The sequence below is a fragment of the Monodelphis domestica genome, chromosome 6 (assembly GCF_027887165.1).
Source record: "Monodelphis domestica isolate mMonDom1 chromosome 6, mMonDom1.pri, whole genome shotgun sequence".
Lineage (NCBI taxonomy): Eukaryota > Metazoa > Chordata > Mammalia > Didelphimorphia > Didelphidae > Monodelphis > Monodelphis domestica.
In genome coordinates this window covers 1210750-1271697 of record NC_077232.1, presented here as the reverse complement: position 1 = coordinate 1271697, position 60948 = coordinate 1210750, and the positions used below count along the sequence as shown (strand labels likewise).

General features: G+C 53.2%; 3 protein-coding genes and 2 non-coding genes across 10 annotated transcripts in view; 3 read left to right on the top strand and 2 right to left on the bottom strand.

Moving 5' to 3' along the window:
• Positions 1 to 2286: 2286 nt before the first annotated feature.
• On the top strand, positions 2287 to 30035 carry NAP1L4 (nucleosome assembly protein 1 like 4). Of its 6 annotated transcripts, XR_001623191.2 has the most exons (17): positions 2291 to 2434; positions 10481 to 10513; positions 11681 to 11733; positions 12766 to 12865; positions 13244 to 13385; positions 13526 to 13612; positions 14994 to 15122; positions 17395 to 17466; positions 19004 to 19143; positions 20087 to 20232; positions 21226 to 21248; positions 21701 to 21820; positions 23850 to 23879; positions 24194 to 24250; positions 25860 to 25894; positions 28722 to 28772; positions 29149 to 29219. XR_001623191.2 is itself a non-coding variant. In XM_016423609.2 (16 exons), the coding sequence occupies exons 2-15, from the start codon at positions 10500 to 10502 to the stop codon at positions 28737 to 28739; spliced, it is 1131 nt and encodes a 376-aa protein (XP_016279095.1). In that variant the 5' UTR covers positions 2291 to 2434; positions 10481 to 10499; the 3' UTR covers positions 28740 to 28772; positions 29149 to 30035. The 6 variants fall into 6 exon arrangements, 5 of the variants coding, with proteins under 5 accessions (XP_056657102.1, XP_016279095.1, XP_007497824.1 ...); XM_016423609.2 differs by lacking the exon at positions 25860 to 25894 and having other exon boundaries at positions 29149 to 30035; XM_007497762.3 differs by lacking the exon at positions 28722 to 28772 and having other exon boundaries at positions 29149 to 30035.
• On the top strand, positions 13951 to 14076 carry LOC130455285 (small nucleolar RNA SNORA54). Its single transcript, XR_008913204.1, has one exon. It is a non-coding gene; the product is annotated as a small nucleolar RNA SNORA54 (small nucleolar RNA).
• Positions 30036 to 42316: 12281 nt separating the features above from the next.
• LOC130455262 (5S ribosomal RNA) lies at positions 42317 to 42435 on the bottom strand. The gene has a single exon (XR_008913181.1). It is a non-coding gene; the product is annotated as a 5S ribosomal RNA (ribosomal RNA).
• Positions 42436 to 48369: 5934 nt separating this feature from the next.
• On the top strand, positions 48370 to 49735 carry PHLDA2 (pleckstrin homology like domain family A member 2). Its single transcript, XM_056801122.1, has 2 exons — positions 48370 to 49090; positions 49380 to 49735. Exon 1 carries the CDS (start codon positions 48628 to 48630, stop codon positions 49051 to 49053), a length of 426 nt encoding a protein of 141 aa, XP_056657100.1. The 5' UTR covers positions 48370 to 48627; the 3' UTR covers positions 49054 to 49090; positions 49380 to 49735.
• A 5129-nt stretch (positions 49736 to 54864) lies between these two features.
• Positions 54865 to 60948, bottom strand: part of SLC22A18 (solute carrier family 22 member 18) — a 59637-nt gene continuing 53553 nt past the window's right edge. Inside the window, 1 exon segment of the mRNA XM_056801121.1 lies at positions 54865 to 55127. Within this exon segment, the coding sequence (XP_056657099.1) occupies positions 54952 to 55127 (176 nt within the window). The 3' untranslated portion in view covers positions 54865 to 54951.

Genomic DNA, 60948 nt, shown 5'->3' with positions numbered 1-60948 from the left:
CCACTCTGTACATACTAACTGTTTCCCTTGCCCATAGCTAGGGGTGGACTGCTACATCTGATGATGGGGCAACCTCCCAAGCCTGGCCACCCCACGCTGGGAATCTGCCATCAAAGTTGCTCTTTGTAACTCCCCACCTACCTCCCACCCTCACAACCCCCAGGTCTGTCTTTGGGGCCAAGCAGAAGGCGGCTGCTCTCCTCCACAGGCAGGAGAAGGCAACTCCCAGTATCCCTGCGCCCTCTTCTCCAGCTTCTTCCCCAGAACGCCCCAGAACAGTGCCCAGGTCCCTTTGCCCCTGGGTCCCCCCTCCAGGTAGCCGGGGTCTTTTAGCCATCTGGGGCCTTCCTGTGTGTGGGAGGGTCTGCTTCAGTAACAGGTGCCCATGCCAATGGGCAAAGGCTTCAGCTTGTGCTTCACATTGCTACTGATCCTCAGGAAGCCCCGTTCCTGGGCCCTATTTTCCATTCTGACCCAGCGCTCTGAAGGGAGTGCTGCCAACCAGATGAGAACCGACGCCTCTCATCACAAAGGATGCTCCTTCCTTCCTACCTTGTGCCCTGCCACTCGGGCTGTCTCAAGCTCCAACAGGGTGGGATGCCTGTTCTCCAGCCTCAGGGCAGCAGCCACCCCTTTCCCAGGATTGACAACAGCCTTAGACACCCCAGGGCATCACCTATCTCTTCCCCGGCTGAGAAGAGGTGAAATTTCCAAGGTGATGGGTTGATTCTGGGCCAGACCCAAGCTGGTGTTCAATGGTCGGGTCACAGTCGGCCCTGTGGGACTCCTGGCCTTGACTTCCCATTGTGTGAAGGCCCTCTTGCAGGTCTTGGTTTTGTTTTCCATTCTGTGGGAATAGGGTTTTTGAGAACTTCCCGCCTGGCCCGGCTCCGGTATTCACCTGTCCAGCAGAGGCTGCCTCCTGGCGTCTGCTGGGTTGCTCATGCCTCAGAACCCTCCAGGGTGCTTTGTGGACTATCCATCAGGAAGTGTGGTTGGGAGAACATCTGGGTGGGGAAGAGAAGACTGCCACAACCTTCCCACTGGCGTCTCTAGGCCATTGTCCAGAGCGCAGCCAAACTGATTTACCTGCAACACATCTGACCCTGTCACTCCCCATATTCCTTTATTCCTTTGCACTAGAAGCTGCAATGGCTCCCTATCACTTCTCAGAAGAAACACAATCTCTTCTGTCTCCATGTGGAGCCCCTTCCTAGCATGGCTCCTCTTTCTCCTCAGTAGGAACACTTGTCCCTCCCCCAGCACACTCTCAGTTATAATCAAATCGCTCATTGGCTGTTCCTGGTATGTGGCATTCCATCTCCCTCTCCCATGCATGTGCCTGCCATGGGATGCTCTGGCCTCCCCTCTGTCTTTTTGAACCCCTGACGTCTTTCAGGGAGCAGCCCAGGAGCCACCTCCACCAGGAAGGCTTCTCCCTCCTCCCTCTGAGATGATCTCTTATTTCCTGTTTCTTTTGTGCATTCACTTCACTCCTCTCTGCCCCCCCCCCCCCTCCAGGCACAGCTTCATTTTCTTCATTGTGTCTCCAGCACTGGAGTGGGTTCCCTGGATGGATGGCCAATAAGTGCAGCTGATTGAACTGGGCTGAAGGAGCTGAGGCTGCCCCTGTCTGGCCTCCTGGGCCCAGAAATTGCTCACTTCTATGTCCATAGGTGCCCCGCTAGAATCTGGGTCTCCAAGTCAGCAGGGACTGCTTCTGCCTCGCTGGGTATCCACCCAGGTGGGGAGGAGCCCCTCTGTGTCAGCCCTGGGAGTCTCGGCGGGGTGGGGGGTAGTTAGGAGTGGAGGTGAGTGTTGGGGGCAAAAAAGTGAGGTCGGGTCATAGGCTGAGGCTGAGTGGACGACAGGAGAGCTGGGTAGTGAAGCATGCCGGGGCACTGGGCGGGGCCTGAGGCTGGAGCGCGCTGGAGCCTGATCTTCCGACGTCCCGGCCCGCGAACCCTGGGGAATCCCCATTCCGTGCTCGAACGAAGACTGCCCCTCTCGCCCTGCCTTCCACGTGCTCCCGGGAGCCCGCTTCGATCCCTTTAAAGAGGAGGAAGGAATGCGCAGATGCGCAGGCCCGAGATGGCCCTTTCGTTTGCATAAGCTTGGTACGCCGAGCAGGCGCAGCACGGCCCAAGCGCGTGGGGCCACGGCGGAGGGCGCGGGGGCGGGGGGGAGGAGCTCTGTCTTTGCCTCTTCATCCATAGCCGGGTCCGGATTGGTCGCCGCCCTCCCACGGCTCCGCCCTTACGTTCGGCGTCCAATTGCAGCGCTCCTTGCTGGCGGAAAGCGAGCGCAGAGCGCGTGCGGGGCGCTGGCCAATGGGAGGTGGTGTTGCTGGAGGCCGCGGCGGCGCAGCAGTCTGAGAGAAGGAGCATTAAGCTGGGGAGAGCCGAGGCCGCCGGAGCCGCAGCCGGAGCCTGAGGTGGGTGGGGGCCACAGCAGGGGGGCAAGAGGAGGAGAGGCGAGGCCGGAAGGACAGGCGGGAGTGGCCGGTCCAGACCCTGGCCGCGACCTCGGGCCTATCTCCGTAGGCCCGCAGTGGCTAGTCAGCCTGCCTTCACCGCGCGGGGCCCAGGCCGTGGCCTGGACGGGCGAGGGGCGCTGGGGGCAGCCCCGGGGGCGTTCAAGGGGCCGGACCGCTCCTTGTCCAGCCAGGGGCGCTCGGGGCCCTCCCGCGGCTTTCCCTCACCCCGCAGTGTTTCCTTTTTTTTCCGTGGGGGATTGGGAGTGGAGGGGGGTGACCGCAAGGGGGAGGAGGGCGCCTGGCGGATCCCTGTTGGAGCCGGAGGCCCCGAGAGTCGGGGCGGGCAGTACCCGGAGCGGCGGCGTCCTCCACCTGAGACCGTCTCCTCGCGGGAGCTGCTCCCCGGGCCGGACCCCGCGCTATCCGAGGCTTTGTCCGGAGCTAGTCCCCAGCCGGCCCTATGCTCGGGAGCATCTCGGCACGTCTCGTGCTCTGAGCTCCAGCTGTTTCGGCACCGCAGCGGGGCTTTGGAGTTTGGACGAGGGTCTCCTCTGTCGGTCTGGGTCAGGAGGCGACGCCGAGACTCCAGCCAGCTCGCAGCCCGCGCGAGCGCTCCGTGCTGCGACCTCTGTCTCGTCCTCCTCCGTCTTGACCCAGGAGGTTTCCATGTTCCTAGGGAGTTTTTTTTCCATTGCTTTTCGGGGGTCCCAGGGTCGGAGCCGGGTGCGGGGGAAGAGCCGCAGATCCCGCCTCTCGGCTAAGGGACTCGCCCAAGGTCATTCGGCCACACGTGCCTCCGTGCGGGCCTCTCCGAGACCCCGGAGTCCCTCTCTCCGTTCCCGGCCTGACCCCCCGCCTTTTCTGAGCTCGCGGGGGTAACGGATCCGACGAAGCCCTGTCTACTGTCAGGCAGCAGATATGGGTCAGGGGCTGCGCCAAGGGCTGCTCTCGGGGAGTGGCTACTCTAAGGGGGGTGACATCTCTTCATCCCGAGCGTTGTGGAGAGTAAGGTTGATGGAGCAAATACTTGGGAACACAAACAGCCCCAGGATGTGGCATCCAGATGGCCTCCATTTTAGAGCTGAGGAAACTGAGGTAGACTGGGAGAAAGGGATTGACCTCACTTACTGTTTCTTGTGACACTTCGGAAACCTCTAACGGAATGGACTTCTCCCTTCAAAAACTCCGGGAGAGCTGGGATGCTTCATTTTTGTTTTGGTAGCCCCAGTGCTTGGCTTGATTAGTTACTGGTTGGCACAGAGTTAAAATCTGTGTCATCTCAGTCTTAATTAACCAGCTTTGAAAGAAGTGCCAGGAGGCAGCGGTTAGAGGGAAGCCCAGGCCCCGAGAGAGGTAGGTGGGTCTGCAGCCCACCGAGGAGAGCCAGAGTCCCTCCAAAAGCATAGAAGGGAAAGATTGGAAAGCACCTGGGGCAGGTTTGTAACGAGCAGCTTCTCCTGGATCTCAATTGACAGTAAGTCAAAGCAGCTTGAAGATCCCTTGAAACAGCTGTGCTTGGGATAGAAAAGAGGAGGCTGTTGGGAAGGGCTCTCAGAAATACCATTCTGTGCTTTCCTTCAGAGAATCTGGGCTGGGTTCCTGGGAGTTGGGAGCAGGAATTAGAAGGGAAGACTGAAAGGATAGGGATGTAAGAGAAATATCTTGGGGGAGTAATAGAAATAACACCAGATTACTAGGTGGTGATTCAAGGAAAGAGGAGAGGAAAAGGATATGTTGTCTTTGAAGTTTAGTTGCCCAAGACTAATTTGACTTGGGGAGGTAACTAGAAAGAAAGTTGATTTTTGGTTTCCTTGGCTTCTGCTTGCTTCTGTTACACTAGAAACTTCTCAAAGTTCTTTTGAGGGGGCAACTGGGTGTCTCAGTGGATTAAGAGCCAGACCTAGAGATGGGAGGTCCAAGGTTCAAATCTGTCCTCAGACACTTCCTTGCTGTATGACCCTGGGCAAGTCACTTAACCCCCATTGCCTAGCCTCTTCTGCTTTGGAACCTTTACACAGTATTGATTCTAAAACAGAAGGTAAGGGTTTTAAATAATTTTTTTAAGTTCTTTTGAATCAAGATAGCATTGCCTCAGTTGACTTAATTTCAGAAGATTTCAGAGGAATTAGTTGACACTGAACATGCCAAATTTATTATGTTATACTAGAATTTGATAACATTAAATCTTTTTTAAAATAAAAACCCTTACCTTCTGTCTTGGAATCAATACTGTGTATTGGTTCCAAGGCAGAAGAGGGGTCAGGGCTAGGCAATGGGGGTGAAGTTATTTGCCCAGGGTCACACAGCTGGGAAGTGTCTGAGGCCAGATTTGAACCTTGGATCTCCCGTCTTTAGGCCTGGCTCTCAATCCACTGAGCCACCCAGCTGCCCCTGATGATATTAAATCTTGCTTGTGATCAGCTGAGTTTGGAAAATCTTTTTGTGATGATTGGATTTGACTTGGAATTAATTATTGAGAATCGGTGAGCCTGCCCTTTAAGGATAGACCCAAACTTTATAATATTCTCTAAAAAATTTTAGGTGGCAGCTAGGTAGTACAGGGTCTGGAGTCAGGAAAATCCAAGTTCAAATCCAGCCTCAGATGCCTACCAGCTGGGTGGCCACCACTTAACTCAACTTTGCTCTGACCATTGTACATCACTCCCCTACCATACCAAATAAATAGTCACTTTTTGAGGGAGTTTGAAAAGGCTTCGTATTGGGTGGAGATCTGAAGGAAGGAGGCCACAGATGGACAGTGGAACTTGGCATGAGGAACATGAAGACCAGTTGGACTGGATCAAAAGGGAGTAATAGATAAAGGTCTTTGAATACAATCAGGACTTTGTATTTGATCTTGGGAGTAGTAGGGAGCCCAGAAGCAGTATAGTCTAGATGAGAGGTAAAGAGGACCTGAACTAGTAGCCTGTGAACTGAGGGAAGAAAAGGGGGAGGGAGTCATGCAGGAGAGATGCATCTAGGTGGAATTGATGAGAAATTTGGCGCCTCACAGTGAATGGAAGTTGAAGAAGAGTGAGAGCAGGAGGATGGATGCCTCTGAGGTAGCAAACCTGGATATCTTGAAGTGATGCCCTCAACAGAATAGGGAAGCATAAGGCCTACTAAACACATTTCTCATACTAATTCAATTTTGAGAGAAAGGACTAAGTAGGGGAAGTCCAGGCAGGGGCAGTTATTGTATGAAGAACAATTGTGCCTTGAATAACAGGGAAAAGAAGAAACATTTGACTTTGTTTCTGTAGAATACAACTGGTTTCCAGCAAGTTTTTGGAGAAGTCTACCTCTTATTGCCTAATGGCAATTGTCGGGTCTTGTAAATTCATGTTAGAAGTACAATTTCTACACTAGGAATCTGGCAACTTGTTGCATTGGAGGGGCACTCTTCTTTTAGATGAGATACCCACTGGTGGGTTGCCCTGACTGTTTAGGTTTAGTCCCATTGGTGCCCAATAATTGGGTTCAGGCTTGGTGAATGGCAGAACGAGATCACATACATTCCTACCCTCAAAGGGGGGGAGGTGCACAGTAGTTACTTTTGTTCTGGTTGGATTTTCTTCTAGCATTTGAGGAGGGGGATGAGGGTGGTAAAGGGCTGAAGCAATAAAGCTGAGATGAGATTTCTTGAGAATGCTTCCCTGAATTGACCCAAGGTAAAAGATGACTAGTTAGAATTATTTCCAAAATCTTAAGGCATATTTTCTATAATGGTTACACACCCACGATATGCCAGGCACTGTGCTAAGTGCCAGGGATACAAGGAAAGAAAGGAGCCCCTGCTACAGTCTGATGGGAGTAGATGACACACAGGCAGCTGTGGACCGACAGGCTATAAATCAGAGTTGATTTCTGAGGGAAAAGCCTTAGGATTAAGGGTGACTGAAAAGACTTGTGGAGGGTGTGATCAGGCTAAGGAAACCACAGAGATGAGCAGGCAGAGGATTCTGGGCCCAGGAGAAAATGATTGAAGATTTCCAGAGCTATGGGATGGAATGCCTCATGGGAGGCCAGTGTTAGCAGATTGGAGACTTCTTGTGGGAATGAGAGGAGTGTAAGAGGACTGGAAAGGTTGGGAGGGCTTTGAATGCCAAACAAGATTTCTATCTGATCCTGGAGGCCATAGGGAGCCATTGGAGTTTATTGAGGAAGGTCACATGGTCAGATATGAGCTTCCATAAGATGACATCTGATTGAAGGGCTGCTGGGAAAGACTTGAGGCAGGGAGACCCCTCCGGACATTATTTCAATAGTCCAGATGTGAGGTGATACAGCAGGCACCTCTTTGTAGAAAGATAGGCTTGATAGAACTGGGCAGCAGATTGGAATTGGGGGGTAACACCAAATTTTGAACATGGGTGATTAGGGGAGTAGGAAAAAGAAAGGGTTTGGGGAAGAAAGATTTAACAAGTTTAACTCTGGACTTTTGAGTTTAAGGTGTCTGGAACAGCCAGCTTGAGATGTGTGTCTAGGCAGCTGGAGATGGAAGACTGCTCAGGGTGAGAGTTTATCAGCGTAGAAATAGCAGAATCCAGGAGAAATGTGAGCTTTAAATTCATCTGCGAGAGGATTTTTTGGTAGACAAGATAATAGTTCTTTGTTGTTTTTTCTGAAAACAGTAACTAATGTACGTGTTAATTTACAAACTTCGTGTGCTTAAAGTGATATAGAGAAAGAAGAGCAATATGTTCCTTTAAGAGGTTTGATGATTAGCCACATGCCCTCAGTTCTGTTCTCAGATAACAGACTCTGGGCCTAGAAATGACCGACCCTTTTTGGAAAGACTTATTGAATTCTGCCAGAGGTTGATGTAAACTTATTAATAATTTGTTGATGTTAGAGGCAGCATAGATGAGCTCAGGTTGTTCATGAAAAGGAATAGGCTTGTCCTTGTACGGTCAGATTGTGGTTTCTAGTTTTTCTTTTCAAGGATGACTGAGTCAATCAAAGCATCCTCTGTAGGATATTACTATATCCTGTGAAATCTGTCAGGCCACTCTAGCACTATTCCACAAATATTTACTTTGGCATTGATGGTGTTCTCCTGTGCAAAGCAATGTGGACATCTGACATATGCTGTCCATGTGCTCTGTAGGTGTGGTGTTTGCACAGCAGGCAGGTGGAAGATGGAACAGGCTAGAGAGTGTGGCTGAACCATCTGGTGGGACCGTTCACACACACAGCATCAGCTCCTAGGGAGAGCAGAATACCAAGTTGGTGTCGGAGTTACAAGAGATGTCAGTTTGTGCAGGTGGGGCAGGGAAGGAGGTGGGGCACACGCCTTAATTCATTCTTACTTTGGAATTCAGGGTCTCTGGTGTTAATGGGTAGATTTCAGGTGAGCCGAAGGAGAAGAAATTACATTATCGTTTTCTCTGACTTCTAACTGAGCACTTCCTGCCGTTTAAAAACATTGGGCCAAGGAAGTCCATAGAACATAACCAGTTAAGAACCTGTGCCTCGGGAGTCTTAATGTAGTACTGAATTTTTGTTTTAACTAGAGGATGAAAGGGTTCAGAAGCTTGAAGAGATTGCTTAAACTGGGCTTGGATGAACCCTGGGCACCAGGTTTCTTTGCTGCCTTGCAAATTTATGGTTGAAGCATTTGGAGTTTTTTGCTACAAATCTTATTGAAATGGTTGATAATCTGAAAAGGTGGTTGCCCAGACCAGGATGTGCCCTCAAACTGTTGGGCTGGGTGGCCTGAGCTTTTTTACAGCTGCCTGATTTAGTGACCCTAAACTCCTGGCTCCAGAGACCCTTTCCAGCCTTGAGTCTCTATAGGAGGCAGAAGTTAACATTTAAAACTAACTGATGGGGGCAGCTGGGTAGCTCAGTGGATTGAGAACCAGGCCTGGAGACAGGAGGTCCTGGGTTCCAATCTAGCCTCAGCCACTTCCTAGCTGTGTGACCCTGGGCAAGTCACTTGACCCCCATGGCCTAGCCCTTACCACTCTTCTGTCTTGGAGCCAATACACAGTATTGGCTCCAAGACAGAAGGTAAGGGTTTTATTTAAAAAAAAAAAAGATGGTTTGTTTTTACATTTTTTTCTCCTCTTACGGGATAATTCATTTTTGCCCCATGTGATTATTGGGAACTCAGCCTTTTATTGATGAAGCCCTAATGTTCAAGCATATACCATTTGAAAGATATGAATGAATTATGAACTTATCTGTGTCTCCCACCCCTGCCCTGGTACTTGTCATTTTTTTAGAATCTCTCTTTCTGGTTCTAAAGCCTTCCCTCGACCGATCCATTCCAAACAGTATTTTAAAACTTCTATTACTGTGAGGTCCAGGGCTTGGGCTTGGGACTACAATGACAGTGAATCATGCTTGGCCTTTCCTACTATCTGATGAGATAATAAATAAGCACAAAATACATTCAAATGCTCTTCATCTTTTTTCAGTGAACAAAACATATATTTTCTCTTCCATTGGACTGGGGGGTGGGGGAAGCCCTTGTTAACAAACCTAGTTAAGCAAAAAAAAAATTCCCTCATTGGCCATGGCCAAGAAACTGATGGCCTCTTCCGCCCCCTGAGCCCATGAGCACTAGCTTTTGGTAGCCTGCTTCAGCATTGGTTTTCTAGAATTGAGATTGCTCAGGAAGAGTTCTTGATGATTTCAAAATTGTTTGTCTTTGCAATGTTGTATGAAGTGTCCTGGATATCTCTGAAACCATCCCCATAAGATACATGGTAAATCAACACAGGCCCATAGAATAGGAGCTGTTTTGTTGAATCAAAGTAGAAAACAAATTCAAACTATTTCTAAAATCAATCTTAGTTATAAATGCCACCCCCCCCCCCTTCAAAAAAACTATTAGGGACTCAAAGATTAGCCTTGGCTAAAAAGCCACCTACTAAATAACTCAAGAAACAAGCTTGATCTGGCTCCAGCCCACCTTTCTGGTTTTGACAAGAGTTCTTAGATTGGCTGATTAGAAGCTGCTAGGTGTATGACAAAGTCCCTCTGAACTTATGGCCTCATGGGAGATGACTAGCTGATTGTACATACTATTAGGAGCATGTGCACCTTTTTGCAGGCTACATCCAAAAGCTGTTAGGGTTCAGTGCCAGCCTAGATGTAATCTTCACTGAGTTCTCCCAGGGATTTGTGCTTTGGAACATTTTTCTCAATGACATGAATAAAGGACTAAATGACTTGCTTAGCAAATTTGCAGGTGATGCCAAGCTGGGAGGAATGGCTAACCCACTGGTCCAAAAAGATCTCAGCAGGCTAGAATATTGGGCTAAATTGAATAAAACAAAAATTAATGGTAGTAAATGGAAAGTCTTTACATTTCAGTTTTTGGAAAAAACAACTTCTTAAAATACAAGGTAGGAGAGAGGAGGCAGCCATAGCTAGATAGAAGTTTGTCTAAAAAATCCCTGGGGTGGAAATGGCCATCGTGTTCTGCTTTAAGAATTATGTCTACATTTAGGGAGCTGGTTGCCCTGCTGCCTCCGGTACGTGCATGCCACGTGTGGAGTCTCAGAAGGTAGTTTTGGGCCCCACCCTTTGGGCAAGGTAGTGAAGAGTAAGAGAATGCTCCAAAGGAAGGCACCCAGTATAGGGAAAGGCCCTGAAGTCTTACCATGAAGCATTAATCTAAGCATGTTTTTCCTGGAGAAGGAAAGACTTGAGGGGGCTGAACTGGATGGCAGCCATCTGGGAGAGGGATTAGACTTGTCTTCTTTGGTCCCAGAGAACCAGCCATGAGGTCAGGGTGGTGGAAAGGCAAAACCAACCCCTTGTAGGAAGTCTGAAAGCAAAAACTTGCTGGCTTCCTGTTGGGCGTGTTGTGATGAAACACTTTCCCAGGTATGAGTTAGTATGTGAGACTTTTAAGTGAAGCTTCCTCCTCCTGTGTGTGTGTGTGCACACGCGCATGTGCACATGCACACACACGTGCATCACTTGGGAGGTGATTGGTTTTTATTTATTATTGGTTTTACTTACTTAACTATTGGTTTTAACTTATAGGTGGATAAAAATCCTTCAGATGGCAGATAACAGGTAAGTCTTTCTTGGCCAAGTGGATTTTCTTGCTAGAATTCTAAACTAGAGTGAATCAGGCAGGATGGCTCAGATGCTGTGTTAGCAAGTGCCCTTGTAGCAAACATTCTGTTTGAGGAAAAACAATAACACCTAAAAGATTAAACCAAGCCGCAGCCCTCCCCAGCCTCTTCACAGTTAGGTTGATTACCTGATTCTTTGAATCACCAACCTATCAAGGAGCTTGGGTAGTTCTTTAGATCATCTTGGGGTTTGTGCTATACCAGAGGCAGCCAGGTGGCATCACAAGTGACTAGAGAGAGGATTGGGCTTGGAATCAGGAAGACCAACATTTGAACCCTGCCTTTGGCATTCAGTAGCTCTGTGATCCTGCACAAGTTACTTTAAAAACAACAACAAAACCCCTTACCTTCTGTCTTGGAATGGATACTAAATATTGGTTCCAGGGCAGAAGAAGGGTAATAGCTAGGCAGTGGGGGTGAAATGACTTGCCCAGGATCACATGGCTAGGAAATGTCTGAGGCCAAAATTGAACCCAGGACTTCCTGTCTCTAGGCCTGGCCTAACCCTAACCCAAAATCCACTGAGCCACCTAGCTGCCCCTAGACAAGTCACTCTTTAGGAGTCTGTTATCTGATCTGTCAAGTGGGAATGACACTACCTAGCTCATGGTTTTAGGCCTGAGTGAGATTGATATGTGAAAAATACTTTGGAGACTTTAAAGGTGTTTCATAAATCTTGTCATCAAGTCAGAGTAGGGAGCTGTCGCCGGCTGCCACATTTCATATATTTGTTTTTTATTTTTTAGTGGATGTGCTATATTGTTATTCTAGTGGATAACCGTGACCCTGAGAGCTTAGTCCATTTTAAGTCCTATTTGCTATTTTTAGGAAAATTGAAATCCAGTCAGGAGCCTCTCTTTGCTGCGTATCTAACAGAGTTTTTGTTGGGACTCACTGTTGGGGGATAGTTTTCTTTTGTCTTCAACTCTCCACTAGTAGTATGTAAAATGGTGAAAGCACTGCAGGCTAGGAGTATGGGGGATGCTTCAGGGGACCCAGGAATGGCTGTTTTATGGAAACCGACTGAAGTAATTCACTTTGGTTAGGGTTTTTTCTATCATTATGGAGCTTTCCTTTAAATTTTAATTTTTAAAATATTTTTTAGTAATTCAGAAGATGTTCCTTCAGATTCCTTTGAAACTGCTAAAGCTGACAAAGGTAAGGTTATACTGAAAGGCTGCTGTTTAGGGGTGTGCGAATTGGGGATCAAGAAAGTTTTAAACAGTGAGATCATTTTATATGGGCAGTTTTGGAGAATATTGAAAAGTTTTTCTTCACCTGCTTTTATAGAAAATTCCATTTAATGATTGTACTTAGAGAGAATCTTGCAGGAATTGGGAGTGATGTGGAGGAGGGAGACTTCAGTTTAGTTGCTCACTTTTTTGCCTAGATTTCAAATGAAGGTACCTGGTACCCAGGATTCCTTGATCCTGCTAAGTGCCAGCTGGGCATTTAGTGTTCTCTGGTTAGGTGGGAGGTTTAATTTATAAAGTGTTTTGTCTTTTCTTTTGAGTGTCTCTGTTTCTGTCTCTGTCTCTTGTTTCAAGCAACTTTCCTTGATTTCTGTGAGGATAAATAATAATGTAAGAAGGCAAGCATGTTGGTTCTCTGAACAACTGACTTGCTTTATCTGAAGAAGTAGTTGTCATTCCTCCCTACCCCCCCCACACCCCTCCCTCTTATCTGTGCCTAAGAATCATTGAAGGGGATGAGTTAAGATAGTGTTCCAACTGCATTGTCAAAAGAAATCTGTTGGTCCCACAGAATGTAACATTTTTACTCAGCTTGGTTACCTAGTATATTGTGTCCTGCTTTTCTGCCCAGACTTGATGGAACTACAATGTTCTCCACAGTTAGCGTGTGGGAGATGAAATGGCTACAATTGAGAACGGAAGGTCTCTGGGTGGCCTCTCCCCCTTGGAGGATCACTCAAGTTCCAGGTCCTTTTCCTGCTTAGTTTCTGTTTCTGTTCTGTCTGACGGAAGCCATCTAGTTCTCCATCTCTTGGGCTGGAGTGCACTTCTCGCAGGGCATCCTTCATGAAGATGCAGGACTACGTTTTTCTAAAATTAAGATTTCCCATTGAGTGCTGCTGATCTTGCCTGTTGAGTAGTGGGCATCTTGACGCAACCCATGACCGTTGGGACTTGTGGTTATACATGGTTTTCACCTTCTGTCTTCTCTTTATAGAAAAACTTACAGACCAGGTGATGCAGAATCCCCAAGTGCTAGCAGCTCTCCAGGAGCGGCTTGAGAATGTGTCCCACACGCCTTCGAGCTACATTGAAACGTGAGTCCCGGGGACCCCCTTGAGAGAGCTCTTGGAAGAGAGGAAACCTTGGCGCTCACTGGGGGGAAGACAGGACAGAAAACTGCTGGGTTTTCTTGTTCAGTCTCCTTTTTGCTTCATCTCGAAATGGAGACACGATCACCAGAGCCAGTTTAGAGCCCAAGCTGTTGGGCTTTCAAGCTCTGCCTGACCCAACATTGCTGTTGTCGGATTCTCCTGGGTCAGAGGCAGTGGGGATCCTGCTTCTTGTGGAGAGAAATGGCAGTGGTCCTAGTGCCCGCCAGGGCTGGGGTGGAGTGCATGGGAAGGCGAGCCTGCTACACCTTGGACACATGCTTATGGGATGGTAACCCTTTGTCCCCTGTTCTTTGTTGTCAGCTTACCCAAAGCGGTCAAGAGACGCATTGATGCTTTGAAACAGCTGCAGGTGAAGTGTGCACACATCGAAGCCAAGTTCTACGAGGAAGTGCATGATTTGGAGCGAAAATACGCAGCCCTTTACCAGCCTCTCTTTGATAAGGTAACGCACTGCTCTGAGAAACTCCCTCGTATCCTCAGTACCTGGTTTCCATCTTAAAACCTGGACGCTTCCAGAGCAGATCTCCAGAGTGAGTGCTGTGGAGGTTTTCTTCACTCTAATGAGACTTTATTCTGATGCAGAGACGGGATTTTGTCACTGGTGATGTTGAACCTACAGATGCAGAATCAGAATGGCCCAGTGAGAATGAGGAGGAGGAGAAACTGGCTGTAAGTGAGAACTCCTGGAACTTTTGGGTGTTATTTTTCACACTCTTAGAATGTCATTGGGGTGGGGGCTTCATTCGTTCGGTTTTTCCCCAAAAGTTGGAAAGGTGAGAAACTAGGAGTGAGTGAGGGCTAAGAAACACTGGTGGCATTGGAAGTTGGTGGTGCCTGTTGGGGGAGAATCAACAGAGTTGAACCATTAGACTTGAGTGATACTTGCAGAGGAAGGGCGTGATGTGGATTAGCCCAGGCCATTTTCAACAGCCCAATAGTGAACACAGACAGGTGCTGTGAAATTATTGGCTCTGCAGTGTGGAAATTCTCCCTCAATAGATAGCACTTTGCACTGTTCGTAACCTGTTGACAGCTCTTTTCTGACGATGGGTTCCATTCCGGTGCTACAGTAACATCCCAAAGGAAGTCAAGATTGACTGATGTCTTTCCGTATTCGCATTTGGGAGACAACTTGAATTCTGCTCCAGTGGCCTTCACAGGGACTTTGGGAGCCAGTCTCGGTGCTGGCTCTTGGCAGAATGGTTTTCAGAGCCTCAGGTGGTGGTCACGTTTGCCAGGGGTTTGATGGCTATGTCAGACTTGAGGCCTGGTACTTGTTTGTTGTTTTATGGCTGCATCTTGCTTTTTACACCACGTTTGGCCTCCCAAGAATCATCTCCTCCTCCTTTCCGCTGTATCTCACCCCAGACAAAGCAATAAAAACACTGAAATTGTTCGGTAGAATAACTGTCACTTCCAGGGGAAGTACTACTAAGTACTGGGAAGTGCATCTATTCCAACATAAATTATCTAGAACTAATCATTTTAGATGGTTGCATTCAGTCTGAATTCTGTTTAATGTTGATTCATTTTCATCCCAAAAGAAAGGTTAAGAGTGATTGTCTATATCCTACTTCATGTGGAGCTCTTGGCTTAGGAATTATGTAATTTCACTTTAAGTTGGGCCTCTTCTCAGCCGCCTTAACAGTGCAGATCTCTATGGAAAAACCTGAAGGACTGCCCAAATGAAAGAAAAGCAAACGTGCCAAGTCCTGGGCTTACATTTATACAAGCAAAGACAGTCCCTGCTATCAAGGAGCTTCCAGTCTAAATGGGGAGAGACAACCTGTAGAGGGGAGTGAAGGAAGGTGATCAGGAAGGGGTCTTGTTTTTCCAGAATTTGCCTACACTCTTTTTATAGAGCCTGGAGGATACCTGTTCCCTTCAACAGTAGGTCCTGTATGTGCTTTCTTCTCTTTCAAACATGCTTGTATCCGAGGCTTAGCACCTACCTGTGTCCTCTGTGACCTGGTGCCCATATGTTACTTTGTGTCTGCAGAGGGAAATGCTTGCCATTTCGAATTCTACATTTTAAACATCTCTCTTCCAGGGAGATCTGAAAAGCAAAGTGGTGATAGCAGAGAAGGAAGCTCCTGCAGAAGAGCCAAATCCCAAAGGGATTCCAGAATTCTGGTTTACAATCTTTAGAAACGTGGATATGCTGAGCGAATTAGTGCAGGTAATGAAAACCTTATGGCCCACCCAAGTAGGGGCTAAAAAGAGAGTGGGAGTGTGATCCCTCCTTGTAAGTGAGTCTCTGGTGAATGGTGGCCTCTCTTTGGAGAGGCTCTTTTCTGGGAAGCTGGCTTCTAGTGCTCATGATCGTCGGTCATTTGTAGCCCTTATAGTGCTACATCACAGCCTAATGTGAGGATATCACTGGACTTGGGGCGGTAGCATTGGGAAGGGGACCTTCAGGCAGCTGAGCCCACTGTGGCTCAAACTCGGACCAGGGAGGTCTTCTGTTGTGGGCTGGGGCTCCTCCTCTGCCCTGCCGATTTCTGAGTGTGAATTGTGTCAGTGCCAGCCCCTTTTTAGGACCCGTCACTGATTCTCTGGTAAAGTCAGAAATCCATGGACCTGCTTCGCTTTATGTTACTAAAATGGTGGCTGCCACAAGCACCTTAGTAAGTTGAATCAAATTTTGCTCTGACTTCCATAATTATTTTTGGAGCTCTGTTCCCCAAGGGGGGAAAAAATTGACCTAAAACCCAGAATTGGGATGTCTTCATCTCATCCTGGATGGCTCCGGGGTAGCCAGATGTCTGCTGGCATTTGTGATGTCCACCCTAGCAGCCGTCACTGTGGCTTATAAGCAGTTCCACTCCTGAACAGCTGAATGGAGAATCGGGCAATGCCTGCTCTTTCACCTGCTGCCAGCCCCTGGCTTGTTCAGTCAGGAGGCCAGCCCTCAGTGTGGGTCTCACTTAAACTCAGAGGTGTGTCTGACTGGCACACGGATCTAGGCTAGATTCTGGAACACTGTTTACCTGTTGGCAGAGACATTTAGGCCCCAGATTTCAGAGTTGGAGAGTATAGTGATTAAAATAGTGGAAGACATAAACTGTGGACGATAAAAGAGTGGATGAGTAAATTGTGACCGCAGAAAATAAGGTTTCAAGACAGTGTCTTGTTTTTAAATCAAATATAAGGTGGTCGCCAGGGGAAAATTCCCAATTATTAAATATACCCAAGTCAGCTGGGTTTTATAGAGATTTTAATTCATACAAATGAGGAATTAAAGAAAGGGATAGAGAGAGAGAAAAAAGGAAATAATGAGAAAAAGGTAGGCCAGCCCTGGCCAACCCAGGCCCAAGCCCTAAAAGAAAGATCAGTCAGTCTTTTATCCATTCACCACAAGATTTGTCCAAGCAAACATTCTAGTGTTCAGAGAGACACCAGTTCAGCTTCCTTCAATTCAGCTTTCCTAGCTGACTTTCCCGAGAGAGAGACCCCAGAGGGACAGAGTCTCCTCAGAGGGAGCTCCAGCGAGAGTGTCCTTTGCTCTCAGTTTTTCCTCTCCTTTTAAAGGGAATTTTCTCCTGTGTCACCTCACCTAAGTCCTCACATCCACCAATCACAGTAGACGTTTTCCAAAGGACAGCCCATTCTTAATTCACACCTAAGAAGGCTTGAACTTTTGACTAAGTTCACACCAGAAAAACCTCTAAGTTCTCGCCTCTTTGCTCCTTGTAAGTTCACAAGTTGCCTGACCTTTATAGGTACTTAGCACCCTTTTGTATTATATCCAAAAATAGGCACAGCTTAAGAACTTTTGCCTTACTATAAGTATGGGTTTAAGTATTTTTCATTGTTCAGCAAAGAGTTTCTTCCCCTAAAGCAGGCTTAAGTAGGGGTAGAGTAGAGTTCTCACATTCCTGATCTAAGTTCCTTCATTGTTTAAAATGGGGAATGGTCTTAACCAAACCTTATGAAGTAGGGACTGAGAATTTTTTAGGGTTCACAAGAGGCCCGATGGCCCTGGTGGCGAACTTGCAGCACACATGCTAAAAAGGACATACAGAGCCCTCTCTGTCTGTGGGCACACACCATGGCCTGCCAGAGTTCATTACAAGAAAGGCAGGGGGACTTGGCTGGAGCTGCTTCCTTCCCCTTCTTCACCTACGCTGAGGACATTCCTTACTTCACCTCCCTCCCCTGTCTGGGGCAAAGGGGGGTAGGCACCGGCACCGGCTCTCTAAAGGGTTTGCTCACCATCACTGTCCTGTGGTCTCAAGTAGCGTGCCTCGTGCGCCAGGCTCCTAGTGCCAGGGAGAAAGCTCATTGCCCAGCCAGACCAGGCCACTTCGGCTCTTTCAGCATCCCCCAGCGGTTTCCTGCGGACGCTCCCTGTCAAACCATGCAGGGTTTGCTTACCTTGGAGAGAAAGCGTCGGGAGCCAGTTTTTCTTTCAGGTCTGCTCGCTCACTGGTGTCTTCTTTTGTGCTTAGGAGTATGATGAGCCGATTTTGAAACACCTGCAGGATATCAAAGTCAAGTTCTCTGACCCTGGGCAGCCCATGGTAAGTATTGGGACCTCCACTTGTTCTGGGCACACGGTGCCCCCTTGTCCGCATGGGTAGGCTGTGCCATCTGCCAGATGTGCCCAGGCATCAGGGCCGGGCCTTGGATGGGGTAGAATCTGCAAAGGACATTTGTTAGAAGGATCTGAGGTGGATGCCTGGCAGCAGGCTACACTGACTGAGTCAGCTCCAGACCGGGGGGAGGAGGGGGGGGTGGCTTTCCTGCATTTCAGGGGAAACCATGACAAACAAGGAGAGCCCCATGGGAGGCATGGACCAGGCTAGTGGAGAGAAAACCAGCTGGAATGACCCCACTTCCACTCCCTACCAGTAGGTGGTGATCTTCCCTTGCTCTAGGGCTGCATCCTGCTGAAAGGAAGGCTTTAGGGGGTAAATGGAGCTGTGAGGGGCCTTAGATTCACCAGAGAAGGCTAAGTTGGGGAGCAGCAGAGTGACAGCCCTGGGAGCCAGCTGGGACCAGACACCCATCAGAGGATCCCCTCATGGCTATGGGCTGGCTTTCCCCTTCACATACTTGGGGAATGACAGAGTGGTTTTTTTCTGTGGCTTTTTGTGCCACCAGATGGCCTTCTGGCATCAACCTGGGGTGGGAGGCGGGGGGCGGGGGGGTTACCCCATCTGACAAACCTGCAGAAGAGTGGCCTAATGCAGCCCCTGACAGGCCTAGGGACGGTACTGGGGTCACGAGCACCTTCAGAAACCCTTGTCATCCGGAAGCTTGATGCGTCAGCTGTCGTATGAAAAGGCCTCAGAGAGCATTTTATCCCAATCCCACCTTTGAGGGGGGCCAGGGGGGTCCCTAAGCCTCAAATGAGACACATCCAGTTACTCCCTGGCCTGGCTCCAACCCAGGTTCGTTATTGACTAGCCGGTCAAGTGGTTTAGCTCCACGAGAGCGATCCGTCGTCAGTCAGTGGACAAGGAAGGGTCCGTTTATCAGCTTGGCCTCCCCTTGGCTTCGGAAGGGCCGCTGCAGTCTCATCACTTATTTGAGGGTAAACTTGTTACAGAGGAGGAACTCGTGTCTGAAGTGCCCACATTTCAGAGTGAGCGTAGAGACCAGGCCGAGGAAACTACCTGCATCTGTGTATAGGTGGCTACAAGGGAGCTGCTGGCAGGGTGGGGGGTTCTAGCCAGCTGGGGAGCAGGACAGCGGGAGGCACCTTCTCCAGAAGGTGGGCCTTGAGCTGAATCTTCATGGAAGGAAGGGATTCTTTCCAAGGGGAGGGAGACGTGCCTGGGGGCAGCCTGCTCAGAGTCTGTGCCCAGACAGGGGCGACCTGGCTGGCTGGACCTGAGGCTGGGAAGGGACGTCCAGGATAATAAAGGTGCCGAACGCCAAGTGGGTACGAGGGAGCTCCTGGTGTGCTTGTGGATGGAGGGCTGAAGGCATCTTCTAGAGCCGATGCTTGGAGCTCAGTGCTGGCATGGTGGCAGGACTTTGGGGCCTGACGGAGCATCATCCGTCCTTCTCACTCGTACCCTCTGGGTGACCCACATTTTGCTTCCTCCCCAGTCCTTCTCGTTAGAGTTCCACTTTGAGCCCAACGACTACTTTACCAATTCTGTCCTGACTAAGACTTACAAGATGAAATCCGAGCCAGACACCACAGACCCCTTCTCCTTCGAAGGCCCGGAAATAGTAGACTGTGAAGGGTAAGGAAGAAGATGGCGCTTCTCTTGGGGAGATGATTTGTCCCCCCATTCAGTGAGCATTTGTTCAGCTCTTACTATGTGTCAGATGAGGTGAGGCAGCCCCTGCCCTCGGGACACTTGGGTTCTCTGGGATGGGGCCACCACACGTTCAAAGGGGGAGAGGGAAGGAAGCAAATACTAAGTGTCTGTGCTCGGCACTGATCTCCTTGTTGCACCAAAAAACCTGATGGGGGGGGGGGGTGCTCCGTGTCCCCAGGTGTGGCAGACTCCCACTGCGGCTCCAGGTGGCCACAAGCCCTCATAGAAACACTTGGTCTGTGAGTGGGGGAGGGCTGGCTTGCACCGGTACTCGCTCACTTCTATGCTGCCCCCCTCCCACTTTTAACGTGAGCAGACCAGACCTCCCTGTGCTTGGTGAAGTCGGCATGATTAGGAAGCACCCGCTGCACCTCTTTCTGGGGGCTTTTAGCGATCGCTTCGGTGTCCACTTTGTTTTCTAAGGCTGTGGGAATTGGGTCTGCATTTGGGGGGTAGGGAACCAGGTTGCTTCACCTCACTGACCCTTAGTGAGGGTTGTTGGGGTGCAAGCTTTGGGGCCTCCACCTGCCCTGCCTCGGCAGAACCCCTGTACACCCCCCCCCCCCCCCCCCCAGCCCTGACAGGATTGTTGTCCTGGACAAAGGGGTGAGACAGGCCTGGCCAGTCATCCCGTGGCCGTCGGCTTTCTGACATTCTCTGGTTGGGGTTCTTTAGACTTGGGCTGTCCGTGACCACTCGTGAACAGTTTAGGAAAGAAGCTTTTCCTTCAAGTAGACTGGCCTTGGCCTGAAGCTTGAGGGACTGCTGGGGAGCAGTCAGGGCCAGCTCCTTCCCCGAGCGCACGCTCACTGGGTTGGGGAGCCTTGGAATGTGTTCATGCCGTCAATGGGTTCTGCTCCCTCAGGTGCACTATCGAGTGGAAGAAGGGCAAGAACGTCACCGTGAAAACAATCAAGAAAAAGCAGAAACATAAGGGCCGTGGCACCGTGAGGACAGTCACTAAGCAAGTCCCCAACGATTCCTTTTTTAACTTCTTTAGCCCCATCAAAGGTAAGGCCTGGCCTTGAGATCTTGGATTGACTTTAAAATCTAGTCTGAGGAGGCAGGGCAGTTTGGTGAATGAGTGGATTGAGAACCAGGTCTAGGGATGGGAGGTCCAAGGTTCAAATGCAACCTCAGACCCTTTCTAGCTGGGTGACCCTGGGCAAGTCACTTAATGCCCATTACCAAGGCCATACCCTCTTCTGCCTTGGAACTAATACAGTTTTGATTCTGAGACGGAAGGTAAGGGTTAGAGAGAAAGTCTAGTCTGTATCCTAGCTAGGGTTTCACAGAAGTGGGGAGACTTGGGACACAGGCTTCTGGTGGTGTAACGCGAAGAAGGGAGACCCTCCCCATCCCCATTTTACAGACGTAGGTGGAAAGTGAGACAGAGAAAGGCACCCTGGCACGGTACCCTCAGAGCCAAACCTCCTGCAGCTGCCACCACACCATGTCTCACAGGCTGGCCATGAGGGCCAGGGGCCAGATTCTGTGGCAGAATTTTCTTTTGTGTCTGATTGAGGTTCTGAGCAGGGGAGGATGCTCACAGCCCAGAGAAGCTGGTTTTCTGCTTTCCTCCATCCCTGGTGTCCCTGTGGGGCTGGGTGGGAGTGCTGCCTGCTCCCTTCTTACTCATGAGCACGCCCGACTTACTCAGTTTACTTACTTACTGATACTTGTAGCCCTGGGGAATGACCAGGCCAGTTCAAGCCCAGACCCATTCCTTCCGGTTACAGGAGAAGAGATCGGGGGTGGCTGTGTGGGAAAGAGAGACTGGCCTTGATCACTGGGGAGGAGGAAGTGCTCAAACAGGTCCCAGATAGCCTTGGGAGGCCTCTTTCTTGAAGTGTTCAAACTTGGTCATTTCCATGGAAAAAATCATTAAATGTTGTTGTGAAAGAGTTGTGAAATGTTTGGTTCCTCATGAAGTCAGTTGGGCTGGGGATGGCAGTGCAGGGCATTTTTTAAAAGATTAATTGGATTTTTTCTTTGTTTTTACAGTATCTGGGGATGGAGAGTCGCTGGTAAGCTTGTTTCACAGCTTTATTCTCCAGGGGCTGTCTTAGACTTCTCTGTGTTCTTAAGCTCTGCTCCTCGTTTCTGTGTGTCCCCAGTTCAGTGCTGGATCTGGGTGGTGGTGGTGGTGGTACTAGTAGTCCAGGAGCCCAATTGCTACCCCTCCTCTGCACTTGTCAAGATGTCTGAAAGGCGGAGCTCGCCCGCCCTCTAGGACTTCCTGAAGGGTTCCCAGTAGGAGAGCTGAATATTCAAATGCCACAGATAGTGTTGGAAGCCAAGACAGTGAGTGGGCTTCTGTTGGGTGCAGTTTCCAGAACTGGTCCTTGATGGACCGTCACGACCAAAACGAACTGACCGCTCTTCCTAAGAAGCCAGTGGGCAGTTCCCACTTGGGCTTTTCCTCCTTTGCAGACGTGAGACTGACAGTGTGTGGTTAATAGTGGAGTTTTCCCCGCAGGATGAAGATTCAGAATTTACATTAGCTTCAGACTTTGAAATTGGACACTTCTTCCGTGAGAGGATAGTTCCACGTGCCGTCCTTTATTTTACTGGAGAAGCCATCGAGGATGATGATAATGTATGTATATCCGCGTTGGTGGGAGGCGCTGCTGGGTCTGGATGGGTGTGAGCATGCGTCCAGGGTCTCTTGGAGCTCTGCTCAGTCGTGGAGTCCTCGGTCTTTAGAGGAGGAAACTAAGCTTGGACAGCGGAAGGACCGGGAGCACAAAGCCTAGCCGGGGGTTCTCTCCGATTTTGTGTACTCACGTGCTTTAATGTTGGGTGAGAGGAAGAGGATGTTTCTAGGTTTGCTTTCCTCGGGACAGACATCTGGCCCGAGGGTTTACTTGCTGGTATCCGGGTGAAAATCTGCTCTTTCTCCAGGGTCCTCCCCCCTCTGTGGGAATAGCAAGAACCAGGAGGGGGCTTGACTGCCATCTCGAGAGAGCCTATTGTTCTTGGATCATTGGTCTGTTGACATGTAACCTCTACTGCCAGCAGCTTGGCGCATAGCTTGGTGCATTCCAGGCCAAGCCTAGGGAAATAGGAGCTCCTTCCTCCCACTCCTAAGAGGCGCTCTTTGGGCAGCTGGCTCCCACGCCTGACAAATGCAGGTGCCGCCGCCGTCGGGAAGCCTTGTGCTTCCTTGGGCCTCTTTGCTCCTGCTTTCCCTCTGTCCCCCGTCCTAGGTGGGACCCTTACAGACAAAGACGTGCGAGCCCAGAGGGCAAACAGGTAGAACTCACGTGAGCCCAGCTTCCTTGGGCCCATGCCAGGGGAGCATGAGGGGGGGTGCAGGGAGAACCGTTTTTATTGGTGGCCTGCCTGTTCTTAACCGTCACGGCTCTTGTCTCTTGTGAATGGAGCCCTTGAACGAGGGGCTGGGGTACCTCCCCTCGTGGAGCTTCTGGTCCTGGTCAGGGGAGAAAGGGGCAAGCCGCCAAGGTCGAGAGCTGATCTACAAAGGAGGGAGCCTTCAGCAGGCTTGCTTCTAGAGGTGTGTAGGGCTTGGAAGGCTTCCTGGAAGAGGTGATGCTTGAGGTGATCTTCAAAGAAAGGGTGGGCCTTCAGGGAGCAGCAGGGGTCTTCTTCTCTGGGTTCCACCCTGCTGGTCCCTGCCTGATGCGGGATGCCTCATCCTGTGTAGGCAGACTCGCCAGTGAGGGTCCCCCTGATCCTGAAACCTCGGCTAGCTCTGGCCAACCCTGCAGCAGGACAAGGGCCGCTTTCCCGAGGGTTGACAAGAGTGCCTCAGTTCTTGTTTTGAGGAGCAGCCCCTTGCGTTCAGCTGATGTCGCACAGACACGTGTACGAGGTGGAGCATTTAGTTAAGAGCGGCCCCGTGCTGCCTCCTCGTCTTGTCCCGTGTAAGTTCCCATTGAGGGGGCCTCCAAGTGCCGCTACAGCTCTGTGTGGCCCAGGCAAGGCTCCTGGGCTGCAGACCCACATCCAGGGAGAGAACACCCAAGGGTGCTTCCCTTGTAGTCCTGTCGTCCACACCGGGTGACTGTGTGCCCTTCCAGGGGCTCTTAGCGCCCCAGCCACGTGACTGGCTTCAAGAGCAATTGGTTTGAGATCAACTAGTGTGACCTGACGTGTGCCAAAGGCTCGACTTGTTCTATGCAGGGATTTCTACTCTACAGCAGAACAACCAGGGTGTCAGAGGAAACGGTCTAGAGTTCCTTAGACCGGCCTTGCCGAGAATTGAAAGGTCTTTTCCAGCCTCAGCGCCCCGTGAACCCTGGGGTGGGAGGTGGCAGGGCGCTCTAGTGCCCTTTCCCCAAGCGGATCTGATCAGCAGGTACCCATGGCCTGTGGGTGTCTCGTGGCCGCTTTCTTGGGCCCTTTCCCTCGCTCTGCGGGGCAGTCGCTTCTTGTCCCGAGCCAGCCTCCTCCTCCTCCTCAGTGCTGTGGTCAGCTTGAAGGAGCTCTGGCCTCTGCTTCTCAGCAGTGGGTCAGCGGTCCAGGGGATGGTGCCGTCGCCTGGCTAGCACCGTGAGTATAGGGCAAGATTTCCCGTGGCTTTGGGGACTGGGCACCGTCAGCCCGAGTTGTCTGTGAAGTGCTCTTCTGTTCTCCAAGTCTAAAAGTGTTTTTCCATTTTTCAGTTTGAAGAAGGCGAGGAAGGGGAAGAAGAGGTGAGATCTGTTCCGCGTTGACTTGGGGGGTTGCTGTAGGTTGTCTCAGGGTGAGGGGAGACACCGTAGCGCGGGCTGGCTGCACATATTTTGGATTTGGTTTGAGGACCGCGCTCTTACTGGCCACGGCAGCGCAAGCTTGTCCCACTTGGAGAAGTTCGGCTTGATGCTGGACGAGATGTTTGTCACCATCCATTCAGTGATGCTTCTGCTGGGGGGGCGGGGGGGGCATTCCTGGTCTGCCTGGGGGCCTGTGGAGAGGGCTGCTGCCAAGAAACCTTTCCTCGACTCATTGTTGTCTGTCTTGTCCGCAGGAATTAGAGGGTGAAGAAGAGGGAGAAGAAGAAGATGAAGCGGAGAACGATCCCAAGGTTAGTGGCCTTCATGAATCAGATCGGGCACAGAGGGGCCGGGGGGGGGGGGGGTCCTAGAACGCAGCCCTTAGTTTGGGGTCAGTCGCCTTTAAGGTGGACGTGGGCGCCTGGCGTCTTCTCTCCTTCGAGCGCTCCCAGCCGGGCCCTGTTTTCACCCGCTGTTGAGGTGGAGGCTCAGGCCTCCGTCCCTGGGCCTTTCTGAAGGCGGACTGAGCAGTGCTTTCCTACGTAAAGTGGAGGCAACCTTTTGAGAAGTTGTTGAGCTATACAATTGGACTCGGCGAGTCCTTTAACACGACCCATTCTAGAGTAGTGAGTCGTCTGGCAGAACGTGGTTTCCCGCCTGCAGCCCATCCTCCACCCCCCATCTAAGCAAAAGACAAGCCAACCGCAGCCTGGCTGGATTCTAAACCAATAGCAGTCATTGCTGCCTGGCAGGAGATGAACTAACTTGCTCCCTGCATGGGGTGCAGATCTAATCTGGGCAGTGAGTTCAAGCTTTCCTTGGCTGTTTGGGCTCCGTGTGTCTGGTTAGCTTGCATCACCTCCCCCCACCCTGAAACTACTGAGGGGTCCAAGGGATGCCCAGTCTGACCTCGGATCGTGAACTGGCCGCTGCCTACTTCATGTTTGGGAAGGAGGACCAGCTTGTTGGCAAAGGGCTGAAGTTGGAAGTCGAGGGATTCTTTTTATGTCATTTTTTTCTTTGCCGCATAAATAGTTCTCCAGGAGTGAGGCAAATAGACTCTCATCTTTAAAAAGGAGCCATGAGGCCGTCAGTGAAGGCCTTGGTGTGCTTAGCACCATCCTAGCGGGTTTGAGTAACCTTCCTTCCCTTCTCATTGGGAAAGCATGTCCTGTGCGCGGGAAGCAGTTACTGAAGAGCAGAGAACTGGCCGTTTGGGGGCATCGAGACAAAACTTGCTCTGAAGTTGGTGGACCTCCCCCCAGTGCAAAGGTGTGAGGCGAGGAGCTCGCTCTGATTTTAGAGTGGACTCAGACCACCCAGTCCCCCCTCCACACACCCTAGGTCCCTGCCGGTAAAGGTGCTGCTGTGGCTGCCATTTTCAGGTCCTTGATTCTTCAGCATGCCCCCTCCTCTGCTGGTGCCCGGCCACAGGGGCACTCCCCTTTCTTCCAGATAGGGTTAGCTATCTTCTGGAAGAGGCCCCTGGCCCCAAAGGAGCCCCCAGCTCCCTCACTGGCTCCTGCTGAAGGGCAGGAGGGCCCGGTGTTAGGACTGACCATGCAGGGAGGTCTGCCTTGGGCAGGGCCACGATGCAACCTTAAGACAAAGAAAGGGCTTCTTGGTTCTGTGGACCTTGCACACAGCTCTTCTCCTAAGTGATAACTGTCCCTGGAGGAATCCGTAGAATCCGTAGCCTCAGAAAAGCTCTGGGGGAGCAATCTCGTAGCGTTGGGTGGCGCTCTCGGCCCCTCCGGAGGGAAGGGCCCGGTGTGCTGTGTTGGAGCGGCCCAGCTGCAGTGGAGTACTCTGCAGAGCTAAGTATCTCCAAAATTGTGGTGGTTTTCCTCCTGTATGATTTTGCACATTTCATTGTCTTTCATGCTGACGGTTCCTTTCAATTTTTTTTTCCCCATTTAGGTGTAATTTTTGTCTGTTTATCATTCATATCATAGGTAAGGTGGAATTCCCTTCATACCTAACTTGAAAGCTGATGTCTGTAGCCAATGTGATGTGGGGTTGTTGACTTGCTGGATAAAGGGAGGCTGAAGCCCAAGCAGACCAGAGAGCAGGCGCTTTGGAGCTAGGCTCCTCCAGGAGTGTGTTTTTCGAGGGAACGTGTGTCATGGGGCATTCGAAAGCTCAACGCTGAACTTTTGGGGCTGGATTCAGTCAGGCTACTGCTTCCTGAGGCCCAGCCTTCCCTCCTGACCCAGGCAGCAAAGATAGGAAGACGCTCTGTGGAAGTTTGTGTGCTCCCTCGAAAGATCCCCGAGAAGCCCGCTGCTTGGGGGTGGGAGGAGTCCCTTCACCAGTGTAGACACACGAGTGCCTGGCCACGGGTTCCTAGTCCAGTGAACCCTTGAGAGATCAGAAGGCTGAGAGGCCCGCTGGGCTAGGATGAGGCGGCGGCTGCCGCTTTTTGCTTTCCTGCGTCCCCTTTTCATTTTGTTCTCAAGTTTGTCAGGAACAGACGCCAAGTAGTCCAGACGAAGGTCGAGCAGCTTCTCAATTCGCAAAGATGCGGTTGAGCAGGGATGTTCTTTTTCATTTCATAGTCAAATGGCTCTAAGAAGGTGACTGGCGGATTTGTGTTTCAATCGTGGTAGCGGTGGGTGCTCTAGCATAACGTTCATGAAGAGTTTTGTGAGCCTGAAAGGACTAGAGTGGGCTGAGGTTAAAGCACCCAGGGCTGTCCATCGCTCGTGCCCCTGAGCACATTGAGCTCTCGGGGTACAGCCAACCTACGTGCCCAGGAAATTGTACGTTTGGAGAGAGAGGCCTTGCCTGCATCCGGCAGGATCCAACAGATCTGGTCCTCGAGAGCCTTGGGACAGCCTCGGGGATGTGGAGGCAAAGGGAGAGCTCATTGCTGAACAAACTTAGCGGTCAGAAAACCTGTTAGAAGATGGATCCCCTTGGTCTGGGGGAGCTTGGGTTATCAGAAGGGGCTCGTTTACCCCCCTGAAGGAGCGTTCGCTCACCCATCTTATGACATCCAGTCCACGGGTTTATTTGAGAACCCACTTTTATGTTGACTGGAGTTAAATGGGTTCGACCCTTTTTGAGATGGGGGTAACTCAATGGGGCTCACTGAGGACATTCGCCTGATGGTCAGCCCTTGTCTTTGACTCGGTGCAGTAGGAAGGTACTGTGGACTCACTGGCTTTCTCTGGAAAGTCCAGCGCATTTTTTCTCTTGAAAAGCAGCAAATACTTTAGGGTGCAACAGCCCCCTCCCCTTTCTCGAGGCCTAGCGGTGACCTTGAACCAGCTCCCTTTGGGGGCACTCCTTCATTGTCACCCTTTGGTGGTCTGGTGCAGCTTCGTGCACGTGGCTTTCACTCTCCCTTAGATCTGGGAATCCCCACAAGGGGACCCCAGTTTTCTGACATCGTTCCCACCTTACGAGGCTTCCCCATGGAGATTAGACAAGTACTGGCGGCCATGATGGGAGAATCAGGAGATTTTGGCAGGATTGTGAACCAGGCGAGTTTTCATTCACACTGTCAACACTTCATTCTGGAGTCACGGTGGCAGCTCTGCAACTGAATGTGTCCCGACAAGTTCTGGTGCCCTTGGGTGGCTCTATGGAAGTGTTACAGCCCATTCTTTTCACTGGTGCCATGCCATGCCATGCCATGCCAATCTTTGTGCCCATTCATCACCACAACTCACTTAGGAGCAGCTGTTCAGTTTATCTGTAGCTTCCTTTTGGCCCCAGAAAAGTGGCAGCGAGACCCTTTTCCAGGTGGGTTCTACCTCTCCATTAGACCGGGCAGTGCCATGTTCTGAAGCTGGTGCAGCACGATAAAAGCCAAAGGGCTTAGTTATTTGATTGCCTCTGATTCCCTGCTCCTGGCAGTGCCCTATCCAAGTAGGAGGTGGCTGGTGATGCAGCCTCAGAATGCCACTTGGTGGTTGGCATTCTGCTGCCAGCATCTGCAATGAGGAACTGAATTGAGAACAAGCGGCTTCAGGAGCCACCCCGGGGGTCAGCATGTTCTCCCTAAATGCTTGGGCTCTTCCAGAGGTGCCTGTGGAGCCATTTGGAGACAGGCTGACCTGGGTGGGTGCCTCACAGGACCCTCCCTTTGGAAGCACCTAGTGCTCGGGGCGGCTGCATCGAGTCAGACTCGTAGGACTCCCTTTCGACCCTCAGTTAGTTTCCAGGTTGGAAGGAGAAGTGGTGACGGGTGCTTTTTGGGTAGAGTGGAGCGTTCAGGGAGGTCCTGCCTTGTCCCAGAAATGCTCGGGGCCTGGAGTCGAGCACCACCTGTCAGGACTCTTGGGCCAAGGTGGATTCCACCAGAGGCCTGCCCCATTCTCCAGAGCTGGCGTGGGCCTCAGCCAGGCCTCTTAATTCCCCTCTGCCCACGGCGCTTGCCTTGGATGTCCTTTTCCCTGGGAGCTGCCTCCGCCCCTCCCGAGTCTGAGGATTCTGTGGCCAGGCCGGGGGAGTCCCTGGCAGGACGAGGTCCCCAAAGTAGGCCCCGAGGGGAGGTTGGACGTGGTGCTCACTTCTCTCTCCCTCTGAGCTCAGAGAAGTCTCGCTGGCTGCAGCTGCCCCAGGAACTTTCTGAAAGGGCAGCCCTTCTGCCTGGTGGGGAGCGCCCTCCGGGAGCCCCTCCTGGGGAAGGTGAGCCCCGTTCCTTGTCCTGGCGGGGCTGCTTGGTGGACCCAGCTTTGTTCCAGTGGTGGGTAAGGCCGGAAGTGCAGGGAGAGACAGGCAGGTGCAGCCCCGGCCTGGTCCGAGGTCTCACGGGGGGTTTCATTCCTTCAGGGCTTGTGTCCTTGTTAGAAAGGCCCCGGATCGCTCCAGCACCCAGTTTCTGTGAGTGTTTGCCTTTCAGCGTGGGCAGTGGGGGACCCGTTTGTTCCCTTCCAAAGCACAGTTCACAGCTTGGCTTTCTAACTTTTCATCTGGGAGTCCCGGCACCTCAACAATTTCCGATCAGCCCTGGGATTGGGGGTTTGTTTTTGCCGCTCCGCGCCTCCACGAAGATGAGCGCGCTGCGCCCCGGGAGTGGTGGGCGTCCGCCCCGGGAGGTGCGGACGGTTTTTCCAAGCGCACTTGCACGCTGGCGTGGCTTCTCTCGGGCCTGTGGATGTGGAGGGTCAGGTCGTTGGGCTCACTGGGGGACGCGCGTGGCTTGTGGGGGTTCGGGGGTCCGAGGCCGCGGGCTCAGGGTCTCTCTTTTTCTTGACAGAGAGAGTGCGGCCAGCCTGCCGAGTGCAAGCAGCAGTGACGCGTGCGGACGTGCGCCCCCTCGTGAGGCCGGGACACCTCGGGATGACGACCGCCCGCCCGCCCGCCTTGGGATCCCCGGCCCGAGCGTCGGGGCGTCACTGCTGGCTGCAGCCCAATCTCACTAACAAGCTTTCGGTTAACTTGTTTTCAAGTGCGTGGTTTTCACTTACACTTTTTTCTTTTTTCCTTTGGCTTAATTTGTACAGTGGTAACTTTGCATTGCGCAAATAGGAGGTTTCAGTAAAGCGCCCTCTGCCCGCCGGTGCCCGCCCGGCCAGCAGGGAGGCGGGCAGGTGCCAGAGCATATTTGTAACTCAGTTAAGACAAACAGGGAGGACGCGCACACACGTGACCACGACCCCCGCCCTCACCAGCCTGGGCCCCGTTGGGGGACCGGGGCACTCCATCTTCCTATTTATTTCCTTATGTTTGTAAGTACTTTGAACCCGGGCTCCCGCTCCTTCCGGAAACCACGTCTGTGTGACCGAAGACCTGGCCTCCAGACCGGGAGCCGGGCCGCAGGAGGCTCGGCAGGGCCCGGCCCGGGGATGCCCGCAGGGCACCCTCCCCACCCCCCCGCTCCCCACTTTGTTTCAGGGCTCTGGGGTGGGTAGGTCCGTTCTGTCCTTTCGTGGGCGCGTGGGATTCGGATGCCCCTTCCGCTACCCCGTCTGATGCCAATCCCAGCCACCATCGACTAGCAGCAGCTTATCCACACTGTGAGCAGGCGTGTAGAGAGTGCTCGGCCTTACCTTCCACGATCCACATTTGTAACTTAATAATAGACTCCGGTGTTTTCAATTTGTACAGACTAGTTAGGGTATTCTATTAAAGTTGTGAAACAGGCACCGGCTCCCTCGCTCCCTCCTCGCCGGCCGGGGGCCGCGGGGGGCTGAGGAGCACCTTCTCGCCCGCCGCCCGCTCCAGATCAGTCCAAGCCAAGTGGCAGCCTGTGGGCCTAATTGGCCCTGATTCGGGTGGAGATGGAGAGGAGCACCAGCCGCCGCCCTTTACGGGGTGCCAGGCTGGGAGCTGGCCCTGCCAGCGAAGGGCTTTGGGGGTTTTCTTGGCAAAGATCCTGGAGAGCTTGCTGTGGCCTCCAGAGAAATGGAGGCAGGCGGTGAGGTGACCCAGGGGAGGGTGCTGGGCCCGTCTCTCCAGGCCCGCCAGCCTGCAGGGCGCAGCTGCCCTGCACCAAGATCTGGCCAGACCTCAGCTTGTCTCGGGCCCCGAGCTTTCCCCCGAGTCGCCCTTGGCCTGGGATGTTCGTGGTGCCCCTTCCTACTACTGGCACAGCCCGGGCAGGGAGAGCTTTCCTTGTCTTCCGCTGCGGGGTCAGCCCCGGGCCCCCAAGGTGCCGGTCCAGATGAAGGGTCTAACAAATGTTGACCCCAGAGTGCTGGCTTCGGAGTCAAGAAGGCCCTCGTGCCAGCCTCAACCTGCCATGGCAGGAACCTCTAGGGCCTCAGTTTCCCCATCTGTAAGATGGACAGATCCACGGATTTCCAAATGCTAGGATCTGCCTATGGACATAGGGTGGGGGTGGGGGTGGGGCAGGCTTGAGTCCGGCTTCTCCCCGGACTCCCAGGGATTCTCCGAGGCCACCAGTGAGCCCAGAGCACATTCTGGGGAGCCTCGGGCTCAGGAAGGCGTCCCAACCAGTGCCCACAGAAGGAACCTGGAGGGCTTCTGGGAGGGGAGGAGTCTATGGGAGAGCCGCAGGGAGCCTTCCCGGTGTGCTGGCTCTGCAGTCCGGGCCGGGATGGGGTTCCTGCCTGGAGGTCTGGCAAGGCCGCAGCCTTGGCTTCAGCAGTCTGGACTGCCAGAGCCTCACTCGGGGCAGTGATATGGGGTGTGGTGGAGGAAGGGGGGTCAGCCGTGAGGGGGCCCTGCTGGCTTGGCTGCCCCACAGGGGGAGGGATGAGCAGGGCCTGGCCCAGCCCCTTCCTGCTCTCAAGTCTGGTATCAGAAGTGCCAGGGCTGCCCCCCCCCCCCCATGGCCTCGCCTCCAGGTGCCTGTCCTGCCCGCCATGAGCCTTCCCTCCATGCTCCAGGGGAGCTGCTCCTGTTGGCCACCAGGTGGCTGGCCAAGCAGAGGCTTCTGGGTAAACATGCAAGGGCAGCCCAAATCGAGCCTGGAAGGGCCAGTAGCAAAGGCTCGCTGAGGAGGGGCAGGTGGGGACCCTGCTGGGAAGAACACCTGAGGAAGGGGGCAGAGCACATGGAGACGGGCCATTCCCCAACCGGCTGGCATTTTGCTGGCACCTAGTGTGTGCCACGCTTCTCCTTGGCAGGGATACAAAGAAGAGGGGGGCTTGCGTTGGGGAAAATGGCCAGGTCCACCCAGATGAGTGGTAAAATACAGAAAGGAGGGATGACACAGCCTTGGAAAAGGGTTCCAGGGAGAGTAGAGAGACCAAGGCAGGCTTCCTGTAGGAAGTGACATGAAGGAAGTGGGGGCTTCTGAGGGGAGGTAAAGGGACTAGTTTCATTTGGCTGGACTGTAGGTCAGTTGGGCCTTCAGAAGCCAAATTCCATTCCATCCTGGGTGATGGGGAGCTCCAGAAGCCTCTTGAGCAGGGGAGTAATAGGCCAAAACTCCCTGTGGTTGGGACTGGCCCTCCAGGCATCCTGCCAATTGGAATCATCACCTTCAAGGGCTTCCTCCTCCGGGAAGCCCACTCTGACTCCTTAGTGCGGTCTCCCTTCAGAGATCTTGTCTGTACTCGACTCTGGGCATGTTGCAGCTCCCAGGAGAGGCGTTAATGGTGGTGACTATGGGCAGGCTTGGCAGTGCTGCCATGGGGAGGCAAGAACGCTCCCATTTCTTTTCCATTTTATGATGTTCAGGCAGCCAGAGACCAAGCGTCTGATTTACCCCAGATTTGAACTCAAATCTTGCTGGTTCCAACTCCTTGCCCTGTCAGTGTAGACCTCTTCAGCCCCAGGACCAGCCCAGGGTGATGGCATCCAGGACAAGGCTCTTCGGGGTCTCCCTCCCACCCTGTGAGATAGAGCACCCCTTTTATGGAGGAGGAAATGGGGCTCTGGGATGTGTCCAAGGCTGGCAGACTGGCAAAGGCGGGATTTGAACTGGGGCCTCTCAATGGATGGCCAGTCATGGAGACATTTGTGGGATGGGGAGGACAACCAGAGGCATTGAGTGCCGGATCAGCCCTGGGCAAGGATACTGTTCACTGACTTGGGAGACCACAAGTACAGGAAGACAATACCAGGGTGGGGAGAAGGTCCACCCAACCTGGCTTCCTCATTTTACGGAGGCCTGGGTCAGGGAGGGGCTTTGGCCAAGGGTTGCTTCAGGGGTTCTCTCAGGCCAAATCTCTTTTTACACATGGGGAAATAGAGGTGCAGAGAGGGGAGGGGGCTTTGGCGAGGCCTCGCACTAAGTCCACGGCCCTGTCCCGTGTTCCCAGGCCACAAGAAGACCGAGATGGACACTTGTGAAGGCCACAGTTGGGCGGCCCAACCAGACGATGGCAGCAGGCTCCCGGCCCAGAAGGGGAACAGAGGGAGTTCTGTCACAGACAGAAACTGGGGGACGGAGGAGTCTCCTGGACTCCCAGAACCAAGAGGCACTACAGGGTTGTAGGGTCAAAGCAGAAGGGGGCCTGAAAGGTCATGGAGGCCAGTGTTTGCGTTTTACAAGTCGGTAAACTGAGGCTCCCGCTCCAAGCCCGTCGCCCTGGTGGCCTACTGTGCCCAGGGCCACTGCTGCCCTTCAGTCTATTGGCTCTCTTCTTCTCAGGCTTCCTTCCTCCCTCCTGGGGGCCTGGCCTGTTGCCTGGCAACTATCACCAGCTTCCTGATTGCTTCCATTTCGGAGGCTTCAAACAGGAGTCTGAGGCTGACCTTTGCTCCTCCCTCCAGGACAGTCCAGGGAAGCTCCCAGATCAGTCTGGGGATGGGCAAAGCAGAAGGGGGTGGGCAGGCTCCCCCTCCCAGCCCTCCAATTGCCCAGGGCTGTTGCCTCTGCCTCCAGCATGGCCCAAGCTCCAGGCCAGTGTGATGCCGGTGTTTGGTGCTGCCACTATTTCCTGGCTGATGGTACCTTCTTGGTCAATACCATGGAGCCACAAGCTGGATTGGCCCCATTTAGGGCTTCCAGAAAGCCAGTCAGCTTCCACTAGGAAGAGGTTCCTCAGCCCCAGGCACCGATGGGCAGCCCCTGGCCTAGAGAAGCCTCCACTCCGGCCTCTACTCTGTCCCAGGACTTTGTCTCTTGTTAAGCGCCTCCCAATCAATCACCCTTCAATCCGCACGTGATGCCTCCACTCCAGGCGCTTCGGACCCGAAGTCTCTCAGAACTTCTCCCGCCCCACTTGGCTCTGTCTGCATGAAGCCTCAGGTCCGGCCTCCCTCTGTCCTGAGGAGGCAGGTACACCGATGCCTCTGGGCCCCCATAGACTGTCCCCATGACTCTGGAAAGTGGGCCTCTGAGGACCATCCCCTTCCCCGCTTCCAGAAAAAGGAATTGAGGCCTATCCAGAAGCCATTCGCTCCTGGGCACACAGACAAGGGTTTTGGAAAGACTAGAGCCTATGGGCTGCCTCCCGACGGCCCTCCCGTGGGGTCAGGCCAAAGGATGCGGATGGATCAGCGTCTACAGAAGTTTAAGGAAGGAGGGGGCAGCCGGGGGCTCAGAGGATGGAGAGCCGGGCCCAGAGATGGGAAGTCCTGGGTTCCAATGTGTCTGCAGATACTTCTCAGCAGGGTGACCCTGGCCAAGTCACTTCACCCCCACGGCCTAGCCCCGACTGCTCTGCTACCTTGGAGCCAGTACACACTATTGATGGTAAGGCAGAAGGTGAGGGTTAAAAAAATAAAAGTTTGGAGAAGGAGCTCACAGATGAAGAAGGCCCAAGGAAGAGGCAGGAGAGAGAAGGCAGCCTCTGCAGGGCTGCAGGAAAGCCAGCGTGGCTGCAGCGCACAGAATAGAGAAGGCAGCCTCTGCAGGGCTGCAGGGAAGCCAGCATGGCTGCAGCGCACAGTATAGAGAAGGCAGCCTCTGCAGGGCTGCAGGGAAGCCAGCGTGGCTGCAGCGCACAGTATGTGGAAAGCAGGCAGGTGAACTGCATACCCGCCAAGGCAGGTATTGGGAAAAGTTTGGGGGTTTTCCCCGACTCTTACCTTCTGCCTTAGAATTGATGCTAAGATGTAGGAAAAATTAAAAATCGTTTTAAAAAATAGACACTGAGGCAGAAGAGTGCCAAGGACCAGGCAATGGTGGTTAAGCGACTTGCTTGGGTTCACCTAGCCAGGAAATGACTAAGATCAGATCTGAACCCAGGACTTCAGGTCTCGGGCTGGCTGTCCATGCATTGAGCCCCCAGTTCCCCCACCCCCACCCCCTGCCAAAGGCCAAAACCTGAATCTCTGGGAGAAGGCCAGTACAGCTGCCCAGGCAAGAGCTGGCAAGGCCTGGAGCAGAGACAAGGGGGCGAATCTGGGCCATGCTGGAGGCAGAGGCAACAGTCCTGGGTAGCTGGAGGGCTGGGGGAGGGGGAGGGGGAGGGGGAAGCCTGCCCGTGCCCAGACCGATCTGGGAGCTTCCTTGGACTGTCCTGGAGGGAGGAGCAAAGGTCAGCCTCAGACTCCTGTTTGAAGCCTCCGAAATGGAAGCAATCAGGAAGCTGGTGATAGTTGCCAGGCAACAGGCCAGGCCCCCAGGAGGGAGGAAGGAAGCCTGAGCAGAAGAGAGCTGGCAGACTGAAGGGCAGCAGTGGCCCTGGGCACAGTAGGCCACCAGGGCGATGGGCTTGGAGCGGGAGCCTCAGGACACCCTCTGCTCCTTCCTCCCAGGGTAACTCTTGGCCTCAGTTTACCGACTTGCAAAACGCAAACACTGGCCTCCATGACCTTTCAGGCCCCCTTCTGCTTTGTGCACCAAAAATGACGATCTTTTAGCTTCAGAAAATGTAGGTTGCAGATTGTTATTACTACATGTAATTGGGAAAATCTAATGTCTTTTAAAAACCCCGAAGCACTTTGCAAACGTTGATTAAACTGACCTTCAAAAAGAGCTACTTTCCTGGCAAGAGGGAAGGAAGAGGTCCAGGCCAGAGACCTCCAGAGGCTTCTCTTGCTTCAGAGAGGATGCAGATGGAGAGTGAGGTCAAGCCTGGCCTGCTAGGAAAAGAGATGTGGGCAAAGATGGCGCCTCTTTTTGATTAACAGCAGCCCGGGAGACAGCCTCCAGGGAGGGAAACGGGTCCCAGATTCCCAGCTCAAGCCACTGGTGCTCTCCCAGGTGAAGGGTCTGTGGCTCCCAGCTCCCCCCCGGGCCTCCCAGAGCCTCTGACCCCCGTGGAATCGGTTCCCATTGCAGGCAGGAGGGGCCTGACTGCAGCTTCCCCAGGACTCACCTGCCCAACCAGCTTGGAAAAAGCTGGGATCTTAGGATCATGGGACCAAGCCTGTGCGGGGAGCGAAAGACTGCGAGAGCTGGCTTGGGAGAGCTGGTTGTTAAATGCTCTGCTCAACATTTGCCCCTGGAAGTCGGCAAGTGCTACAAATGTGAGCTTGGCTCTTTCGTTTGTTCACTGCCTACACTTCGGAAAGCAAAGGAGGAAACGTTAATGATGCGGATTTCAGAAAAGATATAAGAAAAACGAACTAAAAAATAAGAATGCAGATTAAGCTTAACCTGGTACGACTCTATTTCCCTCCTGGGGAGCCAGTGGTTAAACATTTACCAGCATGTCTTGGCAGACTCCATGACCTTGACCTGTTCCTGGGCCTCAGTTTCTCCCAATATAAAATCAGTCAGTGTGTTCCTGGCCTTCGTCTCCCTCTCCTCCCCTCCTTCCCTCTCCATGTCTCCCTCCCTCCCTCCCAAATGGCCGGGGCCTGCCTGCGTGTCCTGGCTTCCTCCCTGACGATGATGGTGATGAAGATGATGATGGTGATGACGGTGACGATGGTGATGATGGTGATGAAGGCCCAGTGGTGACAACGATGATGACGATAGCTCCCATCCATGCAGCACCCTCACGTCTGCCAAGCTTCGGCCATGAATGTTCTCCTCTGACCCTCCCTCTCCCTCTCACCTCCCAGCAGCTCTGGGCGACATTCTGCTCTCCGTCTTCCAGATGAGGAAAGAGCGCTCGGAGAGTTCCCTGACTGGTCCAAGGTCACACGGCTCCCACAGTGGGTGGCAGTGGTCTCTGGTCTCTCTGACTTAATCCTGCCTTCTGCCCCCTCTTCACACCTCCAGCACCACATTCGGGGGTGCCACTGTGCCCAGAGTGCCGGGCCTATAGTCTGGAGGGTCTGGGTTCCAATGCCGCGTGACCCTGGGTAAGTCATTCAACCTTTGCCTGCTTACGTTTTCTCAGCTGTGACATGGGGCAGCCGCGCTCAGGGGATTGTCAGGAGGATGGAGGGAGATGCTTTCCCTGTCCCACTCCTTCCCAAGCCAGGCCTCAGCAGGCGCGGGGCCCCGGGGGGGGGGGGGGGGGAGAGCCCAGGCCGGGGCCCCCGGAAGCGCCCGTTATCACTGGGCGGAGGGACCGAGCCGACAAAGAAGGCATTGACCTGGGCTGCTGCTTCATAAGTCAGGAATGTGGGGAAGCCATTTATGGCTGCCTGATGGCTTTATGACTTCCGCCCCAGCCCAGGCTCGGTCCCCACCTTCCCATCTCAGGCTGAGGGGCTCCCCCACCCGGCAGTCCTTGAGGCTGGCGCAGCTGGTCCCTCTTCCTCCAGCTGCTCCCATCCAGCCTCAGTGTCCTCCTCTGTAAAATGGGCCCCGTTGCAAGCGACCCTTTCTAGCCGGGGAGGCCTGCCTTCGGCCCTCCGTCCCTCTCCCCTTTCAAGGCCCCTCCCCAAAGGCAGAGAGCGCCCAGGCAGGCCTCCCCGGCTCCCAGCACCCCCAGCCCTTTGGCCTTTGCTCAGGGGGGAGCCGGTCCCTCTGCATACAAGTGAATCACTGAGCACACACAGGTGGGTGGACGGGAGTTCTCCTGCCGGGGCGCCCCTCCATTCCTGGCACCCCACCCAGGCCAGGAGCTGGGCCTGCGCCAGGTGCTTCCCAGGGAGGCCTCCCCAGGCTTCAGGGCTCCGAAGGGATGCCGAGCCAGCCTGGCTGAAGCTCCGACGGCTGCTGGGACCCCAAAAAGGGGATGGCTGGGCCCGCCTCCCCCACGTGCGTGCTTCCGCTCTGGACGGGACGGCAGAGCTGGGCGCTTGCTCCCCGGCCGCTGTGTGGGCCTCCGGGCTGAGCCGAGGCTCCAGCTGCCCCCAGCCTGGCAGGGCCGGCCGGCCTCCGCTCCCTGGGCTAGTAGAGGCTGGCCAGCCCTGCCGTGGGCTGGTGGGAGGCTCCCAAGCCAAGGCCTCAGTCTCTCCGGTGGAACAGAAGTCACCCAGGGCTTGGGTTCCCTCCAAGCTCGGCAATAATGGGACAGGGAGGCAGGAGCTGGGGAGGGGGCTAAGGAAGACAGGAACTGGGGCCAAGGCTTAGAGCTCAGCCAGGCTAGCCCGGCCGAGGGGTAGAGGAAAGAACGGAGGCCTGGGAGCTGCAGGGACCTGCCCGAGGTCACACAGGCTAGAATTCGAACCCAGACCTCCCATCCCCTAACCCTAAATACGTGCCACTGTCTCCTCCCTAATCCGCTACAGTCAAAGGTGGAATGCGGAAAGTGGCTGAAGACAAGTGATGCAGGGGCCGAGAGAGCATGTGGCCAGGCCAGGGGCACAAGAAGGCTTCACGGAGGCCACGCTTGGAAGGCTTCAGGCAGAGATGGGGTACAGGGGCCTAGAGAAGGATGGCGAGCCTAAGAGCCAGAGAGCAGCCAAGTGATTGCGTTTCCCTTTGGCAGAATCGGGAGACTCGAGGCACCACGGATCTGGGCTTGACCCCGAACTAACGTTTAAAGTATTTTGATTTTATTTTGTTTTCGAAAATAAATGATCTACATCAGACACAGTGACTGAGCCTCTGTGGGACGATCAAATGTAAGAGACAATGCAATGACCCAGGACAGTCCCGAGGGACAGACGGAAAGAAGCTCTCCCCGTCCAGAGGAAGAACTGTGGGAGCGGAAGCACGGAAGGAGGCAGATGACTTACTGCTTGTTTATATGCAAGTGGGATGAGGGGTTTGGGCTTTAAAAGGCTGCTCTATTAGGAAACTGACTAATACGGAAATGGGTATCAGGTGATAACAAAGGGGGCGGGAGAATCACATAACCAGGGGAAACTAGCCTAAATCAGTCAGTCAATAAATTTGTTTTTAAAAAAAGAAATCAGCAATTAATAAATAAATGTTTTAGGGGGCAGCTCATGGGCCTGGCAGAGAGAGAGCCAAGCCTAGAGATGGGAGGTCCTGAATTCGAATCAGACCAGACACTTCCTATCTGAGGCTGGGCTGGAACTCAGGTCTGATTGTATCAACCCCAACCCCTCCCCACTCAGTGAACTCTAATATACCTCCAGGATTAAATATAAAACCCTCCAGCTGGCATTCAAAGCCCTTCTCAACCTGTCCCTGCCTCCTCTCCAGTCTTCTGACACCTTAGTCCTTCCACATACCCTTCATCCAGAGATCCTGGCTTCCTGCCTCTTCCTTACCCAGAATGCTCTGTCTGTTCCCCCAAACCTCCCATCATCCCTGATATGATCCACCATCTACAAGAAGCCTTTCCAATCCTCAGTGCCTCCAGGCTCTCCAGTGACCCTGGGTCTCCTTTGAATGTGGTCTCTGCCTTTAGACTGTGAGCCCCCCGAGGGCAGGGACAGTCTGTCACCTTTCTTTGTGGAACTCCAGCACCAAGGAGGTCCCAGTGACCAGCACATAGTAGGTGCTTGATCAGTGTCAACTGACTGATGGATTGACTGCTGCTGCTGCTAGAAATATTGTTGTGGTGTCTGGGACCTTGGCCTCTGCCTTGGACCTCCTTGTGGAATGCGCTCAGTGGGCTGCCTCCAGGGGAAAGGGTTCGCAGGACCCATGAGGGACTCTTCCAGCATCAGTCTGCTCTGTAGGCACTTAGGTGGCAAAGGAGGCAGAGATATATGTAATATATATGTATATGTATTACACATGGGGAGGGAGACAGAGATGGATGGGAGAGAGGGAGGGGATAAGAGGGAGACAGAGAGAGAGAGGGGGAGAGAGAGATAGAAAGAGAGACGGAGAAAAACAAAGAGAGGGAGAAAAACAGGAGAGGAAGAGAGACAGAGGGAGAAAAACAGGAGAGACAGAGAGGGAGAAAACAGAAAGGGGGAGAGAGAGGGAGCAAAACAGAGGAGAGACAGAGAAAAACAGAAAGAGGGAAAGGGAGAAACAGGAGAGACAGAAAGAGACAAAGAAAGAGAGAGACAGGAGAAAAACAGAAAGAGAGGGAGCAAAACATGAGAGAAAGAGACAGAGAAAAACAGAAAGAGGGAAAGGGAGAAAAACAGGAGAGACAGAAAGAGACAAAGAAAGAGAGAGACAGGAGAAAAACAGAAAGAGAGGGAGCAAAACATGAGAGAAAGAGAGAAAAACAGAAAGAGGGAAAGGGAGAAAAACAGGAGAGACAGAAAGAGACAAAGAAAGAGAGAGACAGGAGAAAAACAGAAAGAGAGGGAGCAAAACAGAGGAGAGACAGAAAAACAGAGGGAGAAGGAGAAAAACGAGAGAAAGAGAGACAGAAAAACAGAGAGAGAGATAGAGACAGAGAGGGAGCAAAACAGGAGAGACAGAGAGACAAAAACAAAGAGATGGAAAAAAACAGGAGAGACAGAAAAAGAGAGAGATAGAGACAGAGAAGGAGAAAAACAGAAAGGGAGAGAGAGATAGAAAGAGAGGGAGAAGGAGAAAAACATGAGAGACAGAGATAGATAGAAAGAGAGAGACAGAGAGGCCAAAAGAGGAGAGAGACAGAGGGAGGGAGGGAGAAAGGAGGGGAGGGACAAAGAGAGGGAGAGGGAGAGAAAGAGAAGAGAGAGACAGAGGGAGAAAAACAGAGAGGAGAGAGGGAGACTGGAGTCCAGCTTTCAAACCTGGCCTCAGACACATTGGCTATATCACCTCATTGCCATCTGCCTCAGTTTCCTCAACTATAAAATGATTATTATAAGGGTCAGTTGAGATATTTGGAAGTACCTTGCTAACCTTAAAGCACCATACATACAAATTGTAGCTCTAATTATTGTTTTCCAGAATGATTGAACTAGCTGATAGCTTCACTGACTATGTATCAGTGTTTTGGTTTTTTTTGCCTTTTGTTACCTTAGTTGGTGGACATCAAAGCCTCAGGGTTATTTTAACTTGTATTTCTTTAATTCATAATGACTTTGGGGAGGGGATAGCAAAGAGGTGGCTCAGAGGATGGAGAGCCAAGCCTAGAGACAGGTGGTCCTGGATTCAAATCTGACCTCGGATACTTCCTAGCTGTGTGACCCCCATTGCAGAGCCTTTACCATAGTCATAAACGGTATTAATAATACACAGTATTGATTCTAAAACAGGAGGTAAGATTTTTTTTAAGTGATTTGGAGCATTTCTTTCCGGTGACTGTTGATAATTTGAATTTCTAATTCTAATAAGCATATGGTTTGCATACTGGCCCCCAGATCTTGCTTTTAAAATTTGCATTAAGGTAGCACAAAGCTGGAGGCCCAGTGGGGGAGGTGGGGGTGATGTGAACTTCCTGGAGGACAGATCCAGACCTTGCTGTTATCTGCACTGGTCACCCCTCATGTGGAGGCTCTTAGTCAGCAGTGGGTGAAGGACCAAGGACCAAGAGAACGACTCCATTCATCCTGGCCCCAAATGCTCAAGTGAGGCGATGGGAGATAGTCAGGGAGGCCAGAAGCCAGTCTTCCTTTTGCTTCTGCTCTGGCCAAACAGACCCCTAGGAAAGGGCTACTATGGGCTTCACTTAAGTCCAGACCAAGCAAGTCAAGATATCGGTCCATTGGTTCCCTCTTTGAAAGGAAGAACAAAGGACTATGGGCTGGGAATGATGGTCAGTTGTGGGCTTTCAGGGAGGGAAGTGAAAATAGTCCTTGCCCTCAGAGAATTGACATTCTACTGGGAGAGGAGGCAGAATGGGCCACCACAAAACCCACAGCTGGTGTTTTTTTTTTCTTTATTTTATTTTAATAACAAATTTCCATATAAGTTTTCCAGAGTTATAGGATTCATGTTGTCTCCCCCCCCAGAGTTTACAACTCTGTATTATGCATAGATTATCACACTAAACATGTTTTCATAGTATTCATTTTTGTAAGAGAGTCTATCTTACAAAACCCAAACCCCAAAACATATACTCAGATAAACAAGTGATGAATCATCTGCTTTTCTTCTGGGTTTCTGCTCCCACAGTTCTTTCTCTGGATGTGGATACATTCTTTCTCCTCAGTCCCTCCGGATTGTCCTGGGTCATTGCAGCTGCTGCTAGTAGCAAAGTCAGTTGCATTCGATTGTGCTACAATGTATCCATTTCTATGTACAATGTTCTCCTGGTTCTTCTCCTTTCACTCTGCATCACTTCCTGGAGGTCTTTCCAGTTCACATAGAAATCAAGCAATTCATCACTAGCACAATAGTATCCCATCATCATGTACCACAATGTGTTCAGCCATTCCCCAATTGAGGGACATCCCTTCAATTTCCAATTCTTTGGCATCACAAAAAGTGCAGCTAGAAATATTTTTTTTGGTGATATATATGTATATAATCTCTCATTGTATTGTACTTTATCTTTTACAGTAGATCTGACACAGGCATTAAATAACTGTAGAGAGACAGGCTTCTGGGGGGTCCGGAGAGATATGGGGAAATGGGAATAGAGGTGGGGGTGAGACAAAATAATAGCTGACATTTATATATCTACATTTTGAAACATGTTTTACATACATTAATCTCACTTTACCTCACAACAACCATGTGAGATAGGAACTATAGGTATTATTCCCCATTTTACAGATGAGGAAACTGAGTCTCAAAGATTAAAAAATTTGCCCATGGTCACACAGGTAATAAGTATCAAAGGCAGGCTTTGAACCCAGGCCGTGCCTGATTAAGAGAAAAGGAACAGACCCAAGGAAGAAAAGTGCAGCATTAATAGGGGAGACTGGATTGGGATGGGAAAGGAGAAGTATTAAAAAACCTCTGAAAAAGCCTACAGCACCCGGTATTCCCAGGCGGTCTCCCATCCAAGAACTAACCAGGCCCGACCCTGCTTAGCTTCCGAGACCAGACGAGATCGGGTGCGTTCAGGGTGGTATGGCCGTAGACTAGAAATATTTTTGTACAAACAGATCCTTTGGAATTCAGACCCAGAAGCAGCATTACTGGAAAGGGTCTGCACAATTTTATAGCCCTTTGGGCAGAGTTCCAAATTGCCCTTCAGGATGTTGGATCAGTTCACCAACAATGCACCAGTGTCCTAACTTTGCCACATCCCCTCCAATGTTTATCATTTTCCTTTACTGTCCTATTGGCCACTCTGCTAGGTGGGAGGTAGTACCTCAGTGTTGTTGTAATCTGCACTTCTCTAATCAAGAGGGATCTAGAACATTTTTCATATGATTATTGATGGTTTTGATTTCTTCCTCTATTCACATCCTTTGACCATTGGTCAATTGGGGAATGACTTTGATTCTTATACATTTGATTAGTTCTTTACATATTTGAGAAATGAGGCTTGTAATGGTTAGAATGGGTGGTCACCAAAAATTGTAATTAACCCTTAAGTCACAAGACTGTTAATAGTTAGTGAGATTTATTAGTAAGAAAAAGAAAATAAGAGAGAAATGTCGAAAGGAAGAGAAGCATTTCTTAGCCTAATAATCCGGAGCCTAACAACTCAGTGTCTGTCTCCAATCTTCCCTCAATTTATGAATCCTTACTACACCCATTAGCTCTCTTACATCACTGCCCAGGAACCAATCACAATTCCTCAATTAACCTGGGGAGGGGGCAGTGCCTGGGGGATCAATTCCCTGGTTGCTGATTGACCCAAATTCAAAACAAACGGAAGTCCAAATCTCTGACTGATCAAATCACAATACAAATGCCCTTCTCACAGGCCTTTATCAGAGACCTTTTTTCCTGGTTTGTCGCCAGCTGGCATTTCTATAGAGTATGGGAAGGTGAGCCAAGAATGGATGTCCCCTCAGTTGAGTCAACAGGTAAGCACACAGAGATCACTGCAGAAGCTGAGGCCTGGGAGAGGAAGAAAAGATCATCCTTGGAAAGTTCACCCCAAGTGGGGGCTGGGGCAGGGGTGGATTCCTCTCCAGGTCCTCTGGGAGTCTCAAGTCCCAGCCAAGTCTGGGTTCAAAGGCAGGGAAAGAGTCCTGATCTGGCAGTTAGGACGGGGGGCTTCCGGCCTCTGCTCTAGGACCCCTTTCTTCCTTCCACTCTGCTGTTCAGGGAATCTGAAAATGATCCTGGCTTCCCCATCTCCAGACCTCTGCTCTGTTACAATCCTGCGGGGCCTTTAAGGCCCAACTCAAAGTGACCAGCAATCGGAGAATGATTGCATGAGCAATGTGGCATGTGAGAGACGCCCCTCTGTGAAGGGGGCAAAGGGGCAAAGGGTGACCATGTGCCTACAGGATGCTTGAAGGCTACTTACAATGGTGAAGGAGATCAATCCAGTATGCAGACAAAACCAGACCAGACAGGCAGAGCGGCTCCCTGACCTTCCTGCCTCCACTGGTCTCCCTCCTTTCTCCGCTGTATGATTGAAAATCTGTTACCCTAAAAAAGAACTACAGATCCCAAGAGCCCACTGACTTCCTGTCATTAAGTACTTCCTGTAGACAGAGGATAAAGGGCATGGGCTTTGGAGGCTCCTCTTCTCTGAGGTAGAATCAGCATTGATGGTAGTGAGTGGGGTTAACTAAAAAATGGCTGACCAGTGTGAATCTTAAAATTTCTCAGACTCTACCTTAGAACATTTGGTTAGGACCTTTCCCCATTTTAAAACAATGAAGGGACTTTGGTCAGGAATGTGGGAACTCTGACATTACTCCACCCATACTTAAGCATACTTTAGAGGAAGATAAAGTTGTAAACTCCTGATTGAACAATGAAAAGTCCCCAACCCATACTTAAAGTGAAGCAAGAACCCTTAAGCTGGGTCTATTTGTAGATCTAATACAAAGGGATGCTGAGTACCTATGAAGGTCAAATTAATCAGGCAACTTGCAAAGGACAAGATTAGTCTACTCAGGTGTGAATTATTCAAAAGTTTTTGTCTACTCAGGTGTGAATTAAGAATGGTCAGTCCTTTGGAAAACATCTACTGTGATTGGTAGATGTAGAAATTTAGGGGAGGTGACATAGGAGAAATTTTTCTTTAAAAGGAAGGAGCTGGAGGGCTCTGGAATTAGTTCAGCTTTGGTAGCTGAAGTTGGAGCTCGGACTAGTTGGCGTAGCTGGGTCTCTGAACACTAGAGCTTGCTTGGAACAAAATCTTGTGGTGAATGATTAAAGACTGACTTAGTTTTTTCTCTCTTAAAAGAAAAGGCCTAGGCCATTGGCCCAGGCCCTAGCCTTCCTATTATTTCCGCATACTCTGTCTCTTTCTCTTTTCCATAATTCCTTAATTTATACTAATTAAAATCTCCATAAAACCCAGCTGACTTGGGTATATTTAATATTTGGGAATTTCCCCATGGCAACCACTTATTTTTGATTTAAAACCACATTTTTCGTGGTCACAATTTAAGGCAACCACTCTTTTGTCTGTAACACCAGCCATGGGCACGTGGTCTTTATTTTGTAGCTTCTTTATTCCTTGATTTCTAATGATCATTAATAAATCTCTTAACATATAACATTATTATTGAGATTCAATTTCAAGTTTTACACCCCAGAGATCCTGCTTTGCCCTCATCACTCCTGGCTCCCTCAAGGATCCTCCTACTTCATGGGGCAGCCAAACGGGACCCTTCTCTGTTCCCCAGGACTGCTGCCTGCTCGGGCTGGCCCTCCTGCTGGGGATCCTCTCTTAGTTCCATTTTCTTTTTCACGCTGAGGGCAGGGACCATTTCATTTTGTCTCTGTAGCCATTGCCAGCACCTGGGATGCAGAGACGCCCACCTGATGAATGCCCGGGTGTAAGGGATCATTGCCTAAGCACCCAAGGGCCCTTAGATGTTGTCTAGACCACTCCCCTCCCCCAGGCTCACCACAGAGGAGTCTTGGGTCCAGGGCTGAGCTGGCATTTGAACCCACAGCCTTCGAGAGCCAGCTACTTTTCTGCCACACCAGAGTGGAGACGGGGCAGTAGCTGCCCAGAAGCTGAACAGGCTGAGACAGCCCTGGGGGCTCTGGGGCATGCCCTGCTCCACAAATATATGTCTGAGTGAGCGTGTGTCTGTCTGTGTCCGTGTGGCCCAGAAGGACTTCCATGGAGCAGGATTTGAACCCAGAGGGTCCCCCTTCCAAGTCCAGTGTGGCTCCCCTGCTGTCCCACTGCATTGTGGGTCAGCTGAACTAGGCACTCCCTTAGGGCAGCCGAGCACCAGGGGAGGAGAGAGCAAGAGCTCAGGCCAGGAGTGTTTGCTGACTGACTCATGAGGGCACCCTGCCCTGGGGGGGGGGGGCACCAGCAGACCTAGAACACACACCCAGCTAGATTTGGCAGGAGGCAGAGTGCGACGGAGCAAAGGAGGGAGAGACAAGCCGGCTCTGTTTTAGGGTTTCCCCGCCTCCGACACTGTCTAAGGGACCTTTGACCTCCGACCTCAGGGCCATCTGGAAGGGGGTCAGCATGCAGGACTCGGCCCACCCCTCCTCTCTCCGGGGAAGCCCGAACTGTCCCCTCCCCGTCCTCTGGCTTTAGAGGGGAAAGGGCTGAAGTGTCTAGTCCAATCCCCTTCCCTCCCAGGCAGGGAAACCAGGGCCCAGGGAGGGCTATGGGGCTCCCCAGGAAGGCTCAGGGGATCTAGGTTCTGAGCACAGGAGAATGGGAGGCTCTAGGCTAGCTCCTGCTCATCCTGTGTCAGAGAGAGAAAGAGAGGGAGGGAAGGAGAGAGAGAGACACTCAGACAGAGACAGAGAGCGACAGAGAGAAAGAGACACAGAGAGAGACAGAGAGATGGAGAGAGACAGACAGACAGACACTCAGACAGAGACAAAGAGACAGAGAGACACACACACACAGAGACAGAGACAGACAGACAGAGAGAGAGAAGGACACAGAGAGAGACAGAGAGATGGAGAGAGACAGAGACAGACAGACACTCAGACAGAGACAGAGAGAGACAGAGAGAAAGACACAGAGAGAGAGAGATGGAGAGAGACAGAGACAGACAGACACTCAGACAGAGACAAAGAGAGACAGAGACAGAGCGATAAAGAGAGAGAGAGAGACAGAGACAGAGAGACACACACACACAGAGACAGAGACAGACAGAGAGAGAGAGAAAGACACAGAGAGAGACAGAGAGATGGAGAGAGACAGAGAGACACTCAGACAGAGACAGAGAGAGACAGAGAGACAGAGACAGAAACAGAGAGACACAGAGAGAGAGAGACTGCTTTGGACCAAGAAGTCATCCATTTGTCCACTGAGTCCTTTGAGTCGGGGCTGGGCCTCCTGGTGGCCCTTCTGGCTGTGTACACGGCCAGGAGTTGGAGAGGGCTGGGAAGGACAAACATCCCCTGACTTTGAAGTCGGGATTCCAGAGTCCAAGTGAGGGCCCCTGACTAACTCCAGGATCCAAGGCATTCTCCCATCCCCTCTCTGTCTCTCTGTCTCTGTCTCGATTTCCTCATCTCTACCCGGCAGTAATAACCCTTCAGGGTGGGTCTGCTGGGCTGCCACAGGCAGGGAAAGTCCTCCAGAAAGGGAAGGTGGTCCTTAGTGGCCTCCTCGGGTATCCGGCCCTCCGGGCGGACAGGCTCCACCCTCTCTGCATCCGGGGCCCAGCTCGAGCCTCCCTTCCATAAATAGCTCCGGGGGGAGGACAGGACGGGGTGGGGGACCCAGAAGGCCCCCCCCCAGAACAAGAAAACTCAAAGGAATATCCTGAGTGGAGCCGGAAGGGTCATGGACTCTAGAACCTCAGGGACAGACGGGGAACCCGGATCAGATCCCCCAGAACTCAGAACGGAGTCTCATGGGAGGAACCTTAGATTATGGACCTCCAAAGCCCGAGGTGCTGCAACCTAAAACGCTGCCTGGGTGGGCCTCGACGGCGAAGGAAGATACAGCGAGCCCCGCCTCCCAGGGCTCTCCTTTCACACGAGGAAGGACCAAAGCGAGGCTGGGGGCCCTGAAGTGACTTCTAGCAGTCCCCCGGCAGAATCCGAACTCGGGTCCCCCAGGCCCAGATCCAGATCTTTCTCCTCACTCAGGCTGCGAGACTTCTCCAGGGGGCTCTTAGCCAGAGGCCGGGGCGGCTCTCCTTGAGCCTCCTCTTTCCCCTCAGCCCCCCTCCGGCCAAAGGGAGAGAGTCCTGCCTTGGGGGATGCTCCGGCCTGGGGAGGGGCAGGTTAGGGGCTGGCCCAGGTGGGTCAGTGCCCAGCGGTGTCCCGAGCACTGACCTGACCTGGGAGTCTCGGCCAGGCCCAGCCCAGGACTCAGTGGGCGGCACCGCCTAGGAGGACGGATGGAGGCCGCTGGGCTTGGGCTGAGGCTCCCGCTGCCCAGGAAGCCCCAGTTCAGCCCGGCGCGGCGCGCGGGTGGGAAGGGCGGAAGTTCTTTCTTCCAGGGAAAGTCGGGCTGAGCTGGCGGCTCTGGGATGGGAAGGGGGAGATGAGTCATGCCTGGGCTGGGCTGACTGGTGAGGCCGGAGCCGCATTCCTGGGCAGCGTCCTGCCTGGGAGATGGGCAGGCCTGGAAGAATGGGGGAGGGGTGGTGGTGAGGGAGGTTGGGGGAGGAAGAGGGAAGGAGAGGAAAGGAAGGAAGAAAAAGGAGAGGGAGGGAGGGAGAGAGAAAGAGAGAGAGGGAGGGAGGGAGGCACAGAAAGAGGGAGGGAGACAGAGGGAGAAAGAGAGGGAGGGGGAGAGACAGAGAGAAAGAGGGAGAGGGGGGAAGGGAGAGAGAGAGGGAGAGAGAGAGGCGGGGGGGGGGGGGAGGGAGAGAAGTAGAGAGAGAAGCCAAAGAGTGAAAAGATGAGAGGAAGCGAGAGAAAGGAAGCAGAGAGAGAGAGAAAAGCTGAGGGACAGAAAACGAAAGGGGGGAGGGAGGGAGGAGGCGGGGAGAGGGACTAGTAAAGAGGGGAGGGCTGAAGGAAGAGATTGGGAAGGGAGAAGGCGAAGAAGAGCCGGGAGCCCTAGGGGAAGGGAGATCCGAGACCAGGCGAAAGGGCGGAGCAGGGGGCGGGCCCCCGGCGGAGGGTGACATAAAGCGACGGCACGAGCGGGCGGCCCCAGAACGAGCCGCGCTCCCAGCCCTCGCCTCCCTGCCGGTCGGCTCCCCGCGCCCCCTCCCCTCCTCTGCTCCGCGCAGTCTCTCCGTCTCCGGCATGAAGGGCCCGGGGACGGTGCTCCGGGAGGGTGCGCTGGAGAAGCGCAGCGCCAGCCTGTTCCAGCTGTGGAAGAAGAAGCTGGTGGTGCTGAGCACCGACCGCCTGAGCCTGTTCCCCGACGGCCCGGCGGCGGCCCGGCGCGGCGCGCGGCCCAAGGAGCTGCGCTTCCACTCCATCCTCAAGGTGGACTGCGTGGAGCGCACCGGCAAGCACGTCTACTTCACCATCGTCACCCGGGACCGCAAGGAGATCGACTTCCGCTGCCCGGACGCCAGCTGCTGGAACGCCTCCATCACCATGGCGCTCATCGACTTCCAGAACCAGCGGGCCATCGAGGACTTCAGGAGTCGCCAGGAGCTGGAGCGCGAGCGGGAGCGCGAGCAGGCGGGGCCGCCCGAGCTCCTCCTGGCCCGCGCGCCCTGAGCCGCACAGCCGTCGGCCCACCGATGGACGGGCCCAGGTGAGGCTGCACTTTCCGTGCCCCGCTGCTGCTCTGCCCTGGCTGGAGGGGGGGAGGCCCGCCGTCACCCTCCTCGGAGGATTCCGGATCAGCCGCTCCCTGACTACCCCTCGGGCTCCTCTTGGACCTCCAGCTCCGCCCCCCCCCCACCCCGCCTCTCCAGGTGGCCGTGGGACAAGCGGGGCGGGGGGGGGGGGGGGGGGCTGCAGGGGAGCCCCGACGGCGCGCCGGCCCGTGGGGGAGTCTGACCGCGGGGCCTCCCGCCCTCTCTTCTCTCTTCTTCCTTCAGAGCCTACTTGCTGGACCTCGATGGGGACCTTGTCTTGCACTGAAGGGCCCTCGGGAGCGCCCGCGACGGAAGAGGTGCTGAAGTCTGAGAGCCAGATCTCCCCGCTGGCGGGGGGAGCCTCGCCCCGACGTCCCGGCTCGGCTGCCTTGGCCTCCGCCCGCCAAAGACTTCCCCGGCGGGCCTCGGAGCCGAGCGGCTGCCAGCCTCCGCTTAAGTTATTGGTGCCCTCTATGTATCCGTGTCTATGTATGTGTGTGCGCGTGCGCGCTGCTATTTATTGCCAGGACCCTCGGCTTGGGTCCTTTTTTCACGCCTCCATTCCAAATAAACCACTTGAAATGGGCCTTTTTTACTAGCACGCTGTCCGGTGCTCCGGTGCCTTTTCTCGCCGAATCCGGGATGGAGGGCGGAGGGCGGAGGGCGGGCCGGCCGCGCTGGCGTCCTGGGAGCTCGCCTTTCGCCCGAAGGGATGGGCACCCTGGGAAAGTCCGTCCCCTCCTCCCCCGCCCATTTCCGGCGGTGATGGCCCCGGCTTCGGGCGAAACGTCTCCTGTCGGGTTTGCTGTTCTCGGAACTGGGGAGATCAAAGGGCTGCTCTCGGACTTCCTGCCTGTTAAAGGGCGGAAGCGACTCGCCCAAGGTCACACCGCTGAGTCAGTGGCCAGCTGGGCTTTGCCGCCTGCTCCTAGGAAGATCAGAGGGCGAGGCAGGAGTGGGGGAAGGGAGGCCAGGCTTGCACGCTTGGCACTATGGAAGGGGTCGGGGGAGCAGCTGGTTCTCCCTGGTGGGGGGCTTTGGGGAAGCTGCGATCTGCAGACTAAAGAAGCCCAGGCCTCCCCTCATCGACTTCCTCTTGGGGGGGGGGAGGGGACTTTGGGTTCCTCCGGCCTTGGCATCTCCACGAATCAGGCTGGCACCTTTCTCACACTCTTAGTGAGGTCTCTTCTCTGCCAGCCTCACAGAGCGAATTTCGCACCCGGCCTGTGGGAGGCCACCCGCTGCTCATCTGGAGCCCACTTGCTGGGAGAACTCAGTCATGGCTAATTAGGGCAGCCACCCAAAAGGTGGGGAACCTTCAGAGGAAATCCAGGGGTGGAGTTCAGGCCTCCTCCCACCAGATAAGCCCTTCCCCCCTCCACTCTGCTCTTTCATCTTGCCTCCCACGGGCCTCTCCCAGACCAGCCTCTGAACTCTCACCTGCTGCCCCTCCCTCCCAGGTGGCAGCCGATGCCAACCCAGCATTTAATGGGCTGCCCCCATTTGATCTCGCCTACTCATCTGGGAGCTCTGAGGGGAAGAAACCTCCTGCCCTCCTGCGTGGTGCTTCAGGCTGCTGGGGGAGGGAATGAATGGATGAGTGAATGAGTGAGTGAGTGAGTGAGTGAGTGAATGAGTGAGTGAGTGAGTGAGTGAATGAGTGAATGAATGAATGAGTGAGTGAGTGAGTGAGTAAATGAATGAGTGAGTGAATGAATGGATGAGTTAATGAATGAGTGAGTGAATGAATGAGTGAGTGAATGAGTGAGTGAGTGAATGAGTGAATGAATGAGTGAGTGAGTGAATGAATGAGTGAGTGAATGAATGGATGAGTGAGTGAGTGAGTGAATGAATGAGTGAATGAATGGATGAGTGAGTGAGTGAGTGAATGAGTGAGTGAGTAAATGAATGAGTCAGTGAATGAATGGATGAGTTAATGAATGAGTGAGTGAGTGAATGAATGAGTGAGTGAGTGAATGAGTGAGTGAGTGAATGAGTGAATGAATGAGTGAGTGAGTGAATGAATGAGTGAATGAGTGAGTGAGTGAGTGAGTGAATGAGTGAATGAATGAGTGAGTGAATGAATGAGTGAGTGAATGAGTGAATGAATGAGTGAGTGAGTGAATGAGTGAGTGAGTGAATGAGTGAATGAATGAGTGAGTGAATGAATGAGTGAGTGAGTGAATGAATGAGTGAGTGAATGAATGGATGAGTGAGTGAGTGAATGAATGAGTGAGTGAATGAATGGATGAGTGAGTGAGTGAGTGAATGAGTGAGTGAGTAAATGAATGAGTCAGTGAATGAATGGATGAGTTAATGAATGAGTGAGTGAGTGAATGAATGAGTGAGTGAGTGAATGAGTGAGTGAATGAGTGAATGAGTGAGTGAATGAATGAGTGAGTGAGTGAATGAATGAGTGAATGAGTGAGTGAGTGAGTGAGTGAATGAGTGAATGAATGAGTGAGTGAGTGAATGAATGAGTGAATGAATGAGTGAGTGAATGAGTGAATGAATGAGTGAGTGAGTGAATGAGTGAGTGAGTGAATGAGTGAATGAATGAGTGAGTGAATGAATGAGTGAGTGAATGAATGAGTGAATGAATGAGTGAGTGAATGAATGAGTGAATGAGTGAGTGAGTGAGTGAATGAATGAGTGAGTGAATGAATGAGTGAGTGAGTGAATGAATGAGTGAGTGAGTGAATGAATGAGTGAGTGAGTGAATGAGTGAATGAGTGAGTGAATGAGTGAGTGAGTGAATGAATGAGTGAGTGAGTGAATGAATGAGTGAGTGAGTGAGTGAATGAATGGATGAGTGAATGAATGAGTGAGTGAGTGAGTAAATGAGTGAATAAATGGATGAATGAGTGAGTGAGTGAATGAATGGATGAGTGAATGAATGAGTGAATGAATGAATGAGTGAGTGAATGAATGAGTGAATGAATGAGTGAGTGAGTGAATGAATGAGTGAGTGAATGAATGAGTGAATGAGTGAGTGAATGAATGAGTGAGTGAATGAGTGAATGAATGAGTGAGTGAGTGAATGAATGAGTGAGTGAGTGAATGAATGGATGAGTGAATGAATGAGTGAGTGAATGAATGAATGAGTGAGTGAGTGAGTGAGTGAATGAGTGAGTGAGTGAATGAGTGAATAAATGGATGAATGAGTGAGTGAGTGAGTGAATGAATGGATGAGTGAGTGAGTGAATGAGTGAATAAATGGATGAATGAGTGAGTGAGTGAGTGAATGAATGGATGAGTGAATGAATGAATGAGTGAGTGAATGAATGAGTGAATGAGTGAATGAGTGAGTGAGTGAGTGAATGAGTGAGTGAGTGAATGAGAGAGTGAATGATTGAGTGAATGAGTGAGTGAGTGAGTGAATGAATGAGTGAGTGAGTGAATGAATGAGTGAGTGAGTGAGTGAATGAATGAGTGAGTGAGTGAATGAGTGAGTGAGTGAATGAGTGAGTGAGTGAGTGAGTGAATGAATGAGTGAATGAGTGAGTGAATGAGTGAGTGAATGAGTGAGTGAATGAGTGAGTGAATGAATGAGTGAGTGAATGAGTGAATGAATGAGTGAGTGAGTGAATGAGTGAATGAATGAGTGAGTGAGTGAGTGAATGAGTGAATGAATGGATGAATGAGTGAGTGAGTGAATGAATGAATGAGTGAGTGAGTGAATGAATGAGTGAGTGAGTGAGTGAATGAGTGGATGAATGAGTGAGTGAGTGAATGAATGAATGAGTGAATGATGATGCTTTGGCAGGGGTGGGGGGAGGAGGAGGAGCTGAATGAGAACTCTGCTCCTGGCCCTTGTGGCCTCTCCCCGAGAGAGAATGAGGCCCCGAGGGTGGTTCATCTTGGGCTTTGGACTTCCGGTGTTGGCACTAACCTGGCATGCTCGGGGTGCTCAGGGATGGGGGTGCCGATGGCAGAGCTCAGTTCCTTTGGGGTAAGGCTTGCCAATTTGCTGGTGGGCCTCGAGGGCTCTCCCAGGATGCCGTGGTTGGCGGCTCCCACACTGGGTGGAATGAGGTCTGCCACGTCACGGGAGATGTTCCCACAGATGAAAGCAGGGTGCTGGCATGGGGGCAGGGTGCTGGGGGGAGGGGAGGCCAAGAGGAAGAAGAGCCCGCCCTGGCTCTGGCCTCCCACAGCCTTGGACCTGAACTGGAAGAATCATCCCTTCCCTGGGGAAACTCCTCTTGGCCCTGGGCCCGATGAAGCCTTTTGTGTAGGAACCTGGGAACGGGCAGGCCCCTCCCCGTGGGGCCCAGGCCACAGCCGCAGAGCCAGAGGCCACGGGAAAGAAACCCAGATCCCGACTCCCCCCACTGTGGGCGCATTCCCTCCCACCCTTCCTTCTCAGACCTCCAACTGGAAGGGAAGAGCCCTGACTATAGCGTCAGAGGCTGTGAGTTCAGATCTATCCTCTGACACGAAGGTCTTCTAGGAGCTGGGTGGGGCCTGATTTGGGGCCTCAGTTTAGCCTGCTGTAAAACAAAGGTCGGGGGTGTCCCGGGTCCCAGAGATCTGGAATCCTGTGACTTTGGGACGGGCGTTGGGGAGCTGTTTCCATTCCGGCCAGCTGGGGGTCCCCAAGGACTCTTGCCCTGGTCTCTCCTCCGGGCTCTAGAAGCCCTAGTTCTGGAATTCCAGAGGGAAGGCGGAAGGGGACCTGATTAGGAGAAATATCCTGGGGGCAACCTCTTCTTCTCCCTGCCTGGCTGGTATATACAGTAGGAGCCTAATAAGTGCCTTCCCTTCTCTCTGGGACTTGTCCTTCTGGTCTATAAAGCCGGGACTCAGGTTTCTTTCTCTTCCCTCTTAGAATTGCTACTAGGCATCAGTTCAAGGCAATAAGGGCTAGGCAAGGGGGGTTAAGTGACTGGCCCAGGGTCCTACAGCTAGGAAGTATCTGAGGCCAGACCTCCAGCCCCGTATGGTTTCTTAAATCTCTTTGGTTGGGGGTCTTAACCTGGTCTCAGCTCTGCCTCAGAGCAGGCAGGCAGCAGCTTAGAACACGGCTGTGGTTGGGAATTCTGTTCTCTGAATAGACTGGAACTCGGCCCCTCCTCTCACCCCATCTGGTCTCTAGGCTGTCCCCTTTGTGTTCACCCAAGTCATCTGCTAATACTCTGCCTATCCCACTCCTCAGCTCCCAAACCCTCAATGGCATCCCAAATATTGCCCAACAGTGAAAGTCAAAACTGCTGGCCTTGCTTGGCACACAAAGCCACCCAGGCAGCCTTATCTCACGCTTCCTTTATGTTCTGGAAATGCTGGTCAAACTGGACTGTACTCTTCTCTGGTTCTTGATCTGCCCTTTCCCACCTCCGTGCCTTTGTCTGCCCGGTCCTCATTACTTAAAAAGGCACCCCCAGCCAAGCCCATCTCAAGGGCTTCAAGGCTGCCTCCTCTCCTTGGCCGCTTTCCTATTCTTCCTTGTTTCCCACCTCTGTAGGCATGTCCAAGCCCTCCTAAAGACTAGAAGCTTCTCGAGGTTGGAGGCTGCCATTTTTTACATTTGCTACCCCAGTGCGGAGCACCTGATGTGTGGTGGCTGAATGAAGTCCTCAGGGCTCTGCTCTAGTCTGCTTCCTCCTGACAGACCATGCTTGAGAAGGGTCTCCCCTAGAGACAAGAAGGCTTGTCTTTAGGCCTCCCCAGAGTTGGACAGGCCAGAAGCGCCCCAAAAAGCCTCCGTCAGCTGAACAGAAAGCTCAAATGGAGGAGGAGCAGCAGCAGGTATTTATTACCAGGTGGGGAAGGAAGGAGGATGAGTCCCTCTTTGGGGCAGAGGTCATGGCGCCTTTTAGGCTTTCTGGGGAACCTTCTTCATCCACAGATATAAGAATAGGAGAAAGTTGACAGCAAACTGCAGGTAGCCAAAGGCAGCCACACCAAATCTCTTGTACAGGAGGCCACCGATGGTGGGGCCAATGGTCCGGGTCAGAGGCTGGACGGAAGCACAGATCCCCAACATGGCACCTGGAGGAGAAGGAGGGAGAACACCCATCAGGTGGCACCAGGCTATTACAGAGATGCCCTGATGGCCTTGTTCTCCATCGGAGAGCCTACTCAGCGCTGGACAGAAACTTAGAGAACAGGGAGGAAATGGAGGCCTAGAGAGGGGATAGATGAACAGGAAGTGGCTCTGCTCTCTTCAGGAACTGAGGATTGCTCCAAGGATCTCCGAGGAGAGAAGCCCCCTCTCCGGACCCCTAGCAGCTGGCTCCAGGCCTCAGCTATCTGTGGCCACTGAGGGCGGTGGGGGAGAGCTTCATTTGCCGCCCCCCCCCATTCCTGAGCCCTCCTGCTCCACGAGGGACACTGCGCCACTCCAGGCACTCCATTATTCCATTCCTGGTTGGTAGCAGACTCATGTGCCCAAAGAGCTCCGTGCTGATGCTCTCGCCTATCAGACCAAGAGCTCTCTGAGGCCGAGGGCTCTCCCCTTGGGCCCCCGCCGGGGCTGGGCTGCAGATTGGGATGATGGCTGAGGGCATCCCAGTGTCTGAGGGCAGGATGGGGACGTCTCCGAGCTTCTAGCCCTCCTGTAACATCCTGGCTGGGGTTCTGGAAACTCGAGCTTGAGGCCAGCCTCAGACCACTAGCTGTGGAGCAGGCCACTTAACCCTGCCTGCCTCAGTTTCTTCATCTATAAAACGTAGGGGGTGGAGTGCCCGCTCCCAGGCTTGTTATCAGGTCAAGTGAGTTAATGCCCACAATGAGTAGGGAAGAGGGTGACGTGAGGGAACTCAGACGAGCTAGGTGGCCTGAATAGCTTCAGGGCTGGGCTTCTGGTAACCCTGGGTAAGTCAGTGCTCTTTTTTCAGCCTCAGTTTCCCCCCCTGTAAGCCAAGAGTAGTTCCCATAGCCACTGATTGGCCCCAGAGGAGACAGTGTGGCAAGGTGCTTTACATGAGATAGTGTGCTAGAGCAAAGGCCGCAGCCAGGTCTTGGACGCCAAGTCCATGGGCGGCTTCCTGCTGCCCCCAGTTCCAGGGAACAGGGATGGAGCTGACGGGTGATGCTACCAAGCCCTCAGAGGAACAGTTGTTATGGCGGCTCCTGGCCTTGGACGGGAGAGCCAGCCAGCTGTGTGCTCCCTGCCCAGGAGGGGAAGAAGCAAGGGGATTCCTTGCCAGGTGGGAGAGCAGGGCTGCAGGAGGCGGCCTGAGAGTGCCAGGCCCCCTCGCTGGGCTTCTCCAGCGTGTCCAAGCCCTGCGCACCTCGGCCCGGACCAGACTCCCTGGACTCCTGGACTGTGGAAGCCCTGCGCCCCCTGCTCCGGGCTCTCCTCCCTCCCGCCTGTCCTTTGCAGCTTCCTCCTGACCTGCTGCAGGCCCCTCCACGGGCCCTTTTCTCTGCAGGCCATGGCCAGGCCCCTTAGCATGACCTGCTGCTCCTCCTCTTCCTCCTTCTGCCTGCCCAGCCTCAGGCTCAGGGCCATCACTGGCTGAGATTCCCCAGTGAGGTCCAAGCCGTGCCATCTTCCCAGCTTCCCCCATCCCCTGCCCCCACTTTCCCTCTTTGGTCCGGGCCTTTTTAGTTATAGAATGTCCAAGAGCAAATGACCACGGATGCCCCCCCTTCACCGATGTTCTCATTTGTACCCTTTAAAGCTGGGAGGGACTTTAGGGCTCAACGAGGCCCAGGCTTCAGTCTTGGGGAAGGGACTTGGCCAAAGTCACGTAGGTGCTAAGTAACGGCTGGGATTCGAACGCCAGGCCCCTGTTTCTGACTCTCCCAGCCTCTTCACAAGCCCATAGCTCTCATCTTTCTAATGGGGGTGTCTCCACGGATCCCCCAGAGGCCTAAAGTCTTTGCTTTTGGATGTGTTTTCACTATCCCTGCTGGGGTAGACACAGAGGTCTGTCTCAGCAATGGGGGTTAAGTGACTTGCCTGGGGTCACACAGCTAGGAAGTGTCACATTTGAACCCAGGACCTCCCATTTTGAGGCCTGGCTCTCAATCCACTGAGCCACCCAGCTGGTGTATGGGAGAGTAGATGGGCCCATTATAGCCAAAAGGCAAATACGCCCAGTTCCCAGGCTTCCCATTATCCTGCCCCAGGGACCTAATGGCCCCAGTGGAGGTGGAAGCAGTGGCTTTTCTAAAAATGGAGCCCTGGAACCTGTGAGGGCCCCTGCCTGGGACCTAAGGGACCTAAGGTGGCTCAGGCCCCAACCCCTTGGCTGCTGTCCAGGCCTGGCCCAGGGTTTAGTTCAAGGTTCAGCCTCAGATAACTGGCCCTTCCGCCACCCCCAGGGATGGGCTCGGCTTCTGCATCAGCCACGACGGGCCAGACCACACTTTGGCTTCCTGTTGATACTGGCCGGCTGTCAGCATCAGCCTCTGCTTGTGTGCTCTGAGGATCCGGGATTCTGTGGGCTGTGGGGGAAGGGAGATGCTGGGAGATATAGGAACCAGGTTTGAATTGGGGCCTTGGGTCAGTGCCTTCCTTCTCTGGACACCGGTCTCCTCCCCTTTATAATGAGGGGGTTGGGGAGCAGCCAGGTGGCTCAGTGGTTTGTTAGCCTAAAACAGGAGCTCCTGGGTTCCAATGTGGCCTCAGACGCTTCCTAGCTGGGTGACCCTGGGCAGGTCACTTCACCCCATTGCCTGGCCCTTAGGGCTCTTCTGCCTTGGAACCAAGACACAGAACTGATTCAAAGATGGAAGATGGGAGTCAAAAAATGACGGGGTCAACATTTTGTGGCCCCAGATGAGGGTGTGGGGAGCCCAAGAGCTGGGCCAAGCAGCTGTTCCCAGGTTGTTTGGGGGCAGAGACATACTCAGAATTCCAGGGATGGGAGGAATTCCCACCCTGGGGGGCGGTGAAGGGGAAACTGAAGAGACAGATGGACCAGCCCAAGGGGGGCTCAGGCCCTGGGGGGGCGGTTTGCAGGACTCCACTTGGGGCTTCCTGGGGGAAAGGGCTGAGAGAGGGGAGGGAAAGGCCCAGACCCTGGAAAGGTGTTTTTCTGCAGCAACTCATTTCCATCAAGATTTCTCCAGGCCCAACTGGCCTCAGCCTTGGCGAAATGGCCCAGTGCCTGGTCTGGGGAGGCTTGTGATCTCTTGGGGTGGGGAGACTCGCAGCATGGACCCAGACAGAGCCCACTGCAGACAGATGTCTTTGCTGTAGCCCAGCCTAGCAGGGGCTCACAGCAAGCATCCTAGCTGGGGCACAAAGCAGGTGCTTACATGCTTGGGGTATTGGTTGGGATTAGAAATCAGAAAGAGATCCCCAACCTGGTAGAGATCAGGGCTGACTTCCAAGAGGAAGCAACAGCTGAGCTGAGCCTTGAAGGATGAGAAGGCTGTTGCCAGGTATGGGTGAGAATGGAGCCATTCCTCTTGGTCTGGGGCCAGAAGGAAGAAGCCAGCCACAGAACCAAAAACCTGGTCACCCAGAGATGGACCCAGGGCCAAGGGACCAAGTGGAAGAGGGGGTATGGGGGCTCCATGGCCTGGAGCCAGAGTCGGGACAAGCTGAGGCCCTGAGGCCTGTTTAGGGAAAGCAAGCAGCATGGGGCAGCTGGAGGAATCCACAGCTTTGACTCTCACTTCTGCTATTCCTGCCTCCTCCTCCTGTGCCTCAGTCTCCACATTTGTAAAGTGAGGAGGCTGGCCTTGGGGATCTCTGAGGCTGCTCCTGGATCCGACTTGCTGTGACCCTGGGGGACCGGGCATCTTCCCCAGGCTGCCTGACTTCAGCCAAGGACCTTTGTGCCTTCTCTCCCTTCCCTCTGGTGCCATCTCTGGGCCCTGGCAGGGATGTGGGCTCCGTGGGCTCCTCAGGGCCGCCTGGGAGAGTTGGGGGAGAAGCCTGGCCCTGGGCCGTGGGCAGAGCCACCCAGGATCAGAAATGGGCGGCAGGTATTTTAATAGCTGCCTTTCCCTGGGAGGACGCCCACGCTGCCTGCAGACAGCTGGGGCTCCACCTGAGAGCCATTTCTTGGAGCCTGAGAACTCGAGAGCTGCTTCCTTCTGAAGGAACAGGACATCGTGCCCACCTGGGGGCTCCCCTGGCTTCTCCTCACCCACTTTCCCTGGAGGTGCCCACCTTGGGCTTCCCTCCCCCTTCATCCCCCTTTGCCCTCGCTGCCCCCAAGTGCTCACGGGACAGAGTCCAACCTCTGGGCTCGAGGGCCTTTAGGGCTGGATGCCAGACTGGCCCCTGGCCTCGATGGGTTCGCGCTGGGGTGGGTGGGGGGGCCCTCTGGCCACGCTGTGGCTCTCACTGTTCTCCCTGTCACACGTGCCCTCATCTTACTCATCCTTCAGCCCTCTCAGGCCTGCCTCTGCCCAGCCCACACTCATCTTCCCATGGCAGAGCTCATTGCTCACTCCAGCCCTGTGGGAGGATGAGCTCTCCTGCCTCGACTCCTGTGGCTGAGCCCCCTGGAGGCTGCTTCCTTCCCATCCCCCCCCCTCCCCCAGGGACAAGCCCACGGGGCCTAGAGAAGTGTCCCGTGTCCAGGCTCCATCTGGCGCTCCGTCAGAGGCGCTCCGAGACAGAAGGACCTGGTCCAGCTGCCATTTGAACCCGGGACCACACCTTGGGCTGGAAACCCTTCCTGGGGGGAGGGAGGAGCTGGTTCTTCTCCCCCCCCCCCCATTACTGAGCCACCCTGGGATCTGGTCCTTCTCCCTCTGGGGAGGGATGGAGGAGGCCATCACAGACAGGAAGCTCCCTTCTTCCTCGTCACAAAGGCTCTTTGAGCCGGGCCTGGCTCTCTGACAGGGCGGCTCCAGGCCCGCCCACCCTTCTTGCCCCAGAACCATTTCCTGGGGGCCAGACCCAGGGGAGCTTTGAGGAGATCCGGGCCTTCCACGTGGCCTGGGATTCTGGGGACCTGAGAGGGCCACCGCCAGCTTTGTGGGGCGGGCACAGCAGGGAGTGAGAGCTTTCAGGCCCACGCATGCCTGGCACTGCCAGTTCTGTGGCCTCTTCCCCTCTGCCTGGGCTGCTGCCATGAAGAAGCACCCTCTGCTCCCTGGGGCCTCAGGGCCCTTTTTGGCCAGGCCCCTTGAACCCAGGGCGGGGCAAGCCTGTACCCAGATCACGGACTGCTTGGACAGGCCCTCGAGGCCACCGCCTGAGCCCCTCCTGGGTGCCCAGACCTTTGAGGGGCATGGAGGGACCCCAGAATCTAGAACCTCTCAGAGACCTCGGGGAGGGCAGCTAGGTGGCACAGTTGATAGAGCTCTGGCCTGGAGCCAGGAAGACCTGAATTCAAATCCAGCCTTAAACACTTTCAATCTGGGTGACCCTGGGCAAGTCCCCTAAGCCAGTTTGCCTCAGTTTCCTCATCTGTAAAATGATCTGGAGTAGGAGGCAGCCAACCACTCTGGAATCTTTGCCAAGAAAACCCAAAAGGGAGTCATGAAGAGTTGGACAAGACTGAATAACAACCGGGGACCTCCTTAGTCTCCCCTCCGTGGGAGGGTCACCCTCCCTCACAAGCAGGGGCCTGTCAGGGAGCTCACCACTTTCCCAGGAGCCCCAGCCACTTGGGGGAGGGAAGCTTTTCCGGGCCTTGAGCCCTGGCTCACCTAGGCTGGGATGGGAGCTGCTCAAGGGGCTGACCGTCCCAGGGGGGCAGACCTAAGAGTGGGGGAGGTCAGCTTGGGCTCCAAGGAGCAGGGCCAGCTTCCTGCTTGGACCTAGAATGGGGGACCCATGGGGGGCAATGATGCCACAGCTGAGCTCTCAGGAGCCTCCCTACAGCCCAGAGAGGGGGCAGGGCAGGGCTGGCCATTTCATAGTGGGGAAACTGAGGCTTGGGCCAGGAAGGGG

Excerpts from the sequence above, each read along its gene's own strand:
- NAP1L4 (XM_007497759.3), top strand. Across the intron at positions 13,613-14,993 it reads AGGAGGAGGAGAAACTGGCT|GGAGATCTGAAAAGCAAAGT; the intron begins GTAAGTGAGAAC and ends TCTCTCTTCCAG. Across the intron at positions 15,123-17,394 it reads TGCTGAGCGAATTAGTGCAG|GAGTATGATGAGCCGATTTT; the intron begins GTAATGAAAACC and ends TTTTGTGCTTAG.
- PHLDA2 (XM_056801122.1), top strand. The coding sequence starts at position 48,628 with ATGAAGGGCCCGGGGACGGTGCTCCGGGAGGGTGCGCTGGAGAAGCGC.